The sequence below is a fragment of the Nilaparvata lugens genome, chromosome 2 (genome assembly GCF_014356525.2).
Source record: "Nilaparvata lugens isolate BPH chromosome 2, ASM1435652v1, whole genome shotgun sequence".
Lineage (NCBI taxonomy): Eukaryota > Metazoa > Arthropoda > Insecta > Hemiptera > Delphacidae > Nilaparvata > Nilaparvata lugens.
Window position 1 is genome coordinate 66050169 of NC_052505.1, and position 71169 is coordinate 66121337.

At 34.2% G+C, this 71169-nt stretch overlaps 2 protein-coding genes across 2 annotated transcripts in view; one reads left to right on the forward strand and one right to left on the reverse strand.

The window, feature by feature from the left end:
- Window positions 1-10003: 10003 nt before the first annotated feature.
- On the reverse strand, window positions 10004-60731 carry LOC111056067. Its single transcript, XM_022343391.2, has 7 exons — window positions 60254-60731; window positions 29198-29401; window positions 24866-25034; window positions 23153-23284; window positions 17853-17966; window positions 11393-11639; window positions 10004-10551 (listed from the first exon to the last, which is right to left on the reverse strand). The coding sequence occupies exons 1-7, from the start codon at window positions 60268-60270 to the stop codon at window positions 10349-10351; spliced, it is 1086 nt and encodes a 361-aa protein (XP_022199083.2). The 5' UTR covers window positions 60271-60731; the 3' UTR covers window positions 10004-10348.
- Window positions 60732-64953: 4222 nt separating this feature from the next.
- Window positions 64954-71169, forward strand: part of LOC120350120 — a 19180-nt gene continuing 12964 nt past the window's right edge. The window contains exon 1 of the mRNA XM_039422504.1: window positions 64954-65156. The gene's annotated coding sequence lies outside the window, so the exon portion shown is untranslated. The remainder of the gene's footprint in view (window positions 65157-71169) is intronic.

Sequence of the window (71169 nt, forward strand, 5' to 3'; positions counted from 1 at the left end):
ATGTTGTGATCAAGATTTCCTCAAGAACATGTACTTGTAGATTAGTTGTATACTGGTACTTATTGATATTTGTTGATGTGTAGTGGTTTCGAGATCTATTGTTAGACATCAATGCTGATCAAGAATATATTCTATTGATGAATAATTTACAATGAGTTCTACAAAAATGTTCTTCAATGATCCATTCTCAAATGTCAAGTGGTTGATTCACAATATTGAATAATGAATAGTTATCCATCAAACTTTAGTATCATGTTAATTACATCGTAGGATCACATATCAAAGTAAAAATGTCTCAAACTGGTCCACATAGATGGAAGTAAATTAATAGTGTTCTCATGCGATAGCTTAGCAATTACTACCTATCAATCTATTTTACATTTGCCTATGTAGGTTATGATTAATGGAATAAGATGAGTATTTACAATTACTTCTTTTCATTCCATGTTTTCATTTTAAAATAAAACTTTTTTTGTCAAAATGCACAAATCCTATAACCAATATGTTGTTGAAGTAGCTTGCCAAATTTTGACAATTTTCTTTTTGTAATGTTCTTGTGTGAATTAAATTGATATATGGTATAATTGGAATATATGGAAAGAATTCTAGTCTTCATTGTATGACATTATTATTATGTCATTGTATGACATTATAATTATGTCATTGTATGACATTATATTATAAATATTCCTGACAATGTTGATTAAGAATTGAGGAATATATTCTTGTGATTTTTAATTTAAAACATTTTTATCAAGAATAAATTGCTGAATATTTCAATATATGTGTTCTACCAAAACATTCTTCATAGATCTATTATCAAATGTCAATTGGTTGATCCACAATATCAAATAGTCTTTTTTCATCTTTTAAACTGTAGTATCATGTGAATTACATCATAGGATAACATATGAAGGTGAAAATAACTCAAACTGGTACACAAAGATAAAAGTGAGTCAAAACTGTTCTTGCCTGACATCTATCCATGCAATTATCTTCAAAATACAAAACACAATCAAACCAAATTCTGTGGCAGCTGTATGCAGCTGGAATATAACTGGAAGAGTTCTTGCCATTTTCTATCATTCACAATTGGGAGTCCTGCTCTTGACATTCAATCATCGACAATGTCAAGATTTGGGTGTCCCAGATGGTGAGTGATAATGTAATCAAACCTTCATCAGGGCTACAATCCATTCTATGTTTGCAACAGACATTTTCTGGAATGGAATCTCTCATTTACAATTGTTTTTACCATGCAGCACATTAAAGTTGTGTCATTGAATCCAAAATGTGATGATTTTGTGGATGATTTTTGAAAGAGACAAAAAGTGCTGGAAATTCACTTCTACACCCTAATCAGTCATCAAAAATACATTGTTTCAGGAAAATTGAAAATCTTCAAAATTATTAAGTTTTTAACTGTATTTGAAATTACCGCAAAAGTTCTATATATCGTTAACAGTGCATTGAAGTCAATTTTTGAAAGAGACAAAAAAACGTGCTGGGAATTCACTTGTGCACCCGAATTAATTAACAGAATGCCTAAAGTGAGACTTTTTTGGAAAACTCAAAAAGTTTCCCATCAAAAATTCAATTGGCTTGAGACATTTTTCATCTCAATAAGGGTGCATTGTAGACGATTTTGCAAGATATAGAAAGAGGTTGAAATTTGATGTTACATCCAAACTGTTGGTCAGAAAGCCTAAATTGAGAGTTTGATTTTCACATTGTGTGTTGACATTGGTAATATCATCCTGAGAGCTCAGAAACTGGTCCTTATTGATATCAATGAAGATTTAATATAATCAATAGATCCTCATTAACTGTATTTACCATGATGTCTATTTGTTTGTATTTACTTCTAATGATACCCATTTACATTTTATTTATATTACTAAAAGTTCAGAGATAATAGATTTTCATTGACTGTATTTGCCATTACTTCTATTGATATCCATGAGCACCTATTGATATCACTAAACGTACAGTGATATCAATAGATGAAACGTACAGTGACATCAATAGACGTTCATTGACTGTATTTACCATGACATGTATTGATATCCATGAACTTCTATTGATATCCATGAACATGAATTGATATCCATGAGCATAATATATATTGATATCAATATAGTTTTTCTATTGATTTCTATGGATCTCTTCCACTAGGGTAGTGTTGGGTAGCTGCCTCCACGCTTCGTGCTCTGACTGGGAGGCGGGCTTTGCCTGCCCAATTGCCTTTTATGATTGCATAGGGTTGGATATCAGCCTCCGCGCTTTGCTCTCCAGCTGGGAGGCGGGCTTTGCCCACACAATTGTTATCTATGACTGTACGAGGGAGGGCAGGTTTATTCGGTTAGGGGTGTTGGGGGTAGTTTAGGTAGGGTATGTCAGGTAAGGTAGGTTTGGTATGGTAGGTTAGGTAGTGAAGATTAGGTAGAGTAGTCAGCCACAATGGACCGGAATGGTTCACTAAAAACTGTAGAATAGGAGAAATCACTTTGGGTTTTCACATTGTTGATTCTTGGAGAGAGCAACTTTTAGATTTTTTACAAAAAATATCATTATTTTTGGTCATAGAAACAAAACTCAAACTTCTATGGACACAGTGAGTTGATAAGATTATTATACTATTTAAAAAAAATATCTCGAAATTGATAATTGAAGTTGTTTGATATAGGGAAGCAATAAGCAGGCAAACAATAAAGGCTAGTGACCCTCCTAAAGTTGTGAAGAATCGGCTCCAGTGACTAAACTGTACCAGTGTGAACGATTGTATGTAGAAGCATATGCCATTACTATCACTCTCCTATGAAAATAGGACAGGTTCTATTTTCTGGCAAGAACTTTTTATCGCCATTGACAGTCTGAAGACCCACATTTAAAAAGCACATGTTCCAACTATTGGCCGACATAAAAATCAACAATGTGAAACTAGCATTTGGAACACTGCCTAAAATCTCTCACCAATACAGACACAAACACACACGCACACAAAGTTTTCGATGAAAACTCCCATTCCCAGGTTGCCATATCATTTTGGTTGAAATTTAGCTATGGTTATACACTTATCTTGAAGAGCTGAACAAATTTAAATGTGACCCAAATATTTGGGGGAGAACAGGGGTGCCAGGGGGCATATTTTTGAAGGTCTGAAGGTTTTCCTGTAGCCTCCAGTGTAGTATGCAACAGATTTGCTGTTCTGTTTTCACAGTGAACTCATAGTTTTGGCTGAGAGTTTTTTTGTATTTGGGAAAACTTCAAATTTTTGATGAAAATTCAATTCTCTGAGTTGCCATTTGAATTTGGTTGAAATTTAGCCAAGGCTATACACTTAACTTGGCGAGCTGAACAAAAAAGCTTGTAATACATTTTTTGTGGGAAACAGATTTAAATGTGTCCCAAATATTTGAGCGAGCACAGGGATGCCGGGGGGCATAATTTGGAAGGTCTGGAGGTTTTCTCATAGCCTCCAGTGTAGTATGCAACAGATTTGGTGTTCAGTTTTCACATCGAACTCATAGTTTTGGCTGAGAATTTTTCGTATTTGGGAAAACTTCAAATTTTTTATGAAAACTTAATTTCCCAGGTCGCCATTTGAATTTGTTCGGAATCAAACTATGAATATAGGCCTATCTCCGGGAGCTGAACAAAAAAGGTTTCATTAAATTTTCTGTGTGAGGCTGATTTGAATGTGTCAAGAAAATTTGAGGTGCTCTGGGGTTGCCAGGGGGTGAAATTTTTGTGATTTGGAGGTTTTCCCATAGCCTCCAGTGTGTTGTCTATCTGATTCTGAGGTGAGTTTTCTGTGACAATCAGCTGTATTGGCTGTGAATGTTTTGTCTTTGCAGCTTTAATATAATGAGAATGTACATAAACAACAAATCCAAATGAATAGGAAGTATGTTTTGAAAATCTAGGTATAAAGTGGCATTTAGAACAATACATCAATAGTCACGTACAGTGACATCAATAGACGTTCATTGACTGTATTTACCATGACATGTATTGATATCCATGAACTTCTATTGATATCCATGAACATGAATTGATATCCATGAGCATAATATATATTGATATCAATATAGTTTTTCTATTGATTTCTATGGATCTCTTCCACTAGGGTAGTGTTGGGTAGCTGCCTCCACGCTTCGTGCTCTGACTGGGAGGCGGGCTTTGCCTGCCCAATTGCCTTTTATGATTGTATAGGGTTGGATATCAGCCTCCGCGCTTTGCTCTCCAGCTGGGAGGCGGGCTTTGCCCACACAATTGTTATCTATGACTGTACGAGGGAGGGCAGGTTTATTCGGTTAGGGGTGTTGGGGGTAGTTTAGGTAGGGTATGTCAGGTAAGGTAGGTTTGGTATGGTAGGTTAGGTAGTGAAGATTAGGTAAAATTTTTGTGATTTGGAGGTTTTCCCATAGCCTCCAGTGTGTTGTCTATCTGATTCTGAGGTGAGTTTTCTGTGACAATCAGCTGTATTGGCTGTGAATGTTTTGTCTTTGCAGCTTTAATATAATGAGAATGTACATAAACAACAAATCCAAATGAATAGGAAGTATGTTTTGAAAATCTAGGTATAAAGTGGCATTTAGAACAATAAAAAAAAAATGCACACACATCAATAAGAGAGAAAAGATTCAGGACAACTGAAAACTCAAACTACCAATACTATTATTATATTATTACTGCTGTTAATAATAATTATAATAATATGAGATTTTTTACAAAGATAAACCTACATTTTCATTATTATCTATGAGATTCTGCACCCTTGTTGATTGCCAATATTCTTTTATTTAGAGTATAAGTGACTATTCTAATTGAATACAATAAAGATTATGAATGGAAGATTATTGAAATACTTTATTTGGTCCATTAAAAAACAATAAATAAATAATAATTTCATTCATACATCAGAAAAATACATTGTAAACTATGAAAATTCCAACAATTACATAATATGTGATAACATTTGATTTATGAAACTGCAAACATTGAGAGCGAGTATATTATTTTTAATTAATAAATAAATAGGTTTAGTACAAAACTACCACAGGCCAAGAACAGTCAAGTTCTACAAAAAGGTCAAAAGTTAGGAAGTTTTCTAAATAATATAATATTCATAAAAATAGTATGGTATGAAATATTGGTCAGAAGAAATATATTGGCTATCAAATATGTGGAGTTCATACTATCAACATTTCATTCTAAGAGTCTATAATGTATACTAAACTTCACCATTTACTAAAAAATAAATAACAAACGATTAATACTTTCAAAACCAAAGAAAACTACTATTACTTGAATAGTATACTAGCAGTCTTTGAATCTGTAACACCATGTTTTTTATTACATAATGATTCTTCACTATCATGATGGTATAAAGGTATTCATGGAAATATATATCATGCAGGCATTTGTATATTTGAGAAAAAAACTAATATTAAAAGAAAGATGACAAATTCAAATGTAGAGAAATTTCTGAAATTTTACAGTGGGAACATAATATACAGTGAGATATAATAGATTGTGATTCTTAATATTACCAATATAACCAATATACCTTATAAACCTTAACCAATATACATGTAAGGTTTAGATTTCAACTTTTCAGGATACTCGATAGATTAATGTACATAATTCAAAATAATATTTTTTAGTGAATTGAAAAGGAGCAGTACAGTAATATCAAATAGGTAGGCAAAAAGGAGAACATTCAGTAAACTGACTACTATTTCAGTAATAGGCGATTTATACTTCAATACTGTAAGTAACAGAATTCAAATATTATAATTTTTGGGAGAAACATAGAAAACTGCTTAGAAAAATCCATAAAACTATCATTTAGTTACTAATTAATCTGAGAAATTGTCAACAGCCTTCAATTTTTTGTACTGAATATTTTCAACATGTTCCTATAGTTGAATCAATCCTTCAAGAATAATGTTGTTCGCTTCTAATGGGAAACCAGTACTGTACTTTCAAAATCAGAAATTGATGGAATACGGGCACAGCAGATACCATGCCTTATTTCAAATTTTTGGTTTGTCAATTGTCAAATAGATGATTTGGTTTCTATCTTATAGTAAGGATAATTAATTGCTCCTTGGTTCATCATAAATCATATTACTGGTTTATACTTCCTTAATTTGAATGGTCTCTTCTTTCTTAGTTTTTTTCTCCTGTTTTAATGATATTTTGACTATTGAGTCTGAATTCCTTCCAGCAGAATTATATTCGCTCAGTTGTATATAATTTGTGAAATCATTCACCAATCCATCTACCGATTTAGTTGAGATTTACAAAAATATTATGACCCATAACTAATATTCCAATTCTATCTCTGTCTATCAAAATTATTCTGTCAAAGTATCCTCAATTTTCAAATACTATAGTTTTAAATAACTTGATTCAATTTGGGTTATTGTTCTATTAACAATTATTGAGAAAATAATAAGTTAAAATATTAATTATTCAATTTACTAATTGCCTTATTATAAAAAGAAAAAAATACTTAAGCTGGCCAGGATAGCCAATACAATTAATGTGTTGCACCCTTCAGTCTGCTAGGCCTGCTAGGTTACAAGTCTTGTTGCCAACCATGGTTTTGGAAATTCAAGATTACAAGCATATTAAAAGTGTTTCACAAAAGCAGAATTGTAAAATTATTGAAGTTGCAATGAATTTCTACTTGTTTTCAAGTGAATTTTTACTTGTTTTCAAGTGAATTTCTACTTGTTTACAAGTGATTTCCTTGTTACAAACGAGTGATTTCACCTGTTTCGCAAAGATTTTCATTGTAGTCAACAATTTTTGTAGAAATCATTTGTTCATAACTAAGAAATCTACCAAAGTGAAAAGCTATGTAGATGTTTTACAAGTGATCAATAAAATAATTTACAATATTCAATTATTGTTTCTAATATTCCAAAATGTCATATAAACCTCTACAATTTTTGAAATATGAATTATAAATGTGTTAGGAAATATCTCCTAAATAGTCATTAATGTGTTACCTTATAACTAGCCCAGTCAAGGAAGTGTTATAGAGGGAAAAGTTTGGAAGACAATTTTTGACCCCGCAGTTCTGTTTAGGGTAGTGAGGAGATAAACATATCAAAAGTCCCACCCCTACCACCTGTGCTAATGGGGTGGGGGTGGTTCAAAGGTACCATTTTTTGGTTTCTCGCATATAACTAAAAAATTATGCATTTCACAGACATGACTTCCCAATAAGAAATTAAAGGTTACATAATTTCCTACAATATTGAACTAATAACTTTTTCTATATCTCTTTCACTTTTCGAGATAATCCGCTCTAAATGATGTGACATTTTGAAAAAAAAAACAAATTTTCCTTCAATTTTTTGTTATTTTTGCTCTCATAACTTTTTGAATATCGATGGGAAAAATCCATCCTGATCATGATCTTATAGAGCATCAAATTCTCTTCAATTTGATGTATAATTTTACAAGTTTACGCAGATCCCCATGACTGTTGCAGCAGCTTCATTGTTGAGTGTGAGATCTTCAGTTATGCAAAAATAGACCAATCGACAAAGGAATTTGGAGAGAATGTTTTGAACACAATTTTTGACTTCGCAGCTTTATTGGAACCAAATAGGGGGTGAACATATCAAAAGTCCCCATCCCTACCCTTTTACAGCTTTTTATCCTATTTTTTGATGTTTCAGGGCCTACAACTCTCCAACAAGGCATCGTAAAAATGAATGCTCACCGTAGATTTGTAGAGCTTTGTTTTCTCTTCAATTTGATGTATTATTCCACTACTTAATGTTTTCCTTCAACTGTTATAGCAGATTGAATTTGGGGGGGTGCAATTTTAATGTTGTAACAATTGATCACTTGACAATTAAATTAGAGTCTGGAACAACTGGTACACAATTTTTGACTTTGTAGCTTAATAAAGACTAGTTGAGAGGTAAACATAGCAAAAATACGCATCTCTAGCCCATCTATTGAAGGTATGGTACTGCTAAGTTGACACTTGTTGCAGAGTTGAAAATTTCACCCCCCATATTGAATCTGCTATAACAATAGGAGGAAAACATTAAGTAGTGGAATAATACATCAAATTGAAGAGAAAACAAAGCTCTACAAATCTACGGTGAGCATTCATTTTTACGATGCCTTGTTGGAGAGTTGTAGGCCCTGAAACATCAAAAAATAGGATAAAAAGCTGTTATTTAAACAATTTTACACTTTTAAGAGCGTATATCTCGGAAACTGTTGGAGATATCACAAATCACCAAATAACAAATATTGTAGAGAATTCATCAATCTTCATTTTAGAATTGTTAGTCATGTCGGTTAAACGCATTTTTCTCAAGATATGAGCGTGTAAGCAAAACATTGAAAAATGCAGCTTTTAAACCACCCTCATCCCTTTAGCACAAAGGGTAGGGATGGGGACTTTTGATATGTTCACCCCCTAACTGGTCCCAATAAAGCTGCGAAGTCAAGAATTGTGTTCAAAACATTCTCTCCAAATTCCTTTGTCAATTGGTCTATTTTTGCATAACTTAAGATCTCACACTCAACAATGAAGCTGCTGCAACAGTCGTGGGGATGTGAGTAAACTTGTAAAATTATACATCAAATTGAAGAGAATTTGATGCTCTATAAGCTCATGATCAGAATGGATATTTCCCATCGATATTCAAAAAGTTATGAGAGCAAAAATAACGAAAAATTGAAGGAAAATGTTTTTTTTAAAGTCACATCTTTTACAGCGGATTATCTCGAGAAGTGAAAGAGATATAGAAATAGTTGTTAGATCAATATTGTAGGGAATTATGTAACCTTTCATTTCTTATTGGGTAGTCATGTCTGTAAAATGCATAATTTCTGAGTTATATGCGAGAAACCAAAAAATGGTACCTTTGAACTACCCCCACCCCCTTAGCACAGGGGTGGGGACTTTTGATATATTTACCTCCTAACTACCCTAAACAGAACTGCGTGGTCGAAAATTGTCTTCCAAACTTTTCCATCTATACCCTTTTTTGAGCATTCATTGCCTGGACTAAATGTGTATTATAGTATACACAGTATATATAGTACAATAGTATATATATACTATTATACAATACATACTATAATTATATACTATATAGTATCATATATACAATATATTATATTATACACTGTGTGAGTGCAAAATTCAGCAAACAATAAAATCTGTACAAAACATGATATTGTTTTCAAATATTTTTGAAGTTCTTATCATTATAGAGTTATATTGCTTGTGGAAATTTTTGTAATTTATTCAAATTAAAAATTGAACTATATGCTATTGCTAATGCAATGGAACTAACTTTTATTTACTCCAGCCTATAATTTGTATGTACAGTGTGAAAAATTTTCACACTGTACATACCAAAAAAAGCACTTGTAAAACTGTAAACTTGTCAGTAACCATGGTCGGTAAGAATGTTTTTAGCTTTGTGAAACAGGCCCCTGGTCGTGGGTTTGAAACCCGCCGGTAGGATGTTTGAACATCTTATTGAATAACCCACACACTTTCCACTAACCACACACAAGCAAACAGCTCATGTTGGAATCATGGACGATAAAAAATTCTCAATTATCCTGAAGTATAAATAAAAATATAAATCTGAGTATTTTTTTCAAATTATTCCGTCACAACATGTTTCTGCTACTAGAAGAAGAAATGCTACTTAGTAGCAGAAACATGTAACAAAATAATTTAAAAAGAGTACTCAAATTTTTATTTTCATTTTATTCTCAAGTGAACTTGAAAATGTCATTAGTAGCTGAAACATATTGTGGAGAAATAATTTAAAAAGGGTACTCAGATTTATATTATTTATATTCAAAAGTAGCGCTAAAGAAAAATGGTAATTAGATGCAAATTTACCCTGAAGTATTATGAGGCCTTAGCTACTGAGTATTCAAATTGATGTGTAGTTGATATCATGTGATATGGGATCTACATATAATAATTATGAAGTATTCATTAGCATTTGATCAAAAGCAATATCATATCAATTTCCATCTATACTCACTTTTCCTTTATAGGGCTACAACCATGATGAAAATCTTTCAGTACCCTTCTATATTTTATTGATGCACAAAATACTTCGACTCATATCAGCCATTTGAATTGATATGAATTAAAGATATACAATTATAACAAATTAATATCATGAGTTGGAACATGTAATGCATTGAAATATTGAAGGGTAGCCTACTTTATGATTTTTATTGTTCTTTTCTTTTCATCTTAACACTACGCTATTTATGGTGATGATGATTGAGAATTACAGCATTGAAGTTAACACTTTACGTGTAAAGTTTACACTTTGAGCTGGCTTCTAGAAGTCATAAGTCTAGAATTTTCGTAGCTGAGACGTGAACAGCATAAGCAACACACAGAGAAACAGAAATTAAAGAAAATCACAATGGATATGATGCTTATGGCTAATATGTAGAGGAATATCAGATGAAACCTCGAAGGCAGAACCAAGACACTGTAGCATAGAGTATCTCCTTTTTTATCTAAAAAACAAAACAGAACGATGTGCAAGTTAATTTCAATTTTATAGCAACTGTGCTCATATTTGTGAATTCAAAATACATATTACCAATTTGGTCTTGGAAACTATTTGGGGCCGCCGAAAACAATAGATTGTTAGGTAGAAATCTAAGTGACCCTTCAGAAGTTGACTATTGTTATTAAATTTTGATATTTTCGTAGCCTATTGTTAATGAAACACAAGTTTCCCACTCGGTGGAATTAGATATTGGTGGACCATTATGGTTACCAAAAGTTGAGTGGTTTTCAGCAGCAGCAACCTTCAGTGATTGTATAAACATACACATTACTATCGATGTTACATACAAATTTATTCTATTTAAATTTGTTGCAGAACTGAAGATACCACACTCGACACCAAAGCTGCTGCAAGCCTACAAAAACCATGGGGAAATGCGTAAACTTGTGAAATTATACATCAAATTGGAGAAAATTTGATGCTCTACAAACTCATAATTGGCATCAATTTTTCACAACGAATTCTAAAAAGTTACAAAAGCAAAAATAGCGAAAATTGGAGGCAAACGTGTTGTTTTCCAAAAAATTATAACTTTTTGAGTGGATATCTAGAAAACTATAGAAAATATGAAAAAGTTGTTATCTCCCTACTACCTAAACGGTACTGCGGGGTCAAAATTTTTTTCTAAACTTTTCCCTCTATTACCCATTGTCGACTGGACTATAAATCAGTGTTGAAATTTGAAGAACAATGTTGTGGTCAAACAAGAACATTCAGCAAACATTTGGCTTGAGAGTTGAGACAGCTGGCCTCTGGATTGAGGGGTGAGCAAGTCGTAAGCCTACCTATGACAGCCGCTCCATAGCCCATGCTGAGCGTGCCCATGCGATAGGAGCAGGTAGGCACAACCACTTCGTTGACTAGGTGAGTGGTGAGCTGGTAGCGCCAAGTGGTGGGCCATGAGTCACTCCAGTAGTTGAAGCTGAGGGGCTCCACCAGGGTGCGTTCCCCCGTGCTCATGTCCCCCGCAAAGTGCACTGACTTGTGATCGTGCGCCGAGAAGATCATATGCGGACGCAGTTTCACCACTGCCTACACAATTATCAATCAAATCGTTTGAACCAAAATTTAATTAGCAATGTAGACACAATGTTTTTTATGAAGCTAGACTTTTATTTTTTATATTGAAGGTAGTGAACACAGAACACACCATTGAAAGCCTACTATAAGCACCAGCAACATTTAACGCTGATCAAAGATTACATCAATGTAAGGTAATATTTATTATAATGTCATTCATTCTGGGTTCAAACCAACAGCTGATCTATCTCTGTTTGAACAGTTATGGTGCATACACGTCTAAAAGCAACTGCTTCAGGTACTGCTCAACGAGATGACCACTGGCTTTCATTGTTGTGAATTGCTGCCATGGACCTACCTGGTGCGACACCTATATCATTGTGGTCCACGCAGGAAAAAATGTAACTATTATTAGTCAACTCTAGTATGAGTTGAAAAGTAATGAGTTAACTCTAGCATTCAAGAGGAGATAGTAAAAATAAGTACTGTGATGACTATAATACATACAGTAATAGATTCACTGCATTTAGCCAGTGAACCACACAAGAATAAATACAGTTTATACCATTGGAAAAGCGAAACCTGAATACTCAAGCATGAGGTAAGATTTCGAATCATTCCACTTTTGTTTTTCCAGTCAAAAATGGCAATAAAAATGTTTTCAATTTAATAAATTCTTCCCTTTGTCCCAAAAAATCGAATATTAATATTGACACAAGAATTTATCATGCATAAAGAAAAATTTACAATGGTTAATGAGATGGTGTACCTTATAGCATTGATCCAACTTAAAAATATCATTGACAGCTAACAATGAATTCCTTGACAATGAACAGGATGCAAGATAGATTAGCTGACTCTAAGGCGATTTGTTTATCATGGCGACATGTTTATCCAATGGTTAAACATGCATGTTTATCATGCACACACACAGTATCGATCGAGCAGACGTAGTTTTTTTAGTGAGAGTAGTTTAAATAGTGTATGCAGTAGTTAAAGTAGTTCAGTGTTTTAATTGTTGTGCGCGAGTTCGGTGCCCTGCGCTGAAAAAACAGTTCATTGCTGAATTATCATCTAATCCGGCTGAGGAATGTGAGGAATGTCGACTCCCAAAAGACTGCCGACCTTCCAGACCTGCCAGAGTTCGAAGAGGAGGAGGAAACAGATGACGTCACAAAGATGAGTCAACTTACACCGACTAAGAGCGTTGAACCAGCGTCAATGACTATCAACGTCAACAGTTCCCCGGAATCGTTTCTAAAAACGAACCAACTGAAAACTGTAACGGAGCAGTTTTTATACAACGCATGGAAAGAAGTCACTTGCCAACAGAGTGAAGAGAGAGAAAGAATGCATAAGCTGGAAAAGGAGTTGGAGAGTGCACGGTTGGAGATCAATCAGCTGAAAGAGATTTTCTCATCAGCATCTTCTACGACACAGAAGCTTCAATCATCATTTTCAAATACAATACAACCAGCATCTTCTAGATGTAACAATAAAAGTTATTCACCACCGAATTGGGAGGAAGAAGAGAAAATGGTAGCATCAGAGACGGCATAGATTCCCCCTAAACAAAAGAAGAGAAAAATCCGTGACTCACCAGAAAAAATAAGACCGTTAACTGAGTCTACAAGTAAGAAACCGACAGAAAAGAAAAACAAGCCACCACCAGTCATATTAAGCAATGTTCAAGAGTATCCTAAAATTAAAGAGGCATTGAAATCGAAAAATCTCAATTTCAATGCCAACATGATGAACAACAACCAGCTAAAATTGAATGTTGGAACTGAACAACAATACAGAGATTTAACTAAGATGTTGAATAAAGCTAAATATGAATGGCAGACGTACGAAAACAAACAAACTCGTCCAATTCGTGTCATGGCTGAAGAGCTTTATCCATCATGCGATCAAGAGGATATAAAGAACGATCTTCTAAGCAGAGGCTTTCAAATAATCAGTGCTGTCAACAAAATGAAAAAAGTGAAGAAGGATGGAGAAGAACACATTATCAGACTTCCAATGTTCATGTCTGAATATCAAACTCTTATATAAATATTCATGCTTATTGAAATTTTTGAATGCAACTGATAAATTAATGTCAGTAGCATTTCTACAAAATCTTTTATTTAACGTTCCTGGCTCGTGATAAGTTACTTGTTGCTAAAACAGGTGTTGTTAAACAATAGTGAAGATCTTGGCATTTGCAAGAAGGAAACCATCCAAAGCTCCCAACCAAAAATACAGAGGATACAAAAAATATATAAATATGAAATTAAACATATATGCTACATGAAAGTAAAAAGTGAATCAATTAGAAGCAATAAAATGATTCCGCAGTGTAAACGTTGTCAGCGGTTTGGTCATACTCAGACATACTGTCAACATGAACCTGTGTGTGTGAAGTTTGCTGGGAAACACTGGACTATTCCATGTACCAAGGCTGAAGAAACCCCAGCCAAATGTTTCAATTGTGCTGAGGCTCACCCAGCTAACTACAGAGGCTGTCTCATCGCTAAAGAACTTCAGAGAAGAAGAACTGAAAAAGAAAACATAGTTAAAAGAAGTAGCGGAGTATCACATACAATCCAACAGAGAAACTTCACTTCAAAAAAGTATACTGGAGAAATATCCTATTCCCGAGTAACGAAACCCACTCCAAGCCTACAACAGGAGAGTCAACCAAAGCAGCAGTAGCAACAACAACAACAACCAGTTGATGTCAATAAGGTTTTGCAGGAAATTTTCAACAGTTTAAATATTCTTTCTGGACGACTTGACAGCTTGGAAGGGAAGAGTAAGTGAGTATCGAGAAGAAAACTGGAAAATGAATAATGCGAGCCAACAAGATATTAGGATTCCTACCTGGAATGCCAATGAAATAAATAATATCAATAATAATAAAAAACAAGAAATAGAAATATTTCTAAAGACACGAAATATAGATGTTCGTCTCATCTCTGAAACCCATTCAACTGAGCAGACTCACTTCAAAATCAATAGATATAATGTTTACGAAACTATTTGAATGGTTCCAAATTTTCTTAAATAACTCAATATTATTCGTTACAAGTGGCAATTGAGTGGAATATTTCGAATTAATTTATTAATTCAAGCCATCTAAATTCAAAATTTATAGTTTTAATGTTTATTTTGGACTAAAATTTTATAAAAATTGTACACGTGAAATTCTAACCTTATCTTGGACTTTGTCACTTATAAATTTGGAAGAAAAATAGCACAAGGACTACCTCATTATTTCATCTCTCAATGTTATTACATTAGTGTAATTTGCATTGTAGATAAATAAAAATAAATTCATCCTCAAAATCAAGCAAGAGGTGGAAGTGCTGTAATAGTGAAGGAGAGTATTAAACAGTAAGACTATGAAGACTTCAGTATTCGAAGTGATGGAATACAGCTAACTGTAGTTGGAATAGAGTCAATTAACCAGAAAATACTTGTAGGAGCTGCATATTTTCCACCACGTTACAATTTAAAGAAAAATGATTATACAAATATTCTTCTTCAACTACCAAATACTCACAACTACCAAAGGAAAAGAACTCAGAGAGGCTATCCAAGAACTGGGCTGCGAATTCCATTCAACAGGGACACCTATTTATTGGCCAACAGATTTGAATAAAAATCCACATCTTCTTGATTTCTTCATAACAAAGAGAATATCCAGTAATTTTATCGAACATTGAACAGAAATTTGACCTGGATTCTGACCATTCAGCTGTAGTTCTCACACTTAGTGAACGAATAATAAAGAAAGAAGAAAGACCAATGTTAATCAACAGAACAACAGACTGGGAAGCTTTTAAAGTGGATTTGGAGAATGAAATCAACTTGAATATTCCACTCAGAACAGCTGAGCAGTTAGATGAAGCCGCAGAAAATGGCATGTGGCAAATCCAGAAATCAGCCTGGAAAAACACTAGACAATACACCAGGAAAAGAAAAGGATGCAATTACCCCCTGGAGATTCGACAGCTTGTTTTAGAAAAACGAAGGACAAGTAGAAGATGGCAACAAACTCGTGATCCTGCTGACAAAAATATCTTAAATAACAAAACACAACAATTGAGAAGAGAGATAAGGAAACTAACTGAGGAATCCATTAATAACTACCTTCAAAATTTGACAGCTGATGCCAGTACAGATTATTCATTATGGAAAGCAACAAAAAGAATTGAGCGACCAATATTTCAATCTGAAATTGATCCTGAAGAAGATATAATAGATGATGTAGATACAGAGATTGATCTATTTTCTATAAATGAGGTTCAAGAAGGAATAAAATATAATCTGAATACCAAAAAAGCACCTAGGTTTGATCTGATTACAGGTGAAATCTTGAAGAAACTTCCAAGGAAAGGTATTGTCATGCTAACATATTTATTCAATGCATCACTCAGATTACAGCATTTTCCAACAATTTGGAAGGTGGCAGAAGTCATTATGTTGCAAAAGCCTGGGAAATGTCCTCAAGAAGCAGAATCGTACCGCCCAATATCTCTTCTACCTGTAATTTCAGAGCTTTTCGAGAAATTGTTAATGAAAAGATTGACTCCCATCATAAGTAGCAGGAATCTGATACCAGCCCATCAATTTGGTTTCAGGCAGAAGCACTCAACCCTGGACCAAGTACATAGAATCACCAATGTAATAGAGAATTCGTTAGAGAAAAAATCGATATGCTCAGCAATCTTCCTTGATGTGGCACAGGCATTTGACAAAGTGTGACATGAGGGACTGATCATTAAACTTCATGAAATTCTTCTCACTCAACTAGTAAAACTTTTAAAATCATACATCACCAACAGATTATTCAGAGTAGAACAAGGTGACGACGTCTCCGAATTGAAGGAAATAAGGGCTAGAGCTCCACAAGGAACGGGCTCTTGGACCAGTTCTTTATGTGCTGTACAATTGAATGCAGTGACAATAGCTACTTATGCTGATGATACTGCAATACTGGCAGAAGTGGAAACAGTACAAGAAGCAGCCACAAAACTACAGAATGCTACCAACAGATTCAGTGACTGGACCAAAAAATGAAGAATTCGATTGAATGAGATGAAGTCCCTTCATATCAACTTCAAAAACAAAAATATCAATGATCCGATTTGAATAAATCTGAATGGGAATGTAGTACCACACAGCAACATAGCAAAATACCTCGGAATGACTCTTGACGCCAAGTTGAAATGGAAAGAGCATATTAAGATGAAAAGGAGCGAGCTAGGACTCAAATATACAGTAAAATCTATTGGCTGTTGGGCTGGCAATCACATCTCTCATTGGACAACAAATTATTGATTTACAAACAAATTCTAAAACCTGTCTGGACGTATGGAATTCAGCTTTGGGGCTACTCTAGAACTTCTAACATCAAGCAGATTCAAACATTCCGAAACAAAGTACTGCGGAACATGGTGAATGCGCCCTGGTACATAAGGAACAGCGATTTGCACCGAGATCTGCACATCCCCTATGTAACCAGTGAGATAAGACGATTGGCAGCCCATCATGAGTCACGTCTTATCCATGAACACGACAACACCGAAGTCATCCAACTATTAGACAACACTGAACTCACAAGGAGGTTGAAGAGAACAAAGCCCTTCGAGTTAGTGTAGTGCTAGTGAAAAAAGTATATTGAATGAAAGTGTAGTGGAAGAATTTAAAGTATTTAAATTATAGATTGGAACTGTAGGCTTCACTGGGAGACTTAAGTAATAAAAATTAATTTAGGATAAGAAATAATAGAACAAAATTATGGTTAGTCATAGTGACTAGTTTTAATAGAAATAATAAAAAAATGCACACACACCCATGTTCATCATGCATGTTTTGTCATCAGCGAGAGACTTCTAACATAAAATCAACAACCAATAAGAATAAATAAACCACTGAAATATAGCAAATCATAATGGTAAAAAATAATTCAAACTCAAATAGAGCAATGAAGAAAAAATAAACAACAGAAAATTGGAGACACAAAAACCCAACATCGAAAACTTTTGCTCGAAGCCTTCCACTGTGATGGGGCAACAATGTATGATGTCATGAGTATCATGTATGTTTATCATGCATGTTCTACCGTTACTGGCCAAACTTGAACTTCAAATGTGATTCTTTATGTAGAATGTTTTACAATCCTACAATCTAGGTTGAATACTATTTTATTACTGAAATCATAGCGAATAGACTTACTTCTGCTGAAAATCCACTCGGCAGGCCTAGGAGAGGAATATGTGACAGAAGTATCCTTATCTTATCATCAGACAATCTGTGATATCTGGGAAACTCGTGTTGCAATTTGTTAACCTGCAAAATGTGAACGATAAATTGTGTTAAATTTTAAATGACATATTGATCATATTGATGATGTTTGATCTAAGCTACAGCCTACTATAGATAGAAGGCCGGAACATGTTCAATATGGCAACGTGTGGTTCAGGCCGACTTTGCTTTATTTGATACTAGCAGGTAACCCGTGCTTCGCAAGGGTCTATTTTAAAACTTGACGTAATGAAATCTAGAAGAATTGAAAATAGGCCTATAATAATCCTCGGTTGATTAAGCATCTATAAGCAGCATTTTCAAGTAAATCAGTCCGGTAATTCAGACGTGATGATGCGTCAAACATAATTTTCCTATCCTCTACACGTTTTTAAGACAGTTCTTTCCTTTATTATAGTATAGAAGATGATAGATAGATGGATATATCATTTTCTTTACTTTAATAAAGGAAATGAATTTAAAATTGGTTTATAACCATCCTCGGTTAAGCAAGAATCTATATGCAAAATTTCAAGTTAATCAGTCCAATACAGTAGTTCAGACGTGATGATGCGTCAAACATAATTTTCCTATACTTTACACCTGTATACGTGTATAATCCAGTTCTTTCCTTTATTATATAGATCATTGTTATTTTACTAAAAGATAGAATAATTTGAATAGTTTCCCTCTCAGAGGGAGTTTTGACAACCCACAAAACTCATTTTTCATTTGAAGATATAATGAAAATGTGCATATGACCTTATTTTTTGCTCAGCTTGCCAAACTACCCCTCATTCCAATATTAAAATTTTCGACTGACTGTACAGTGTGTCAGTCATTCTAATTTCGATTCTTAATTTCGACCATATGATTTGGAGATTTTTTATGAAATCGAATGTACCATTAATGGAATTTGAACATTAATTATGAAAAATCTAGAAGAAAATTTGAAATTTGGGCTTCCAGGTGCACGAGATTGATATTTTTAGAATATATGTGCAAAATTTGGAGATCTAAATCATTCCCGTTTTTCCGGTATGCAATCCACAAGTTGACATGTTCTGATGCGAACAAACGAATACACGAACAAACACAACCCTACTCTCTCTTATTATATAGATGCATAGATTCATCACACCATTAGAAAAATTGTATTTTGTAGAATCATTTGTATTATTGTATAATGTGAAATCATTTGCATTTGTTAGTAGGGATAGTAAGTATTTGATTTATGTCAATAATGTGATTATAAACCCACAGAGATATGTGAAGATAGATTGAACTATTGCTATTGCGAAAAATTATTTGTTTACTGGTCATTAAAAAAAGTTACTGGGCATCAAACGTAAAAGTCTTTGTTTTTCTACTTGGGTTTTTTGCATATGTCAACTTTTTTCTCAGAAACTACTCACACTACAGCTTCCAGACTAGTTTTATTCAATTTTTCAGATATTTTTCCATATGAATCTAGCATAAGTTTTTCAAAAACTAGTCCCCAAACAATTCAGCATCGGTGTATTTCACCAGAGGAACTGAATGCCGGGCGAAAACTTCCACCCTGTATACCTCGCTAATGAAGTGTTTATGGATATATGTTTATAAGAACTTTTTTCTTATTTTTACCTCTACTATCACGTATTAAATTTTACCATACTTAAGAATCACCCTGTATAAATAAAAATCGAGCCTCAAATTTTTACATTCAATAACTTTTTCGCCACACTGCACAGAAAGCAGCTGTTTTCCAGTCCCTACGTAGATCTGAAAGACCTTGTTTGCAGACGACTCTCGTCTGACGTAAGAAACAGGTTTCTTTTCCTGTCTAGGCCAGAAAGTGTTGTCTTTCCAGCCGCTTGGAAGTCCGTAGTTGATAAGTCATCCGCTAGATCGGGCGAGTGTCCACTTTCTTCATCAGCTGAAGTCGCCATGATTTCAGTTCGAATTTCGAATCAAACTAATTCAGCATTCGCTTCGCAACCATTTTTATTCAATTATTTATTGTTGATTAGTGCATTCCGAATTTTCAAAAATGCTTGAAGATGACGACGCCCGTGATATTCCAAGTGAAATTTTAAAAGAATCTGAAATCCTGACTGCAAATCTTATACCACTAAAATCAAGAAATAGATACGATAACGAGTATTCTTTATTTATTTTGTCAGCAATACCTGTAGTGTGGCAAAAAATATCTCTCGCACCACAGGCAAAAATGTTTTTCCAGCTCTCTCATCCTCGGCCTACGGCCTCGGACTTAAAAACCGATTTCGAGCCGGAAAAATCTCATTTTCTGCTCTAGGTGCGAAATATACTATTTTATGTGTGCACCGAATTTGATGATTTTTGTTTAGTTGTGTTTTTTATGTTCAGGAGCAGGTTTATGGCCTATCAAATTTATGATCAGACTTCAGGACTCTTTCCTACTGTCCTTCAAAGTACATGTAATCCTTGTGAAAGAAGATTTGTGAGCTGGCCACACACAGAAATAAAAATCAGCTGTTATAATCATTGCGTCATCCAACAGCCGTCGGTAGATATATTTTCTATTCTTTTTCTTTCTATTGATTCACAAAATTTTAATTCTAATAATAATGCCGCGGTGCGAACGACGTCCAAACTTGGGTCGTAGAACTCAAAATGCTGTAAATTTGGGATATGCACGGGAAAATCAGCAGCAAGGAGATATGCCATTCAATTTCCCAGCAAGTTGCATTCAACTATATCTAAAAATACTAACTGCTGTACAACTAACTAAGCACATAGGAAGTCCATATTGAGATATAAAATACTGATTGTTGGATAATTTTCATAGACATATAGTGCATCAGATTAAGCTAAGACTAAGCACACCTGAGGAGGCGCGGCTTGGTGATACAAAGTGTTGATCTTATGGAGATTGTCTTATCACACCGTTCCACGCCATGTCCGATTTAGTGTGTGTGAGTTCTTCCATTCAAACCAATATACAGTAAGCAAGAAGCATCTGGATTCAAAATGCCGCATCGCGCCTCCTAAGGTGTGCATCCAGCTAAAGTTTGTCATGAGATGCATTAGCTATTTGGCGGTACGAGGTTCGCCGGGCCAGCTAGTCAGAAATAAAAACTATTCTGCATGGGTTTACCCCCATACTGGACCTCCTACTTCTCATTATCATGATATTCCATGTCTATCAGTGTTGATTGACAGGTTGATTCCATATTATGCAGATGACACCACCCTGTATGATGTTTTCAAATCTTTGGACAATCTGACAGTGGATATGAATCAGTCTCTATGTACTGTCTCAGCTTGGTTTGAATCCAATTACTTCAAACTAAATGAGGAAGAGTCTCAAATGATAATATTTGACTTCAGAAATGTCACAGATCAAGTGAGGAGTGAAAGTCTTGTAGGCTACCATCTTGATCTAAAATTGACATGAACCCCACACATCGACCACATCTGTACAAAGCTGTCCAGAATAATCTACCTGCTCAAGCAGCTGATGCTGTGCTTACCAGCACATCACAAGAAGCAAAAGCTATGTGAGGACTGCCTACATCTCTCTTTGCCATTCACCCTCCCTGACATTTCTTTTTACCTTTGAGCATAACCTGAAAGGTTCTGTTGATAATTGAACAAAACTTTTAGATTATGTTCATACACTAGACAAATTAAAACTATCAGTTCTAAGGCACTCCCGTGAATAATAGGAGGCATTATGATGATGATAATGAAATAAAATATACAGAGTGAGCATAAAGTCTTGCCCTGATTTTTAAATTTATTACAGAATAACCGTTTGACATAATTTAAATCTGGCGCTGTTACATAGGTTAGTGTTAGTAGTTTTCTTGACCAATAGATGGCGCTAGTGGTCCTGAACAATGACGTTGTCTGTTAGTTCACGATAGTTACGGTCAAAATGACGTCGAAGCAGGAAAAAGCACAATGTGTGCTTTGGTTTACGAAACGAAATCGCCCATCAGTGTTCAGCGTAATTTTCGGGCTTCTTATGGACGCAGCTCTCCTGATGTTAAATCAATAAAGCGATGGTATAACAGGTTCAAAGAAACAGGCAGCGTTGAAGATCTTCCTAGAAGTGGCATGCCTAGTGTGAGTGAAGCAACTGTTTATCGTGTTCGGCAATCGTTTCAACGGAGTCTGTCTAAATCAACTCGTCAAGCATCACGTGAACTTCAAATATCGCAAGCAAGTGTTGTGAAAATTCTTCATAAAAGGCTTAGGTTGCATGCTTATAAAGTGCAAATCGTGCAGGCCTTGCAAACGAATGATTTGCTGAGACGTGCAGAATTCGCAACTGAGATTCTCAACAGGATTGAGGGCGCTAACGATTACTTAAATCGCATATGTTTTACAGATGAATCCACCTTTCATGTCAGTGGAATGGTAAATAGGCATAATGTCCGTATATGGGGATCAGATAATCCACACGCTACTGTACAGTTACAGCGAGATAGTGAAAACGTTATTGTTTGGTGCGGCCTAATGCACAACAAGGTTTTTGGGTCGTTTTTCTTCACGGAAAAAACCATTAGTGCTAACATTTACTTAGACGTGTTGCAACAGTTCATTGCACCACAGTTAGAAGATTATCAACCATGGATAATTTTCCAGCAAGATGGAGCACCCCCCCACTGGGCTTTGATAGTGCGTAATTTCCTAGATGAAACATTTCCGGATCGGTGGATTGGAAGGGATGGTCCAACACCCTGGCCACCTTGCTCTCCAGACATTACTCGCCTTGACTTTTTTTATGGGGATATATCAAGGACAGAGTCTTCGCCACACCAGTTGCTGACATCGACGAATTGAAGGCTAGGATACAAGCTGCTGTGGGTACTGAGACAGAACACATGTTACAAAACACCTGGCGAGAACTGGAATACCGCTTCGACATTCTCCGGGCTACCAAGGGGGCACACGTTGAAGTTAACTAACGTAAGTGATATTAAAAAAAACTACTAACACTAACCTATGTAACAGCGCCAGATATAAATTGATATGTCAAACGGTTATTCTGTAATAAATTTTTAAAATCAGTGCAAGACTTTATGCTCACTCTGTATTATGTAGGCTCCGATCTACCATGCAGAGTAATTCCTGTTTATCACAACTGTGCCAATAATACTGCAATAATTAATAGTTGTTGCGCTAGGATTATGATAATAGCTGAGTGATAGAGTGGACCATGATTGCTAAAAATACGAATTTTATTGCTAGTTATTTACCTTGATAAATTCGATATTATCCAGAGTGAAAATGCTAGGTTGATTGAAGTGACTGTTAAAGCGGTCTACTTTAAATCTAGTCACTTGCTCATCTTCACCCCCTATATCATTGTCTCCTGGGAGGAATATTGTCTGAAACAATGAATAAAAACGTTATTACATAGTAACGTTGAAGTAGTAAAGTATCGTTACTTCAATCAAATGAAACGCATTCACTCAATCATGAGGAATAGGCCTTCGGTTCATTTTCCACTCACTACAATAATATGCGTGGATATTTTTCCGGATTCTATTTATTCTGATTTCCGTTTCCCTAAATATTTGACAATTTCATTATTGCAAATGTTTGAATTCAACTGAAACTGGATGTTTAACTTTGATTCAAATTGACAAGCTTCAATGCAGAGAAGAAAACAAAGAGATTTGAACATCAAAATAACTTTCAACAAATATAAAGCTAAATTAATTTCTCTCTGTAACATCTGAATAGAAAACCCTGAATTTATTTGAGGTTGTTGGGAAAGTTGGGAAGACAATTTTTGACCCCGCAGTTCTGTTGAGGGTAGTAAGCAGGTAAATATATCATAGTTCCCCACCCTTACCCCCTGTGCTAAGGAGGTGAGGGTGATTCAAAGGTACCATATTTTGGTTTCTCGCAAATACGATCTCGAAAACTATGCGTCTTACGGACATTACTATTCTATACAAAATTCAAGCTCACATAATTTCCTAAAACTTTCATTTCACAACATACTTTATGTTGTGTTATATGCGAGAAACCAAAAAATGGTACCTTTGAACCAATTCACCCCCTTAACACAGGGGGTAGGGGTGGGAGCTTTTGATATGCTCACCTCTTTACTACCCTACCCTGAACATAACTGCAGGATCAGAAATTGCCTTCCTTACCTTTCCCTCTTTTAACCTTTCGTTGACTGAACTAATAGGCCTATTTGCAAGACTTTTGAAATATTGAATAGTATTGATGGGTTAGTCTCAACTGTTTGAAACAACTAATGAACTTTATCTTATTCGATTAATTTTACAACAACTTGTCATGAAGTTTCCAAGATACTGTAGTCAATTGATATCAAGAAGAGTCTGCAAAAATGTATAACGGATTCGAAAATTTGGACTATAAAAACTATTAAGATAAAAATACTGTATTCCATGAATGAACTTATTCTGTGAGAGAAAATATACAGTATATATATTACATATTATTTGCAAACAATACCTTGATTTTGAATTAAATAAGTTGATAAAAAGAAGAAATGAAATAACTGATTAAAGTGAAATTCATTGCATACTGTCGGAATTAGCTGAATCGGGAGCATTGGAGTTATTTATATGGAAAACTGACAGTTGAAAGTGAATCTCACTTTAGAGCATAGATGCTTTAAAATGTCAAGTATTAATTATTATCACCTACTTTAATTAATACCATGTACACCTACACCAATTCAACATTAATGAACATGTTTTCTAAAATCACGAGATAATACACATTAATCACTTATTAATCACTTCACTCAGTAAATAATAACGTTTTCCACAATCTCAATTTTGTCTGAAATCATAAAATTATAGGATAACAAATTTATTCAACTTTCATAAAATAATAAAATACTTGGAAGTCAGGAAACCTATGACCAAAACTAAGTGTTGAAAACAATTATTATTATAACCATAGTAATCCACAATTTTTCATACCATGTTAGACGGAATCGATTTCAACGAAAATATATGAGCAAAACGTTCCATATATCTATCATACTGGTCAGGACTCGCAGTGCTTCCTTCATCCATCAAGTCCCCGAGAAAAATGATTATGTTTGGTTTTACATGATGGAACGCTGAGGAAAATGTCTTGAACAGGTACCTGTACATACATCATTGTTAGTGAAAGAGGAAACATGAAGACAGTTAGAGGTATGAATGGAGAAGAAAGATGAAGAGGAAAAGATTACTTGGATATTGGAAATGACACAACATACAATAAACACAAACTCAAACTAATGTAAATACTTATAGTTCAGATCAATCTATAACAGAAGACTTGATACAAGGTATCAAATAGAAGTGATTCCATTATAATAAAATCATTTACATTAATTGCAATATTAACATTTAATTGTATGGATGCCAGAATTTCATTTCTGCAATTAAATAAGATGGAGAAAATGATAATCAAAAATACACTAGTTACTATATATCACGCTACAGATTTTCTACAACTAAATCATTACAATTTAACAATATTCCAACTTCTATTTCAAGGTACCAAGTGAAAGAACGTGATCTGATTGAATGTGAAAATTATTTATTATAACTCAATCATTATCTAACTCATTAGCAATCTCATAAGCAATAAGAATGAAAGAAATTCAAGTTCAATGTTTTCCATTTCATTACTTTTAAATTGCAAACCATATGATCAATGAGCTGTTACATAAAAATGTTGATGTGAATATTACAGGAATCCTTTACTAAAATTGAACGAGCAATATTTCTGTTTATATTTTTAGATGTTTAAATGTATAGATGTTTAGATGTTTGTATTTCACCGGATCTCTTAAACGGCTCTAACGATTGTCACGAAATTTGAAACAAAGTAGGTTTATGATATGAAGATTCGATTCCACTAGGTCTCAACCCTGAGATAACTAGCTGAGGTACATTAAAAGGATAAATACGTCCTTGGGAAAACAGCTGGAAATTTTGTCGTCTGTCGATACCGTAATGGAAAAGAGTGAACAAGTGCATGTGTGCAATCATCCAGCTGATCTCACGAGAAGAAAAATTCAGCAAGAGAAACTTATTTTCGTTTATTTCTCTTTTTTTAGAAAACATGTTTACTTCAGCAAGTCCAAAATAGTAACTAGATGCTGTTAGTGTAGAATAGTACATAGTATATTAACAAATATTGTAGCAAACATAGTACATCACTCTAAATCGAATTCATAGTACCTATATCTATTTGTAATTGATGATGTGTTTGTTTTTTGAAGTGTGAATAAATTGTTATTTTGATGAGTGATAGTAGCTTAACCTAGTTTTAATTTGGACTGTAGTATAAATTTGAAAAGGGACAGTTTTGGGCATAAGCCTGTTGTGCCTCCTCATATAACTGTAAAAATAAATGTACGACTGAGAAAATGAATAAATGAATATAAAACTATAAATTCAATCTTTCGTTACAAATTTTCTATGCTTTTACACTCCAGAGCAAAGCTCGGTCCCCCGATATTAAGTGACTTGAAGCTAGAAGTCATATAACACTAGGACACCTGACTGGAAGACTGGGACAATAGTAAGAAACTACAGAACGTTCATTATTTGGCGCACTTCCAAATAAACATTTCTGTAAAATTTACAGACATGCTTATTTGGATGTGCGCCAAATACGCATAATAGTGGGGTTTGTATATTCGTTGTGTGACCGCCGCACGAAAGCATCACTATTCATTTATAAATAAAACACATGTAGAGTCATATGTGTACTGATTACAACAGAAATGTTCTGCAGTATTGTTTTTGTGTATCTCCAAGGTATCAGAAAATAGGCATTATACTCTGAATAAACTGTAAATTACAACGACGATCATCAATATTAGTTCAAGGATGTTTGTGTGTTAACAAGTGTTAGCAAGTGTGGTAAAACAAATGTTTGTGTGTATTAATGAAGAAGGTCAGAACAAAACAAGTTTCACATGAAATGAGAAGACGAATGCTCAAGGGAAACAAGACATACTATGCAAACAAAGTTATTCAAATCAAGGTCAATCTCTCGGGCAACAAAAATGAGGCATTGTGCGATTTGTTAAATCAAGACGAATCTCATAGTTGGGGCATGTGCTAAGAATGCCTCCCACACAATTGTTGAGGTGGCTGTTGAAAGGAAGGAAGGGAATCTACCGATTACGCCCAGCGGTCAGAATGTGTTTGGCCACTCACATATTGAACGTAACAAAGTGAACGTCCGTGACGTCATTCCGCTCTCACTAGCAGCCGACGTACCCCGACTGAAGGAGCGAAATTCAAATTCACTCCCGTATCCTAAGGAAGCGTCAAGCAAAACACTACTGTATCATGACAACATATAAGCCAACTTAATGAGATACAGATAAATATCCTATAATTCCATTCTAATTTATACTAGTAGTTCTGTAAACATTAGACCTCACACAGTATTCTCATCCACAAGTACCTGATTGAAACTATAGACCTTATGGAAATACATCAATAAACTGGCTTCTCCACACATCTGTGTAATCACTTGTCAGCTGATTTATGATAAATAATTCTATAGTCTGATTTTAACTCTAATATTGGCGTATGAAGGAAGCTCCTTTTTCCTTCTATATTATCCTTGAAATGCAAAATTTCCAAAAACCTTGTATACACGTCGACGCGCAATTGAAAAAGGAACATACCTGTCAAATTTCATGAAAATCAATTACCGCGTTTCGCCGTAAATGCGCAACATATGAATAAACATTTAAACATTAAGAGAAATGCCAAACAGTCGACTTGAATCTTAGACCTCACTTCGCTCGGTCAATTAAAAGATTGGGCTAGAACCATGTTTGTACGATCAATCATTCATTACGATTTCATCTTGAATGATCTTTGTCAAATTGGTTCTAGCAAACACATCGTCTCAATCATCATCCATTTTGGTGTTTTGACTTTTTATTTCTGAATTTGTTTCAATGACGAAGACAATGTGGGTGTTGGATGGAGATATATATATATATATATATATATATATATATATTATATATATATATATTGAATAATTAAAACCTTCAAACACTAATAAATTCGAACCTCCGTCTCTCAGCATAGCAAACAATCACCACTGTTCTTATATTATCACTCACGGTGACAGATTGAAAGAAATAATAATAATTATTATTATTATAATTATTATTATACTCACGGTGACAGATTGAAAGAGTAAATATGTGCTAATTATCGAAAAGTTGATTGGGTGGTGTGGTTTTGAAACCGGGGATTCCCGTTCGTTAACCGGTTCAACATACTGTCAGAGCCGGAAATTCCATGTATACATGATTCCAAAATTCGTCACAAGTTGAGATAAATTAATGGAACACTTTTAGAGTCGGATAGGAAGGAATAGTCGTTAAAAAGCAAATGGTTATCGGAAAGTATATATACCGTTATCACTTCGACAGAGGGCCATCGATAGCTTATAAGCACGACCACGAAACCTAATCCCTTCCCCGAAAATATAAATAGTGATGCTATCTTGCGGTAGTCACACAACAAATATAAAACCCCCTTTTTACAGACATTTATTATTTTGATGTGCGTGACACAATGAACGCAAGATTTGAGTGTCCCTAATAATAATATTATAATAGCTAATGCCCCTTACTTGGACACCGGTGTCTTGGTTGTGGTTTGCGAGTGGGGGAATATCAGCCTCACTGGTGTCCCAGAGTTATAAGTCCCTGAGTTTCACTCAAGCCTCATTTTCATTGCTAAAAATTTAATGCAGCAACATGACTAGAGTTTGAATTACGGGAACTTGTAGTAATTATGAAAACGGTCCACAACATTTCAACACGGCAGTTTCTCCGCAACAAATACGCCAGACCAATGGTTTCGTATTTGGCAATTGATTACCGATTTTTTTTCTTTCAAATTCTAGTTTTCTCAACAATGGGCAGCACAGCTCGTCGTGTTGCTATGTTATTTTATGTTATTACGAATTGTCAGAATGGGAAACTAGGCTTCAATGGACATTCACTATCTATAATATACAGTAGCTTCGTATTATAAGAGCCAATATTAGGTATATTATATCTGAGTTGTGCAATTTTGTTACAGGGTTTTCAACTATTCAGAAAAGAAAATGGGTTCAAAAATTGAGAAAAATAGTCATAAAGAAACAAATTACATACACAAACTAACACATTTTCATTTTTATTGAAGTGAAAAAATCTTGGTATTGGGAATGAAGTTTCATTAGTGACAAAAATTGTTGTAGTTTATAAACTTTAGAATGATTTTAACCTGTCATTGTCCCAACGTGCTATCCATGGTTCAGAGTTTTCCCCTAGAATCTGCGGATCTGCCACAAGTAGAACCTTGTAGAACTCTTTCATATCTCCACAGTCCATTTTTGGCCATGTCCACGCGCTCAGCATGTACACAAACCATTCGTTATAAACGACCACTCCACACAGGAAGAGCAGTGCAAATTTCACAAATGGTCTCCTGCAAATTAATAACATATTCAGATGAATCAGTGAAAGAACTTAGATTCTTGGTATGCAAGAGCCATTAATCCACTGCTTTAGAAAAGGTGATTGTGAACCGTAGAGTGTGAGCAGCTAAATGCAAGTCACAACGTGTTTCAATGGCACTTTTCAAATAATTTTGTTCTTCGGCTCATGCATGATCATCTAACGTACACTTGTGATCACACCCTCAGGTTGCATACAAAAAATATAGGTTATACACATTACAAGTAGTTAGTGATGTAAAATTCCCGGGAATTTAAGATCAAGGAAATATTCCCAGGGAACCTAAGGGAAATATTCCCAAACATCATAAATTCCCGGAAATTTATGGAAACTTGAGGAAATTTACGATTTCTTTCATCTAAAATTACCGGAAAAGACGTTTTTTGTTACACAAGGTCTCAATCACCTGTTATACAATAGATTAATGTAAGAAATATAAGAATGAATAATTTAAAAATAATTGTTAAGTTCAAAGAAAACAGTAATTTGAAGTTCATAGACTGATCACTTTCATGAAAGTTGAAAGGAGAAATGAGCACTCAATAAAATTTTCTAAAACATTCGATTGTACCACTAATATCATTCTACTTTCATGTCTTACAAGTTGTATAAGATTTTTTTTATTTATTAATAAATGCCTATAAATCAGGTTAACAAAGTCACCAAACTATTAAGTGTAATTTAACTTTCATTGCTTGATTTTAGTAAATCTCTCCGCACAAAAAAATTGAACCCCTAAAATTATAAAGATTAGAGTAAAATATAAATCCAAAAATTAGAAAAGATAAAATACAGCAAAATATGATAAACTAAAACAAGAACATACTTGAGTTTAATTCAATATTTAAGAGAGAATAATTCCACAGCTCGCAACCTTTCAAGAGTCATTAAGGCTCACTTAACTTGTAATAAGATACTAGTCCAGGAAACGAATGCTCAAATAAAGGTATAGAGGGAAAAGTTTGGAACCCAATTTTTGACCTCGCAGTACTTGAAAGATCTATTGTTTTAAAACTAATCATTTCACACTCAACACTAAAGCTGCTATAAAAATTGATGGAAAGCGTAAAATGATGAAAAAATAAAAGAAATTGAAGAGAATTGAATGTTCTGCAACTCAACGTTCAGTACCTACTTATTTTTCCGAAGCATTGTTGTTTAGTAATAGCCTAATGCCTGAAAGTGCAAAAAGTTGGAAGAAAAACTGTCTTTTCAAAGATTTTACACTTTTAACAATGAATATATCGAGAACTATAGAAGATATCACAAAACTAGTTGTTGAAATTGTGCTAGGCCTTGAGGTCTGCCGATTTGAATCTTATCAATAATGTGATCCTAATTCTAGTGGTTTGAGGGTCTTGGAAATGAGAACATAGATATGCGGTTGACTGACTGCTCTTATAATAATGAAAATAATATAGAAAATATTATGAGATACATCTTTACATGAATAATCAAAATAATAATCAATCTGTCTTTAAGAGACCAAATACTCATGTCTTCAAGAGACCAAATTTACGGGGGGCACATCTGATATTGTAGTGGGGGGTATCAAGTACTTATCTTAGATCTTTCATCCTCGAGTCCGGTGTCCAAAGGGTGATGGATGAGGATGAAGGATGATGGCCTCCAGGCATCGGGCTAGTGGCGTCAGATCGAAGATCGTCTTTCAGCCCTGCACGGCAAGGTCAGATGTGCCCCCCGTAAATTTAGTCTCTTAAAGACATGAGTATTTGGTCTCTTAAAGACATGTTGTGTTGGTCTCTTAAAGACAGATTGATTATTTGATTATTTGAGGGCCTAGCACAATTTCAACAACTAAGCCTTCTCCGACAAAATCATTTGTCACCAGGAGATCGGCTTAAGAGCACCACTGGTTTCCTTCTTCCGTGACTCAACACTATAACCGCTGCAACAATCGTAGGGAGATGGGTAAAATGATGAAATGATAAATGAAATTGAAAAGAATGATATGATGCTCTATAAACTCATAATTAGCACGGATTTCTTCATTCATTTGTTTAAAAGTTATAAGTCCAAAAAATTTAAAAAATCGGAGCTGGAAGGGTTTTTTCCATATGCGACACCTTCGAGAGCTCATATCTAGAAAACTATGAGAGATATGAACAAATGTTAACAGATGAAACTAGTAGGATGATTTGTAATCTTCAATTTTGTATCACACAAAAGTTTTCGAAAGACGCATATTGTTCGAGATATATGCAAAAAACAGAATATGGTACTTTCATACCACCCTCAGCCCCTTAACACAGTGGGTAGGAGTGAAGACTTTTTAAATGCTTACCCCCTTACTATCCTTAAAAGAGCTGCGGGGTCAAAAATTGTGTTCCAAACTTTTCCCTCTATAATCTTTCATTGACTGGACTATATGAGTATTTAAAAGGCAGTGAGTGATTGAATGAGCAATAACAGGAATGATGATTTATTGATTATGTTAATGTAAAATATGAGTGAGATTGGTCAATTTCAATTATTTCAGAACAATTTAATAAATTCCCTTAAGTTCCCATAAAATCCCAAAATTTTCTGGCCTCGGAAATATTCCATAATCATAAGTTCCTTCCCACTGGGAATATTCCCGATCCACATCACTATAAGGAGACCAGGCATTGAATGCTCTAAAAAGGGTATAGAAGGAAAAGTTCTGAAGACAATTATTGACCCCGCAGCTCTGTTAGGGTAATAAGGAGATAAACATATAGAAAGTCCTCACTTCTACTCCCTGTGCTAAGAGGGTGAGGGTGGTTCAGAGGTGCTATTTTTTCACATTACTCGAAAACTATTATTCTACGTACATGACTATTCTATACAAAATTAAAGCTAACATTGTAACCTAGTTCATAAACCAAATTCATAAACTAGTTCAACATAACCCACGGCGGAAAATAATACAAATTGACAAATTTAAACAATGAACACGTTAGTTATTGGGCCCTCGAGACCCGAGGCTACCTGTAGATTTAAAGGTTAGGTTAGGTTAGGTTAGAAAATGAATTTTCTGTTTCGATTCGCGGCTTGATTGAGACTGATCTTTTCCACACAAACTATGTTCCCCTTCCACCAACGAGACGACGGTCCACGTGAAGACACAGCACAATATTCCGTGGGAAAGGAAATATATTCCCAAATACCTGTGAATTTTCCATCATTAACGGAAATACAGTTCCGTGAGAATACATCAACCCTGCATAAAATTTAAGTCTTCCTGGATGCAAGTTAGCGAAATCTTAATGTGGGAAATTTATTTTTCAAAAGAAAAATAAATTTCTCAAGATAAAAATTCACACAGCTACAAGATCACTAGAGTCTCATTCTTGAAAACCTAATTCTACACTTTTCAAATGAACCCATACTAAATTTATCTCTATTCAAACACAAACCCATAATTTATTTAAATATAATCACCCACTTACTTTACTTAATCTGGCTCTACAGTCCTGGATGAACCTTGGCCTCCTCTACATGACGCCTCCATACATCCCGCTCTTGTGCTCCCTGCCACACCTAGCACACGGAGATCTTCTACCACATCGCTGATCCATCTTCTTCTTGGCCTTCCTCTTTTTCGGGTGCCCATCATCCTTTCATCAAGCAGCTTTTGTGGTACTCTTTCATCACTCATTCTTACCACGTGAACCAGCCATTCTATTATTTTTGCGTTGATACACCTTATAATATTTCTTTCGCCAATTGCTTCATCAATCTCATTGTTAAATCTGGCTCTCCAGTTTCCTTCAATGCTGACCGGTCCCCATATCCTCCTGTACATCTTTCTCTCAAAAGACCTCAACGCTCTTTCATCTTTATTCATAATGGTCCACGTTCCAGCTCCGTAAGTCACAACCGGCCTTATCAATGCTTTGTACATCTTCACCTTGGTTTGCCTAGAAATCAGTCTGCTTTAAAAAATTTTCTGATTAGCATAATATGCCCGATTGCACATCATAATTTGGGTAGAGATTACATGACCAGTTTTATTACTCTCGGCTTATCTTATTTCTGATCTTCAATTGAGCTGTTGACCCGGCCATTTTTACCTTTATGAGATTGACAAGCTTTCTCTGCACTCCATACTCAAGTAGTAGTCGTATTATTTTGCTCCTCTTGATGCTGTCAAAAGCCTGTCGAAAATCCACGAACAGCATATGGTGATCCGTGTTGTATTTGAAGCATTTTTCCATGCACTGCTTCATTGCAAAGACCTGATCTGTTGTACTCCTTCCCTGTCTGAAACCGCACTGATGCTCACCAATTATCTCCTCAGCATACACCACTGGACACCTCAGTATCAGAGCAGAGAGAACTTTGTATGCCGTAGATAGTAATGTTATCCCTCTGTAAGTATTACAAACCATTTTGTCTCCTTTCTTGAATATGGGACATATTGTACCTTTGGACCACGCTTTAGGTATCTTCTCCTGCTTCCATATCCATATTATTAGGGTATGCAAAGCTCTCAAAAACTTATCTCCTCCGTACTTAAGTAGTTCTGCTGCTATTGCATCACCGCCTGGTGCTTTATTATTTTTCAACTTTTTGATGATGTCCTTTACTTCCTCAAACGTTGGCGCATGAATCATGGGTTCAGCACTAGCATATAATACTTGTTCCTCATCATCTTCATCCTCCCATCCCCTCGGATTAAAACACTGCTGAAATAGTCTGTCCATTATCTCTTTTTCTTCCCCTATTACTCTTCCTTCATGGTCTTTACATGCTATTAAATTGGGTTGAAAACCTTTCTTCATTCTTTTTATTGCTTGAAAAAACTTCCTACTCTCATTTTGTTCATTCCATACCTCTATGTTTTGAATAAGTATCTTCATGTTTTCTCTATTTTTCCTTCTACATTATTTGTTGGCTGCCATCCAACTCTGTTTATACTTAGCATGGTTTCTCCTAGTGTCGCTCTGAACCATAGCCCGTCTATCTTCATTTTTACATTTTATGGCCTCTTTACACTCATCATTGTACCATTCCTCATTTCTACTTCTAACTCTCACCGGCACTATCACTTATGGTGTTCTTCAAATTCTCCCACAATTCTTGTACATCTTGCTCATCCATGCCCAAATCATTCAGACCCTCTGGAATTAATCTTTCAAGCTCCTGCTCATATTGCTCAGTCTCTTCTCCATTTCTTAGCTTTTCAATGTCCAGCATGCATCTTCTCTCACCTCTTCCAAATTCCACTCCAGTCTTTCTATTCATTTGACTGATACCAGAAAGTGGTCAGAGTCGCAATTCGGTCCTCTCTGAGATCTGACATTTATAGTGGAAGAAGCATGTCTTTTGGCTATCAACACATGATCAATTTGTGTAACTGATTCTAAGGATGGTGAAGTCCAAGTTCCCATATATATAAGTTATATAGCTAATTACTTATAGAGTCAGCACTCCTCATTCCATTATTGTTGATGTAGCATAGTTGTAGTGGAAGGTAACATTGTATTTAGTAGTCAGTTCCAAGCTAACAGACATAGTGAACAGAGCTCTTTCACGAGATATAAAATTATTGTAATATGTGGTTAACAAATAATTCATTTTTTAAAAAGACTATTTGATTAATCACAATCCTAACTGGCGCAGTTGGTAGGACACTTCAAAAACGAGAATTTGGTTTTTCGGTTTTAATCATTAATGAAGTGTTCATGAACTTACAAAAAAGTTGTAACAGTCACCTAACATCATGACTTAAATAAGTGAACAATCATCAAAATAACTTTGTATCAAATTTGGGAGCAGTTGATTTACTTTTAACTATTTTTAATGGAAAAGCTGCATCTACTATTTTTTTCAATGTATCTACAAAGAAAGAGGTCTTCAATTTTAAATTATTCTCGATGAATAAACTACTCTAATTTATTTCAAATAGCATATTTCGGAGAACAAATATATTATTATCATTTATATGTCGTATAGTCTTGGTTTCATTATTGTTTCCTTTTGCTTGTTTAGTGAAGAGAGTGTTCTCCATAATCAGAGCTCAATGGTCAGAAAACCATGTTCTCACAACCTCACCCTTGAATGAATTCTCAGGAATCGTAGTTACAATGTTATCATTACATGTCCCTCCATGTAATGCACTGGGTCTAGTTATACTGTTGAAACCCACCTTGAGACCAAATGAAACAAGAAGCTCTTTCAACTCTTTGATATTAATGTCATCATTCATAAAATCATAATTCAAGTCTGCACATAATATGATTCAGTATATTTAAAGACATTTTCCAATACTCCACTTAGTCTTTCCAAGAATATTTCTAAATTATTGTTGTCAGTGCTTGATCTGTTAGGGATATGACTATTGTTGAGAATCGAACTGACTGTGATAAAGGAGATAATATTTTGATAGTGCACCCCCTCACCCTTCCCCTTAGCAAGCCACCATCCAGCAGTCACCACCTCAGTCTGCCTACAACTTCTGTGGGAAACGCATTCAAAACACCATCTGAATCACCAGGTATTTATTGGCCGCTTGCCACTATTAATTACCATACCTATTTGTATTTGTCGAGACCTCAATGTAAAATCGCGGTCCTCTGTATCCCTCAAAATCCTACAGCTTGGTCCACAAGAGCCAGGATATGAATCAGTATGTAGAAAAATCATAGTTTTAATCTTGTTTCGTTAGTTTTCAAAACTCATGTTTCAAGTTGTTACTCCATTAAAAAAGTATGTTCGAGTTGTGTGTGTTTTTCAATTGTTTGAATCAGTTATTCAATTAAAAATTCCATTTACCTCCCTTACATTGAGGAAAGGAGTGTAAAGTTATAATTTCAAAGTTTTTGAAGTGTTCAATTCAATTGCTTGGTGTTCACCATATTTTGTACAAGGCATTTCATGTTGTAAATTATATCTATCAATTATCATGACATCATAGCTCGGTTGATTTGATTCAACTTCCCCTTCCCGCGTCTACCGCGACGGTCTGCAACCTGCTGTCCTGCCTCGCCTGACCTTCAACTTGATGCCTGTTCACCGGAGAGTCTTCATCGAGATAAGTTAAGGTGGCTGGTGGCTGGTGGATATATCGTTGCTGGTGGCTTGCATTACGGTAAAACAATATCAGTTATTTCTCAGTATTCCTTTTACCAATAAATTCCTTTCTGTGTGATAAGAATGACAAAAGAAATATTCAAACACTGACTCATTCAGTACTGAGTCACCATTCCTGAATTCTTGCAAGTGCATCAGGGTGGGCAGTCGCCTTCAGCATTCATCACTATCATATGATAGCAAGCATCCACTTCTATTGCCAAAAGAATGTCACTTGAGTAATTTGATATGGGATCAAACCCATATGAATACTTTACATGTTGGACCTCATACTACTCAGTCAATAATTCTGCGAAGATTTTGGATTATCTCTGCTCGCAGCTTAATCAGAAACAGAATTCATTTATGTGTACGTTGTACAAGACTCCACTCTCAACCTAAGCAGCCTATAATGTCTGACCTCCCTTCATTCAGAACAAATTCGGCGCCTGTCTTCTAACAGTCGGAGTCGATTTTGCTGGACCTTTTGTAACTAAGGCCAGCCCTATCAAAAGTACAAAAACCTACAAGTGTTATTTGGCATTGTTTGTATGCCTAGTTGTCCGGGCAGTTCATTTAGAGTATGTATCTGAGCTCACTACCAATGCTTTTCTAGCAGCTCTTGATAGATTTGTCTCAAGAAGAGGTCTACCTGAACATATTCACTGTGATAATGGATTAAATTTTGTAGGAGCCTCACGAAAACTCTCAGAAAGAAATACATGAATCTATTCCAAAAAATCAAGATGAAATTCAAACGGCATCATCAAATCGTCAAATTGAATGGCACTTCAATCCACCTCATACTCTAAATTTCGGAGGAATTTGGGAAGCTGGCATAAAGTCTGTCAAAAAATTGTTGAAGAATGTCATAGGAGAAGCAAGTATGACATTGGAAGAATACTCTATAATTTTTTCGCGTATAGAAGCAACTTTGAATAGTCGTCCATTGCAGGAAAGTTCAACAGATCCAAATGAAGAAATGCTAATGCTCACACCAGGCCACTTTCTAATTGGTAGACCTTTATTACAAGTTGTTGAAACCCCAATAGATGAAAAATCTTCTACTCATCAGCGATGGGCCAGACTTCACCAGCTAACTCAACATTTTTGGAAAATGTAGTCTTCGGAGTATCTACAAACATTGATTCAGCTTACTAAGTGGCAAACGTCATCTTTGACTCCTCTACAGGTTGGACAGATAGTTGTAATAAAACATTTCAATACTTCGCCTTTCACATGGCCAATAGCATAGCCACCTCTAATACAAGGCCGCGGCCTATGATAATGCAATGTCGCAGTGTAGGCCTAGAATGAAATACATGATTGGTGAAAAAGATCAGCTGGTATTTTTTTAAATCTTTTTCAGCAATCATGTATTGGATTCTAGGCCTACATTGTGACGTTTATATAGATGCAATATTGTAGGCCGTGGCCTTGTATTAGAGGTGGCTATGCCAATAGGCAAGATAGTAGAGTTGCATCCTGGGCGCGATCATGTTAATTGAGTGGCTACTGATCGCAACGCATCAGGACACACTCTTTGACCCACCAACAAATTAGTTGTGCCAGTTGCTTAAGCGTAGTAACTGGATTTTCATGTATATATGTAATTTTTCATGTAAATATGCATCTTAATATGTGTTAAAAAACTGTAGTCTTTGGTGGGCGGTATGTTGGGAATCGAACTGACTGTGATAAAGGAGATAATATTTTGATAGCGCATCCCCTCACCCTTCCCCTTAGCAAGCCACCAGCCAGCAGTCACCACCTCAGTCTGCCTACAACTTCTGTGGGAAATGCATTCAAAACGCTGTCTGAATCGCCAGGTATTTATTGGCCGCTTGCCACTATTAATTACCGTACCTATTTGTATTTGTCTAGACCTTAATGTAAAATCGCGGTCCTCCATATCCCTCAAAATCCTACAACTATATTTGACTCCAATAACAACAGCTGTCACTTCCAATACCATTTCTACTGATAACTTGTTTATACTTTCTATTTTTTGTATTTTGGACCATTCCTTACATATATGAGACACCCACCATGTTTCCTGTTATTCCCACAGTAGTCATTACCAACAATATACCCGTCAATGCCAAAGAATTCCACCTTTCCAGGTTCCAGCCAAGTCTCAACAATACAGGCGACATCGACATTAAGTTCTCCAATAGGCTACTGAGTCTAGCTTGTTCCTGATGCATTGGAGACATTCCAGTGAAAGACTGTTATTTCTTCCTTTTAATAAGTATTGGTTTTGTCCAAGGAGAATTTAGAATCAGAAAATTATCCTCTATATCTACATAATTCAAACATGGATCTCTTTGTTTTCTGTAACCTCTAAAAAAGATCTAGGTCTTGTAATAACTGTTATTTCCATGCTTGGAGATGGAGTCCCACCAACAACCAGACCAGAGTCACTATTGGAAGTTTCATCAGTGAGAAGAATATCAGGAGAATTACTATTGCCAGCTAAGACAGGAGAAACGGGCTGCTCTCTCCCACCATCTCCCACCACGCACCTGAGCACCAACCAATAATTCCAACAATTCACCTGCAATTCGTTTCTTCCATGTCTATTCAGGTGTAACCCATGTACAGTATGAAATCGTGCCTGATAGTTCCATACGTTAATCATACTAAGAGAGAATTCATGTGAAATCGACTGAATGACACCATTAAAAAACTCTATACATTTGTTGGTGTGTGCTCCCCCTTCAGATAATACCTTTATGGGATTGTTGATAGAATCAACTCCACCTCTCCCTTCAAATCACCAATCACTTTGCAGAGTATTGTCACACAATTGAAAATAACACCCTCAGAAGAGGATTCATCAAAGCTATTTGTCCCCCCTATAATAACAATTGTATCATTCTTTTTTATCTCACCTTGCTTGAAAGACGATGCAATGCCATCCAAAAAAACATTAATTGGTGAAAGGCAATAAACGATTTGAACTTAAACCTGATAATGAATTCCTATCCATCAGCTCCCTCAAGCCTCTCACATGGCTGTCTCCCCACAGCCAAACATTGCGACAATTGTCAACAGGAACTTTGAAAGACATATTCAAAACATATTCCTCATATGATCAAAATTTTTTCTTTTTATACATTAAAAAAACAGAACTCATCATGAAACATGAATGAAGAAAACCCAGCCTAGCTCTCTCGACATTGATTTCCATATCCAACAGTAAGTGTCCATTTTTCCTCAACTCAGACTGCAATTTAGAAATTCTATTGAGAAATTGTTTTTTCTCGCTGTATATCCCCTCATTCTGAACAACACTAACAGCATGGTAATCGGTATTTTGATTGATATCGTTTAATTCAACCAGACTTTCATCTACATTCTCCGTTTGAACTCCAAATTCCTTAACCTCTGCTCTATCATTGAGTTCCATGATCAACTTGTCATTCATGATAGAATGGTCTAAAGCCGCATTCCGCTGCACCAATAAACGAGAATTCTCTCCTCTAACAAAATCTGATTCTCAAACGTTAGCTTCTCAAGAAGATGAGATCATCTTACACAGATTTATTGAAAGACAGATCCATCCATTCTATCGTCTCTGATACATTCTAGAGTCTCTTGACCGCTCAATCCCGCCACATCATAGAGCTCAGCCTCTTTGACCTGAGAAATAGGGTAGAAGACTTTGACACAGAATCACGAACTGAAATAATAACAGTATTATTTGCTGAAAGCAGTGACTTATCATCACAGACCGAATCCTCATAAGTAGAATCATTGTTCGTCTGGGATACATCATCACAAGGGGTAGAATGAATGTGAGAACTGGACTAACTCTTATCTACATTTTTTCAAATTTTACTATCAGTTTTAATAGTAGCTTTGCATTTTTTTCCCTCTCTTGTCATGAATTATGTTGAAAAAATTATACTGGTGATTCTTCCTCCCATTTTTTCGCAGTTTGAACTACATTTCATAATATAAGTATATTTAAAGAGAGGAAATGCTACAATCAATCAATAAAATTACTTGATAATGGTGATTGAATGTGTGTGTAGGCTTTTTTTTCCTCCTATATCCGATTAAACCTCAACTCCTGCTCACGGACAAGTGCTTCATGAAGCACTTTGTGAGCAGTTATTGTTCACATTAATATTATATTATATACTATTACTCAGGGCCGCCCCGAGGTTAATAGGCGCCCGGGGCGAGATTTTGATATGCGCCCCCCCCCCAAGTATAGCGCGGTGAGGTAGTATTTAAAAGTAAAGCTACATTGCTCTTCCAGGAGGAGAACTTCCATTATGGGCTGCATCCTTTCCTTGATAATCATGCTATAGATTTTGTAAGCAGTGTTTAGCATGCTGATTTCTCTATAATTGTCACAGGAACTTCTTGGTCCAGTTAGTATAGACATAAAAAAGGAGGTGTGCTTGCAATTTATATTGAAGTTATGATTTTTGAATATATTTTTTGGATACATGAGAGATGACCGGAACAAATAGTCCAGAAGCTCGTATTTTCAGCTCATTTTCCAGTTTTCAGCTTTTTCTGCCAAATCCAGTAATCTGACAGAAAAATTTGCACCAGCCATTGTTTTAGATTATAAAATGAGATCATTCGCAACTATCTATCTCCAATAAGTACTGAGCTATGATTTTTTAAAAAATGAGTGAAATTCAAAGAAAAAATCAACCTGTATCCTGATCTTAGATTTTAGAGCACAAAAATACGCCCAGAGGGACTTTGAATTATACATTCAACTAATTGGTAAAAATCGGAAGATATTGTTGATGAAAAATTAAAATCATCAGAATTAATTTGTTTTTAAATTTTACTCATTTTTGAAAAATCATAACTCAGTACTTATTGGAGATGGATATAGATAGTTGCGAATGATCTCATTTTATTCAGAATTTTATAATCTAAAACAAAGGCTGGAGCAAATTTTTACATCCGATTACTGGATTTGGCAGAAATAGCTGGAAACTGGAAAATGAACTGAAAATACAAGGTTTTTGGGCCACTCTGTATCTAACACAAGAAAATTTTGAATGAAGAAATTGGTTCTGGACTTTTCTCATGTATCCAAATAATATATTATTAAAAATCTGGTGAAGCGCACTCACACAAATTTCCTTGCCGTTATGAAAATTGATCACCTTACGCTAGTGTTCTCGCGCATCCCAAGTCTACTATTCAAATACATGAGACAGCTGGTGATAGGCCAATAACGCTGGAGACACACGAGGTCTGCTACTTCGTAGTGAATGATTTAATAGAACCAACCGTTGCCAACAGTTTGCAATTTAATAATCACATTTTCTCGAATTTCAAGCTTATTTTCAATTTTAGGTGAACATGTTACTGGACATTAATTGTAGAGATTTTCATGCTCAATCTTCTCAACTTTTTTGTTCAAATTGTATATGAAGGCTGATAATTGAGAATCTAAAATCAAACTTCGCCAAAATCAATACCCAAAAACCACTTTTTCGGACCCAGGGGACTTTGAAACGTATAGTAATTTTGAAATTGGGGTACCTTAATTTTTTCGTGAAGCAATACTTTCCTTACCTACGGTAATAGGGCAAGGAAAGTAAAAAATCAGAACTACAATATAAATTGCAAGCACCAATGTATATAGTGACTGGACTATATCTCTCTTCTTGAAAAGAGATTTGACTGTAGCCACTTTCCAATTTTCCGGGATCCTCAATAATTATTGTCTCCAGCACATATCAAATGGAGGAAGCGAAGTTTGATGAAGAGTTCCCTATGCTTGAATAGCTCCATATTTAAACCATCCGGTCCAGCTTGTCTTATTTTCTACTCTTTTCTCACCTTTTATTCTGCAGGCTAAAACCTATTTAATTTTAAATTTCCGTTGATATTCCTAAATTGAAAAATGTTGAATTTATTTTAAATTTAAAAATTTTCAATTCAGAAATACCAATGGAAATTTAAAAATAAATAGGTTTTAGCCTGCAGAATACAAGGTTAGAAAAGAGTATAAAATGAGAAGTTTTATCACCCAGCATTGGACAATGAAGCGACCAATGACGACTTGCAGGTTGCAGGGGCTGTGGGCGCGCACAGGCTCACTCAATGACTGGAAAAATATACACCTATGCTATGCGTAGAGTGTCTGTATTTACCTAAGTTTTTATTGTTTATGCCACAATTAACACCACACATATAAGTAATGCGTTATACATAGAAATGGATTGATAAGAAAATGGTTCAAGACCTTTAACGTGAAGGTGAAATAAAGGTACTTGAACCGAAAATGTCAGGGCGCTAATCATCTAATCTTATACAACCGCGGCACCCCCCTAGCCGCGGCGCCCGGGGCGACTGCCCCGGTCGCCCCACCCTTTGGGCGGCCCTGACGCTAGGGCTGTGTCATCGGCAAAAGGTGTAATTGATCCAAAAAATGTGTGGGAAAACAAATCATTTATGTAGACTAAAACCAATATAGGGCCCAAAACGGATCCTTGTGGAACGCCGTATTTAACTGTTGTCAGCTCACTATCACAACCCGAAATAGACACATACTGCTTTCTATCCATCAAGTATGATTTTAACCACATGTTGGGAACACCACGGACACCAGCAGCATGAAGCTTATTCAACTAGGTGCTGTGTTCAACTGTGTCGAAAGCCTTTCAGATGTCCAAGAATAGACCAGATGTTCTATTTTTATGTGGTGTGTTGATGCTGTGATAAATATCTGACATAAACTTATATAATGCCTGTTCTGTGTTCAAGCCCTCCTGAAATCCAAATTGGTTTCTATTAAAATAGTTCACTTTATTGAAAAAGCTCATTAATCTTTTCTTAAAAAGTTTCTCTAGAATTTTTGAGAACACTGAAAGCAGTGAGATGGGTCTATAATTTGAATTTTCTCTATTTGATCCACTCTTAAAAATAGGTATTACCTTAGCTGTTTTTAGATTTGATGGGAAATGGCCATTCAAAAAGCTGGCATTAAAAATGTGAAAAAGAACAGGAACAATAGCATAAGCTATAGATTTTATTAAACTGGAGGAAATATTATTAATATTATTATAAAAGTCGTCAAAACAGCTGTTCTACAAATTGAATATCTCAACTATGTGTTCTGTTTATAAACTGCTCTACCTACCTACCTCATGCACGAGAAGGAGTTTACAAAGTCCATTTCTGGGGGTGGACCCCTTCAGTTCCCAAGGGAAAAGACTCATGCCAGTTGATAGAGCTGATAAATAACTAAACAGAGTATGAATTTGAAATAAATCAGTCAAGTCATTTTTGAGAAAATCATGAAAAAAAAGGTTTTTTAGTAATTATCCGCCATTTTTCTCAAGAATACTACACAGCTCCTGCAATTTTCTCAGAAATGAGACTAACGTCAGTTGATAGGGCTCATAAATAGCTAACCATTGTATAAATTTGAAGAAAATCGTTAGAGCCGTTTTTGAGAAAATCGTTAAAAACATGGTTTTTTAGTAATTACCGCCATTTTTCTCAAGAATACTATGCAGCTCCTGCAATTTTCCTAGAAATGAGACTAACGTCAGTTGATAGGGCTCATGAATAGCTATCCATGGTATGAATTTGAAGAAAATCGTTAGTGCCATTTTTGAGAAAACCATGAAAAACATGGTTTTTTAGTAATTATCCGCCATTTTTCTCAAGAATATTATGGAGCTCCTGCAATTTTCCCAGAAATGAGACTCATGTCAGTTGATAGGGCTTATGGTATAGATTTGAAGAAAATCGTTAGAGCCGTTTTCGAGAAAACCGTGAAAAACATGTTTTTTTAGTAATTATCCGCCATTTTTTCCGCCATCTTGAATTGAATTTTATTGAATTTCTTACTGTCAGGTCTTCATGGTATAAGAACCTCAAGTTTAAAATTTCAAGTCAATTGGTTGATTAGGAATGGAGTTATCGTGTTCACAGACATACACACACACAGACCAACACCCAAAAATCATTTTTTTGGACTCAGGGAACCTTGAAACGTATAGAAAACTTGAAATTGGGGTACTTTAATTTGTTTTGGAGAGCAAAACTTTCCTTACCTATGGTAGTAGGTAAAAATAATTATATAATGTGAGAGCTATTTTGAATCAAACTCTTGTTTGATGCTAAAAATGAGAAGAGCTTGATAGATTACTTGACTGGAAACACAAACACAATCTTATCACTATGAATAGTTCAGTAAGATGTATTTCTCAGTAAAAGTTCTGTTTTGATAAGCAGTCGCAGCCTTCAAAGTTCAAAAATATTTTCACACGAAGAATCGAGCAGCAGGGTATGAGCTATGGGGTAGACTCTCTTCGTTCTGCAGAAAGGATTACTCATTGAACAAGAAATTAGTTCCTTATGTAACAATATTTTTTGGGTGTTTACCAAAAACTAATATTGAAAAATTAGTTCCTTATGTAACAATATTTTTTGGGTGTTTACCAAAAACTAATATTGAAAGAAATTGTTAGGTCTCAGCACAAGAAGCTGGAAAATGTTATCACCAGTTACAGTATCAATTGTCTAGAGATAAGATAATAACGGCTCTCGAGGCTATGATTATTAACAGCCAAATAAAAATAAAAGTCTTGTTGCAATTATTTAATAATATAATAATAATAATGTTTGAGGTTAGGTTCTTTGACATTAGCTAGTTGGCGTCCTTAGTAATCGGTCGAGTCATATATTTGAAAATTAGCCAGACACCTTGTGGCAAATTAGTTGCATCTAGGAGGCATTCACTAAGACTACGATAAGAGGGTTTAGTAAAATATGCATGCCAAATAAGTGTCGCAAAAACGATTAAGAAAACACAAAAATATTTATTATATCATTGAGCATGAACATAAATAATAAAAAACAAAACAAAAATATAAAGGAAATGGGATTTATTTTTATTGAGTGCAGTAATACATGTTACAGTCTACGGATGTACCAATCATAATGCAGTATTTGACCGGTGCTAAAAATGATTTAATTCAAATTCTTCACGTGGTCTTTATAAAAATTATAAGAATTTGTAATTGTTATAGAATGTACGAAATTATGTACAGTAATCAAGATAAAATAAGAGTTTAAGACTAAAATATTCGATCAATGGATAGTAATATGCTGTTATGTTATGGACTATTTGACAGTACTAAATTACGTCATCACAGAGTATTTAAAATCCGCCAATGGGAGAGGATATTAAAATTTTATGCAAATTAAAAAGTCAGAAGTATCGTTGAGAAAGAATAGGGGGAGACCCATAGCCCACTTGCTTGCCAGAGTTCACCAGGGACACCCACCAATTATGAGAGCATTAGACTGAATCCCCTGTTGTACATTAAATAATTTTTAAAGGTTCAAGTTTTGATTTATATATTTGAAAATAGAATTCATATAACTCAGTGATGTTGCAGTATGACATGAGTTGTTAAATTTAAATATTCCCACTAAAGAGGACGACAGCTGCCCACCAGAAAAGGTTCAGGATACACGAGACAGATCCAGGCTGCCATCAATAATTGTGAAAGATCTACATGTGAGTTCAATAGTTATTAAAGAGGGCCCTCAGTGCTATGAATCAATTGCAATTTAATAAAGCTAGCTTGTCGAAGGTTTATTTAAAAATCAAACTTGAAATTGAAATTTTCGCAAATATTCAAACCTTAAGGGAAAGTCTTGATAAGAGAAATTTATGAGAATTTAATATTTGAGTATGCACAGAGTAAATATTTATTAATATTTGATTTATATATATATACTCACTTATTAATCTTTTTTATCAGTTATTTATAAGAATTTTTATGAAGCTCATGTTCACAAGATAAATTATTTTATCTGAATTCCACCAGAGGCCAAACCCAAGCCCTGAGATATTTTAATATTTTTATTTTTAATATTGTTGGAAGTAAGATTAATAAATTTTATTCGACAAGCAACAGCAAGTAGACAACTGAGCTACAGAAATAGACAGAATATATGCTGATTAAAGAAGCATGAGATATATTATTTGATGCTAATAAGCAAAGTAAAATCTTTTTGTGAGCTATCTGTGATATTTTTTGTGATATATATTTTCTCATCTTATTTTTATATTTATCATTCTATTTTTATTATTGCTCATTGATATTTTCATTTACATTATATATCTTATTTGTTGAATGGTGTACCCTTCATTTATGATCCTGTCTTCATGCATTACCAATCTTGTTCTAGTCTGTTTTATTTCTATTATTGACAAAATATTTAAATGATCAACCAACTATATTCTTCACCGAATAAGTTGGATAAATTGGTGATATACAGCATTGATTATTGAATCTTCAGAAATATTATGTTCTCAAGATTTATTTAAATTATTCAGAACTATCACATCCGATTTGGAAGAACCCAAGGGTCATAGTATTAAGTTGCAGCAGCACTATAAATAAATAGAATTTATAAGGTATTCTGATAGAGTGTCGCCTTTGATTCCGCTCAGTATCATCTCACACTGCTGACCCCTTTGTCAGATGGTGGCGAGTGGCATTGGTGTCGATACCATATTGTCCAGTACAAAAATCAGAACCCTTATATCTATCTACCTCTTCTGCATCTATAATTGTGGAGTCAACCAGATCAGTCATGAGAACTGTAAATTCATAAAGCAGCCACCGTTTGCAGCCGTTGAAAGCAGAGAATTATTTGAGCTCCTTGAAGAGCTGGTAAGAAATTTGTGGTATTTCTCTTTCAGGAGGCATAAAAATATTAATAGTATTCAAAAATCTTTAGCTCTACTGACTACTGCCAGCAGGGCATATGCGACACCAAAAATAGTGTCACACATATCATCAGATTTAGATATGTATCAAAATTGATGTATCACCCATCCACACCGAGACCTGAGATTAACTGAGATATTATAGATACAATATAATGAAATATTGATGATGACAGTATTCATAGTCGAATGTCATGCAGATTGTTTTGTATAATAGTCCAGGCGCAAAATGTCATTCTGTGGTCATTTTTGAGTAACAGCCGTGGAAGATGTCTCAATTTCTTCATTAGGTCTAGCATAATGAGGATCGTGATGATGATAAGTCGAAATCACAGGCAAACACCTCGGAATCAAGATGGCCACCAAAATTCACAGGGTTTTGCTATATCGCTTGTATTTCAATAACCGTTCAAGATATTCAACCGTTTTTTTGACGAAAATATTTTTAAAATCTTCCTCTACGATTTTTGTTCTATAAAAGTTTCCTCTAAAACGCATATTTTTCAAGTTATAACCTTCAAAATCCCAAAAAAAACGTTTTTTCTAAATTTGTTCAAATTTCATTCCATTATAACTTTTTTGTGCAAGAGATACAGAGAAATTTTAAATCTATGAAATTTAGAGCGTTTTTTTAACTTTGGAACGATTTATCTTCATGCACTGTACGTCAGAAAATGAGTTCTCCAGCACCCTCCAAAGAAAACCATGCATGATTTATGGTGCGTTTTTCCATATGCATGAGGTAACAAGCTGGAACTATAAAATCTATTTTTTCATGACTACTTCAAGATAGAGACTAGCAAACGGTCTCAATCTCTTTGTTACAACAAGACGAATAAGAATATTGATTATGGAAACAACGAAAATATTCGTCATCATTGAAAAATACAAGATGGCAGTCATTATTGACAGAAATTTTTATATCGCTAGTTATTCAGTTATTGTGAGAGATATCGGATTGTTTCTTCCACCAAAGTGTTTATAATAAACCAGAAAATGATGTTCGAGAGAATCATCTCATTTCGACCACTCTTTCCATTATTTATTCAACTTCAAAAAATTTAAACATACATTTTTCGGGGACAATATTTCACTTTCCACCCTGTATATGTATTGGCAGTACACAAACACTAGTATTATTGTCACAATGTTATAGAATATTTCCAGAGCTTCAAAATGACATCTGGTTGGAGGCTGTAAGTCCATATTTTATGGCTGGAGCATCATCGGAAAAAGAGTAAAAAGTACTGTTTGCAGCGGAAAACAAGCTTTTTCCACCAAATGCCAATCCCAACAATTAGAAAACCGTGTAACTCATGACTCCTTGAAGGTACAGACTTGGGAATGGTATCAATCTCTTTATAATAATGTGTAGAAAGAGAGTTTTCCGCTGCAAACAGTACTTTTTACTTTTTTCCGATGATGCTCCAGCTGAAAAATATGGACTTACAGCCTCCAACCAGATGTCATTTTGAAGCTCTGGAAATATTGTTTTCCTACAGTTACCTTGAAAAGTGACCATTCCTGCTGAGATTACAGAACGCAAAGAATCACTTTTCCGCACTAGTGCACAAAGTGATTACTTTGCGTACTCCAGATTTGCAACATGGCAACACAAAATAGTTGGTGGGTTATATGGAGGATTAGTGCACAAAAACAAAAATTAAGTTGGTAACAATGACTGTGGTTAGATTTAGATAAGAATCATTTCAATGGCTACCCTACATTTATGATAAAATCCCAATCTAGAAATACAAAACAAGAATAATGTTCATCTAAATCATAATTGAATAATCATCATTAACGAACTCTCATCATTTAATAATAAATAATAGTTCTTCTCTATTGATAATTATTATTTCAACTGCAAGCAATGAGAAAAGTAGCAAATATACTATAAGATACCATATTCCACCCCCTAGGTTATCTAATAATTGTGAAGTATTGCTACAACGCCGACTAGCTACAGTCGGATATGGGTCGGGGTCAGTAGCTGTACTGACAGGTGGAGATACCGGACCTACACTTCTCCCCCTATCCTGATTCTTTACCCTCTGCTTCTTTTGCGAGATTTTAAATTTCAGGGGAAGAGTATTTGCCCGTGCCGTTACTGGCCGATTTGGCCCTCGGCCTTTGGAATACAGAGTGGGTGTTAGGGGAGATTAAGATAACCCTATACAAGGAGACAGATCTGACTATCAGATAATAATTATATTTGTTAATTAGAAAATAATTATATTTGTAAAGGTAGTACACAGTCTGAACCAACTGCCCGGAAAGAGGTTTTTCTATGGGGTTTAAGGTAAGAGCTATAGAGTAAAGGTATGGCGGAACTATGGAGTTGTTAGTGGTATTTAAAATATAGTTAAATAGGGTATGGTATAGGGTGTAAGCTATAAAGAATAGGGTACAGGGTCTGAGGTATAGGGTATAGGGTATATGGTACAGAGAATCAATAATGAGATTATTATTCTCAACAGCAAATAAATATCTGTTCAATAATCCACAATCTGAGAATTGCGCTCTAGCTCTCAGCAAGCTGGACCTGCTAGCTAAATACAGGGTATAAATTTCCAATACGGGATATTTAAGGACCAGTATATAGGGTTTTAGGTGTAGGATTTCTGAATCGCGAGCCTGCAGCTGCAAAAGGATCTTCAGCAATTCTGAAACTGCTAAACAGGATTTCCGCGCTAGTCTAGCAACTGCACACCAGTTATTAAGGGCTAATCTGTGACAGCCCTTAAGGGAATGGGAATCACTCTCAATAGTCCGAAACGCTTTTAAATTAATAGTCAGTATGTCGACTATTATGAGAGGATAGGAAAGGTTTTCACAGAAACAGTCTGTAGAATAATATCGGGAAGACAACAGTCTGTCGTTGTCAGGATAGGAAAGGATTTTTCCAGGATTTTCCACAAGGAGAATATCGAGTCAGAGACTCCTGATTCAGGAAAAGATGTGCAATGGTCAGGTAATAGGTTAGTTTGTAAGAAACGAAACCTTATTAAAATTCAATTAGCTTCACACTAAAACTATCTGCTAACTTGAAACAAGAACACTTGACAACTGATCTCCAACACAAATATAAGAGGAATATACTTTTCTTAATAAAACAAAACTTGATTCGAAATTAGCTATAATGGGATGAAACTAACCAAGCAGATCCAATTCTGCCAACCTTCTGCTAGAAATTTCTCATTAGAAAAAAGATTCCAATAATGGAAAATGTATAATACAGGGTGATTCTTAATTATGGTAAAATAATTTAATACGTGATAGTAGAGGTGAAAATAATAAAAAAAAGTTCTTATAAACATATATCCATAAACGCTTCATTAGCGAGCTATACAGGATGAAAGATTTCGCCCGGAATTCAGTTCCTCTGGAGAAATACACTGATGCTGAATTGTTTGGGGACTAGTTTTTGAAAAACTTATGGTAGATTCATATGGAAAAATATCTGAAAATTGAATAAAACTAGTCTGGAAGCTGTAGTGTGAGTAGTTTTTAAGAAAAAAGTTGAAATATGCAAAAAATCTAAGTAGAGAAACACAGACTTCTACGTTTGATGCCCAATAACTTTCTTTAATGATCAGTAAACAAATAATTTTTCACAAAAAAAAAATTGAAGAAAATTTAATTCTGAAAAGAATAATGTAAGCTGTGTAAACTAAATTTGAATAAAAGTTAAATAAAATGTATTCTTATGTAGTACATTACACCACAAAAATTTGCTGTTTTATGAGGAGAGAACTAATAACTCATAAGTTGTAGCTGATTGCAAATAAAACATGGATTTAAATAACAGCTGATTGATTTTGTTTCAAATGAGAAAATATTTAAAAGAAATTATCAACTGAAAATTATTTTCAGGATTATTTTAGCTCACTGTTGAACAAAATAACAAACTGTAAGTTAGGCCTACTGTAACTGCACTGTGTATTTTGTTTAATCTATTAACAAGTTATTTGTAACCATTTCACTTTGCTTTTGTGCTGTGTTAATTTTTTTTTAAAAATGGCAGGTAATTTTAGACATTATTCATACTCCGAATTAGCTGACATGCATTTAATGGATGGGACACTGTAATACTGTAGTACTGAAGCAAGACGTTTGTATCAAGAGAACTTTCCTAACCGAGTATGTCCAAGTTCAAGATTTTTGGCCACTATTCATCATCTGTCTGAAACAGGTTCTTTGATGTCCAAAGAGCACATTTATGCAGGCAGACCCCGATCTACTAGGACTGTTGAGTTAGAAGAACAAGTTCTTAATGAAATTTATGAACATCCAGAGAAGAGCACGAGAGAATTGTCAGTGCAGTTTAATGTCAATCAATCTATTATTTGGAGGATACTAAAAGAGCAACAATTACATCTATACCACCTCCAGAAAATTCATACTCTATTGCCACGAGACTGTATTCCCCATGCTGGTATTTGCTGATGGTTTTTAGAAAAACTTGTTAACCCAAACTTTTTAACAACCATTTTATTAACTGATGAGGCACACTTGACAAGAACAGCTATCATTAACGTCCACAACCAACATATTTGGGCAGATGAGAATCCTCATGCCATCAATCCAGTGTACGATTAACACAACATCAGTTTCCAGTAAACATTTGGGCAGGAATCATAGGAGATCATCTACTTCTGTTCGAGCTTCCTTCCAGGCTTAATGGCGTAATCAATCTACTTAAACTTTTTGAGAGAGGAGCTACTTATCTTACTTGAAGATGTACCTCTTCAGTTGCGCTAAAACATTTGGTTTATGCATGATGGAGCTTCAGCACACTCCAGTGTTGCTGTTCGTGAACACCTGAATCACAGCTTTCCAAATCAATGGATAGGCCGAGGTGGGCCAGTACCATGGCCAGCTAGGTCACCACACTTGAATCCTTTGAATTTTTATCTTTGGGGACACTTGAAAACCATAGTATACAATACTCTGATTGATACCATTGAAGAACTCCGATTAAGGATTTTGAATGGAATAGAAATGATAAAGCAGACTCCTAAAATATTTTAATGGGTCTGACAATTGATGAGAAGACGTCTGAACATATGCATTAAGAACAATGGAGGTCACTTTGAACATCGTCTTTAGTCTTTTGGTATAAGTTCCATGTCATTTAGATATGATACTTTCATATAAAAATGAAACTTTACATGAAAAACCGAATATTTTATTTGCAAACAGCTACAACCTAGGAGTTATTAGTTCTCTACTCATAAAACAGCAAATTTTTGTGGTGTAATGTACTACATAAGAATACATTTTATTTAACTTTTAATCAAATTTAGTTTACACAGCTTACATAATTCTTTTCAGAATTAAATTTTCTTCAATTTTTTTGTGAAAAATTATTTGTTTACTGGTCATTAAAGAAAGTTATTGGGCATCAAATGTAGAAGTCTGTGTTTTTCTACTTAGATTTTTTGCATATTTCAACTTTTTTCTCAAAAACTACTCACACTAAAGCTTCCAGACTAGTTTCATTCAATTTTTCAGATATTTTCCCATATGAAACCATCATAAGTTTTCCAAAAACTAGTCCCCAAACACATCAGCATCAGTATATTTCTCCAGAGGAACTGAATTCTTAGCTTGCTAATGAAGTGTTTATGGATATATGTTTATAAGAACTTTTTTTATTATTTTTACCTCTACTATCACATATTAAATTATTTTACCATAACTAAGAATCACCCTGTATATAACTGATAATTGTAGTGAAGCAAGAGATACAGTAAACTATTTGAGATTTATTAATCATACTAAAAATGTAATAGAAGATAAGTTAGATATTATAAGTGTAATTAATGATAAGATATCTAAAAGAGGACTTGTGAATGGAATAGGAGCCGTAATAAAATTTATTACTGGAAATTTAGACTCGTATGATGGTGAAAGATATGTGTTAAATCTCACTTCGCATTTTTCCTCATTTCATTTTTGTATTTAGCGCGCATGTCTCAGCTGACGTTCAATGCTTGACGTCAGCTGCCTACTAGATTATGTCTGCTCTGGTGGAAAAAATTAGCTTTCTCTCTGGTTTTAATTTAGCGGTTTATATTTTATATTTATTTTGAATATGTCCATTTCTTATTTCTTTTTTTTTGCATAATTACTGCAAGAAGATTATCTTTGAATTCTTCATCTCTTTGGCATATTTGTTGTTAGCGGTTCATGTTGGCATTGGTTTTTGCCGTGATCCCGTTTTACGTTTTTCTCTGACTCACTTCCTTCTTCCGTTTTGTTAAAAATGGTTTCAATTTCTAAACCTTGCTTGGGTATTGTAAAGAATGTTTATTTTTCATCCCCTTTTTAAATATGTAGCCTTTCAACATTATAAAAATTGTTCTCTTATGTTTTTTGATCGTTCAAAACATCATTCCCAGTTTTAAAGTGCTTCCTGCTCAGTTTAGTTTGCATTTGCTTTGAGTTGCAACATGCTCATGGCGACAAGGAAATTCTCAACTTCTTCAAAGTTTTCATCATCTAGGGGATTGTGCTAAATCCATTTCCTGCTTTATTCACGATGAATAGAGGGGATCTCTACTCATCACTTCATCATCTTGGGGATTGTACTAAATCCATTTCCTGCTTTATTCACGTTGGATAAAGGGGATTTCTACTCATCAAATTCATCATCTTGTGGAGTCTACTTCCAATCCTGTCCTTACGCGGTGTAAGGAAGGGTCCTTCTGTTTACCTTATTCATGGGAATATTCTACTCTTCGAGGTCTTCTGTCCAAGTCGCACGCCAAACGTCTGCCATAGCCAACTTCACTTCTGAGAAGCATTGAGCTGTATCCACTGTTCCATATACTGATACTACCATACACTGGTACTGAAATACCATTCAGGTCAAGTTTTTAATTCTTTTTATTCACATATTTAGGTCTTTATTAAGGATTCATTCATTCTCTTTTTTAATCACTTGTTCAACCTTTACTATTTATGTTAGGTTATGTCCTCCAGTTTGCGATCTTATTCATAACTTGTCAAGTACAGTCTACATACAAGTATTTTTGACTATTGAATGATTTTTCTATTCCCGGCTTTGTCAACTCAATATCATTGATTATCTTGCCTAGTCCATGATAAATGACTAAACATGAACAAATGTATTCTTTAACTCTTGATTGACCTATGTCAAGTTGTTGGGTTGCTTAATATTTTTGTAACCTCACTTTCATTTTATTGTTTTTATTATCTTCAAGTATTCAACTTGAGTTACTTCTTAGTAATCAATTCTTAGTTATTTTTCTATATTTTTGGATCTGCATTTGAAGTTTAAGTGTAATTTCATATCTTATCCCATTTGTTAATATTTATTAACCTAGCTTTTTCTCTTTTTCACCTTCCTTCAGAATCACAATTCTGTAATTACCATTTGAAATATCTGTGTTTCAATAATGAAACTTCAAATTTGTACATTTCATAATTATTATTAATTCACTCCAGATTGTTTTAGGTTCACAGACAAACATTTGTTTAATCCTGGTAATTGTTACGGTATACTATTTTCAATAATTTTTCTTTTAAATTGATCTATTTTTCTTAGCTTCAACCTTTAAATTTTCAGTAATTTAAAAATTCCTTTGAAATTCCTGTAATAATTTTTTATTGAGCTCTTCTGAGTGTCATTTTCAAATAATTTGCTATTTTTCTATTATTTCAATTTTTTAAACTTTTTGTTTTCTTGGTCTGTAATCAGATATAATAATTGTCAACTTTTTAGAAATTGTGGATTTATGTTTCAATTTAATAGCACTCTTAAACATTTTGCACTTTACCTTTGTTCTCTAGGAATTTCCTATGAAATTTCTATTATTTGTTGTTGGTTATTGTTTTAATTTCAATATCATTCATATATATTTTTCTGATTATCTATTGTAATTAATTCCACCTGACTTATATTTTTTACCTTTTTCAATATAGTCTTTTGAGCATTAAAATTGCTTATTCAACTACTTTGGTGTTGACAACCTTTTTTCCTTTTATCTACAATCCCTTGAGCTACCAAAGGTGCCATCTACCCTTTTGCATGGACAAGCTATTGGCCAAGGCAAGTGCATGCACAAGGGTGCACCGGTATTTATTATATTGATTTTTCTGTCCATCTATTCTAATAATATTAGCCTTTCAATCATTTCTCTATCTTCATTCATTTATACAGTCCACTAGTTTTGGGCAGAAAATTCAATAATATGATAATTTATTTCTAAAAAAACATTTGAAAGATAATCAAAACAATTTGATAAATCAAATATCAGCCCAATATTCATTGAGTTCAGAACTTATGGCTGAATTTAATCAGACTTAAAACATTGGTAATTATAATTTTAATGAGTTAGAGAGTAGATTGAAATTTGTAAATGATAAACTTAGCGACTATGTAGAACTAGAGAGATTTAGATATTTGCTGAACCAGTTGAATATTTTATATAACATTGTATTAAGTTGATCCAAGATATTGAAAATTTTTTAACATTCTGTAAATTGAAAGTTCTACATCCTAGTATTATTCCAACTAAAGAATATTGTACTATCAGATAACCAAGATTGCTTGTCTACTACCCAGCCGATGCCTAGGAGGAACCGAGCCGGCCGCCGAATCCAGAAGAGGAGGGCCCTACGTCGGCTTCGCCAGGTGGAGGAGAGGCTGAGGCTGTACACCGCCGCGCCAGCTGCACCCCAAGACTTAGCGCCCCAGCCTAACAACTGGCGCGCGGTTCTGGATGCGCGGGTTGGGTGCCGAACCGACATCAGAGTGTGTGCAGCGGAAGCCTACGACCCTGCCTGCCCGGGGTTTGACCGAAGGCCCCTTCTAAACGAGGAAGTGGTCGAGGAGGTCCTCCCGGCGGAGATTCGGCACGACCTCTGGCTAGTAGATCACCCGGTCAGCCCTCTCCGTAGCCCGGGTAAACCAGAGTGGAGACTGCGAACCATTGACTTGAGCCCCTGCCGGCCTGCTCTCGCACCAGACGGACCTGCCCGGGACCCTCGCGCGGCGTGGTATTGCGCCAGTTGACGACTACTAAACATCTAGCCTGCCTTGGTCCCTTTTAGGGCCACCAGCAACAATCTTGGTCCCTTTTCAGGGCCACCAAAAGCCATTTTTTTTTAAACAGTGGTAACAAACCCCTCGCTTGACCCGACTGACTAGCCCAATTGATGAATGAGCCACACCTTCCGCCATATCAACCTATAAAAGTTGTTTTCTGTACCTAATGTTTCAAAATGAATTTGTAACTGTCATACCTAAAATCAGATACTTACTAAAGTCAAACAATATTATTATAAAAAGAAAAAAAATATCAATTGGAGGTCTGACTAGTGAATGTACTAGAAAAACAAGTTCAAATTTTATATGTTCTATAGACAATCTGTATCATAAAAAATTAAACTGCGAAAAAGAAATATTATTGAATTAGGAACTACATCAAATTGTAAATATAGTAAGATAAAAATAGATAATAGTATTGTCAAATGGATTCCAGAATTGAATAGCTATTTGTGTATTTTTCCCAAATGGAGACACTATGAAAATCAGAAATTATAAAAAAGTCTGTAAAAGGAGTTTATTTAATCAATAGCAACAACAATACATTTTATTATAATGGTAAGAAACTTAATCATTTGTCTGAATTGAAGTATAGACATAAGTTATTGAACCAAGATAACATTATTAATACTATGAACGAAGACCAGGAACCAGAATTCACAATTAATTTAGAACATCTTAATTTTAATCCGATTAATGTCAACAAGTACACCCCCATAAGGGGAGCAATGTAATTTTACAACAAGCATTAGTCTATGGAATTTTCTACTGTATATCTTACTTCTAGAAACTATCATCATAATTAATTGTTTATGAAAAATTCTTTAAAAATGTGAAAGCCGTTCTTGCAGCTCATCCACCCCCTGATGTTCTCTTTAGGGATGGAGGAGTTATATGAGTGAAAACTGCATACAATCACTGTTAACTTGTTTAGTCAGCATAGTCGTAGTGGGAGACATTATTGTATTCAGTGCTCAGTTCCTCACTAGCGTATATAGCGAACGGACCTCATAAAATTCTTTAAGTAATATTTTGTAGTAAATGAAATGTTTTTTAAAAAGTAACTTATTTATTGACAAACCATAATTTATATAGATAAGCTGCCTTTATTTCAACCTGGAGGATGAAGTTAGGGCGCCGCTCCTAACACAGAAAAGTTGAAATAGCTAAAATAATGTGGTGTACAGGAAGAAAAGGGGGAAAATACCGTCAACTATGATTTCCCAAGTACTAGGCAGGTAAAGTATAACACAAATGGAAAAGGTGTGACAGTGAAAGAAGGTAGGTATGACAGGCAGGGCTGAGGGAAGGTGTATGATAGGATGTAAAATAGAATGTAATCCAGGTAGTAGAAAAGGCTAAAATAATTCAAAGATGGAGAAAATAGTTGCTTTTTATCTACTCAATGATTTCCTGTTACATTTTTATTTTTTTATTTTGGCATTGTTTAGATGATGATTCGGAATTTTATTGATTATTATAGTACTAGTAGTTCTGTGAACAGTAGACCTCACACAGTATTCTCATCCACGAGTACCCATTGTCAACTGTTTTAAATGTTAACAAAATCAGTTCACGTTTGAATTTGTAGGTATTCCATAATTTATTAATATTAATGTTAATTTATACAATGAATAGAATATATTTCTATTCCAGAATTTATATAATATTCATCCAGTTCCGTGATAATCTTTCCATCTAATAAAAATTAATTTTTTCAATCAAAGATATTATAATTTCTTCAGCATTATTTAGTTCATTTGATTATTTTTAATAACCTATTAAATTAGTTTTTTCGAATGTAAGAATATTGATACTGATGGACACGCATAATAAAACCATGACTGCAAAACAAAATATTGAAACCAAAGACCTTAAAGCTGCGATTAGACCAGATTTATTAACAAAATGTTAATAACTCAATCCTTATCGATTATATTAGATTGAACATAACTTATCATACACATGATGAACATGTATGTTTGTCAACTTGCGTTCAATCTAATAGAATCTATAAGGATTAAGTTATTAACATTTTGTTAATAACTTTGGTGTAAACCCAGCTTGAAGATGCATACCTCGTCAAGGTCTTTGATTGAAACTATAGACCTTATACAAATACAGTACCGGTAGTAGACTGGCTTCTCCACACATCTGTGTAATCACTTGTTAGCTGATTTATGATGAATAATTCTATAGTCTGATTTTTACTTTCCTTGCCCTATTACCATGGGTAAGGAAAGTATTGCTTTCCGAAAAAAATTAAGGTACCCAAATTTCTACACGTTTCAAGGTCCCCTGAGTCCAAAAAAGTGGTTTTTGGGTATTGGTCTGTATGTGTGTGTGTGTATGTGCGTCTGTGTACACGATATCTCATCTCCCAATTCACGGAATGACTTGAAATTCGGAACTTAAGGTCCTTACACTATAAGGATCCGACACGAACATTTTCGATCAAATGCAATTCAAGATGGCGGCTAAAATGGCGGATATGTTGTCAAAAACAGGGTTTTTCGCGATTTTCTCGAAAACGGCTCAAACGATTTTGATCAAATTCATACCTAGAAAAGTCATTGATAAGCTCTATCAACTGTCACAAGTCTCATATCTGTAAAAATTTCAGGAGCACTGCACCATCTATGCAAAGTTTGGTTTTAGATTCCCAATTATCAGGCTTCAGAAACAATTTAAACAAAAAAATTCAAGTGAAAAAGATTGAGCATAAAATCTCTACAATTAATGTTCAGTAATATTTTCACCTAAAATTGAAAATAAGCTCGGAATTCAAGAAAATAAGATTATCCAATTGCAAACGGTTGATTCTATTAAATCATTCACTATGAAGAGATAGCAGACTTCGTGTGTCTGCAGCGCTATTGTCCTGTCACCAGCTGACTCAGATCTTAGAAAAGTAGACTTGAGATGCGCGGGAACAATAGCGTCAGTTCATAAATTTTCATAACGGCAAGGAAAGTTGTGTGAGTGCGCCACACCAGATTTTTACTCTAATATTGGCGTATGAAGGAGGCTCCTTTTTCCTTTTATATTATCCTTGAAATGCAAAATTTCCAAAAACCTTGTATATACGTCGACGCGCAATTTGAAAAGGAACATACCTGTCAAATTTTATGAAAATCTATTACCGCGTTTCGCTGTAAATGCGCAACATAAAAACATTTAAACATCAAGAGAAATGCCAAACCGTCGACTTGAATCTTAGACCTCACTTCGTTCGGTCGACAAAGTGCGCCAGATAAACTTACTTATTTGGAAGGTCAATGAAGACAAAAGTACCTACTATAGTTATTGCTTCAATCTTTTTCATATGAAAATGAGAAAATAATAAGATCAATAGCGACCCCCATTGTACATTAAAGTACTATAGTTATTGCTTTAATCTTTTTTTTATATGAAAATACAATAATCGGATCAATGGCGACCCCCATTGCACATACACTGAAGTCGATTTTTAAAATTTGTTTCCACGCATTGCAGTATATTCCAGTATTAGCAATGGGGTCGCGAATGTTGTTCTTGAAGTGAGTTATGGTCCGTGTTTGACATAAACCAGGGATTTCAAATAACCCCATAAAAAAATTGAACCCATAGCAATCATAGAATAATATTTATTATTAATAATAATTATTATTATTATAAAAAAGAATATTTTTTATTAAAAATAAAAGACCTACATTGTAGCTAAAATGGATAGCCTAAACAATTTTCTGCCATCTTTGCTCAGCTAATCCTTTAAAATAGTCAACAATTGATAGACCTTCCCTATCGATGTCTATAATTAGGTATAAATGCTAGATTCCTCGGCCCATCACCATATAACTTACAAAAGTGCAGCCTTTAATTTTTTCGGCACACTCGTGACTTTTGGATTTAAATTACAAAGCGTAAATATGTTTCTAATTACTTAAGAGTATTATACTTACTTTTTTCGAGGTAACATTGAAGTCAAAGTTCATCAAAATAGATCACTTTAAAACTTAGGATTGCAAAGAAACACCATGAATTTAATGTAGGCCTAGGCTAGAATTATTCTTCATTACAAATTTTCAATAAACACTTTGTACTGAACCTGTATGGTAATAGCATGAAATAGACTCTACTATCAGTTATGATAAGCTAATTATATCTCTGTTTTCAAAAGAATGCTTTTTCAATTTGTAAATTTCAATTGAATGACACTTCAAATTGGGTTTTCTCTCCCCAAGCTCAAGTTGAAAGGATATAACAAAATCATCCTTAGTATAGGCATGATAAATTATTAAAATTTATCATTGATTTAAGGTTCTATGAATTTCTTGATTAAAAGTGAATATTGATTGATTGCGGAATCAAAACTAACTCAATAAAATAAACTGTTATAGGATGCACATAACCTCTCTTTTTCCATTTCTGAAAACAGCTGGAGCCACAAATACACAAACCACTCTCGGTCTCAGACAGCACCGTATCGCGCATGCGTTAGTAACGGTTTTTTCCCGTTCCATTCAGTCAGATCTTTGAATGTAACGTCCTTTGTGATGATGGTTACCGAGCACCGTAACTGGAGCCGTCATTCCATCTTGATGATATTATTATCCAATGATGATTTATCATTAAATTCGATATAATAATCAACATATTATCATCATTCCATTCAATAAAAGTGAGAGTACCTTTCAAAACTATAATCAATGAGATATAACGGTTGTTATTCAACTAATGACACATTCAATACTTTGAATTTCAAAGCAAAATCCTAACCTCCCAACCCATCCTTTCACCTTTGAAACAACAAAAAACATAACTCCACCTGGACCCTAGCCCCTTCTAGCATATTGCAATTTCAAAGCAAAAACCTAACCTATCCTTATGAATCATTATTAAATAGAACCTAACCCTTAACACTACTTTGTCAATAAGTTGAATTTCTACAATGTTGATAAACGATGTGGCTGCCTTGCAATGCGTGAAAGAGATAGCGCCATCTGCTTTGTTGAATGATACACAAGGATAGCAACACCATTGCAAATCACACACTGCCATTATAACATGGACCTCACTATAGATACTCAAAGAATACTTTTGAATAACTATGTGATAACTGTGACCGTTGCTGGCCGTTACTCTGTATCTGAGACAAAGAGAAGCTGCTACAAATACTTGATACTGAGAAGCGAAACAACGTTTTTATGGCGCTTGCGCTCTGTATTCGATCCTAAACCGCCGCCGAGTGGGCGACGTTGGCACTGTATACATAACATACAGTATGGAAACTTGGCTATAGCGAGGTCCACGTTATAATGGCAGTGGATAAAGATAGTAAGAATAGCGATGCCGATTCTCTTCATTAATTAATTATATTTCTACACTATCAAAAACATAATTGGCATCGTTTTGGACATAGAAAAGGATAGTACCACCAGCTTTGTCGAATGATAGACAAGGATAGCAAAACCAAAGTTGATTAAATACTGTCATTATAACGTGGACCTATAGTACCCTGACGCAAAAATCCGCCATCTTGTTAGGAAGCGCCGCATTGTAATATATTAATGGTAGCTTCGGATCACTTTAATGATCCAGATAAATTGATCTCGTTTACTGCCACGAGCCAATCAGAAGACCACGATTGGAAGTTCCCAAGGTCACGTGATGTGTCTATAGTGTGGTCCACGTTATAATGGCAGTAGATAAAGATAGAAGAATAGCGATGCCAATTTTCTGCATTAATTAATTCTATTCCTACACCATCAAAAACATAATTGTCATCGTTGTGGACCTAGAAAAGGATAGTACCACCGGCTTTGTCGAATGATAGACAAGGATAGCAAAACCAAAGTTGATCAAATACTGTTATTATAACGTGGACCGCACTATAGTCAAGTCAAATAGTCATCATAATGAGCCCCGACCAAACAAAAATTAAGGTAATTGATTTTATTGTTTTAATCGGTCCATTTGGGTACTAGTAAGAGTCATCTATGGTTTCCCACCAAAATTTCTGAAGGCATAACTTTTGGCAGGGTCTCAGTGGCTAAAATGTGATTATTTGAGACTAAATCTTGGTGAAACAAAATGTATGACCTTCAGTCCAACAACAAGAGGAGATCTAGATTCGAACTGGCTTTGTTTGAATAATGCTTGTAACAGGTATCCATGTGATTCTTGCAATGAGGTTGTTGAGAGTGTAAACAATTACAAGTACCTTGGTATTCTTGTCGATGAGCATCTATGCTGGTCACCTCACATTAGCTACCTTTGTAGAAAATTAAGGGTGGTCAATTTGAAAATGTACATGCTTAGAAGTATTTTGAGTCTAAAATTACTAAAAATAAAGTATCCAAGAGATTTCCCAAGTGTCACATTGTTTCAAAATTCCAATCTGTTCACTATAAGACAATATTGTTAATTTTAAAGACTATTAAGAAGCATGTGCTCAAATTAAAAAAAAATGCAAAATTTTCAAAGAGTAAGTAGACAAGTTGCTCAAAACTTAATCATAATTGGAAGAGATGACAGCACCCTATCCCATAGAAGAATTTCGTATTTGAAAAATAAGCTCTATAATAAAGTTCCAAGAGGATGGTTGATAAAGAAGCCTAAAATAAAAGAACTCCATACCTGGGTGAAAGAAAATTATTTTTATCCAATCTATGATTTGGTTTGATATTGATTAATGTTGCATGAATTTAAAATTCAGCTTTATGTATATCTTCAATTATTGTTATTCCTTAGAATGGAATATTGAGTTGGTTGAATGTTAATTATTGTAAGCCTATATTATAATATTTTATATATTAATATTAATGTACGAATGAATAAGATACATTAAGACTCCACGTCAGCATACAAATCCTCTTTTGTCAACGTGTAGCACAAAGTTGTATTCCTTTTTGTTGTATTCTGTATATATTTTTTGTGCAATAAACGATTTGATTTGATAAAATGAAATGTTTAATCATTCATCTTTCAAAAGGTTAGGTTTTTATTTGAATAGACCTACAAAGAAATCAAAACGTACTTCCACAAAATAATTTCACAAATAGTTTGGAGAGCATGCTCATTTGAATAGTCCCGCTGCAATCAGCTGTTTTCGTTTTGCTATCCTATAATGCCAACAATACAACAGCAGAATATTGTGAATTTGCACAAACCACTCTCGGTTCCAGCACAGAGAAGAAAGTTTGCTTTGAAATGACAATATGCTGACTTAGTTGAAGTGCTTTTTAACATCAGTTAAATAACAACTGTTATAATTTCATTAATTATATTATTCGGAAGTACTCTTTCTTTTATTGAACAAAATAATAATATATTGATTATTATATTAAATTTAATGATTAATCATCATAGGATAATAATATTATCATCAAAATGGGATGACGATTGGCTCCAGTTACAGTGCTCGGTAACCATCATCACAAAGAACGTTACATTCAAAGAACTGACTGAATGGAACGGGAAAAAACCGTTACTAACGCATGCGCGTTACGGTGCTGACTGAAACTGAGAGTGGTTTGTCAACAAACTAGCTTGTTTTACGATATCACAATAATAATAATATCAATATAATATCACAATAATAGGATAACTCTGACTGGCGGGAGCATTTAAACACTGTGTGGTAATCCAGTACATTGAAAATGAGTATAATTGTCTATGAAATAAGAAATATGTTGGAAATAATATGATTTATGATCATTCATTTTTTAAATTACTGATTAATAATAACACTGAATAATATTGATTAAAGAACTACTTATATTCTAATAACGTATAATTTTCACTTATAAGTTATTGAGTTATATTAGTTATAATTACTGTAGTTATTATATTATGAATAATCACTCATAACTTGAGGTAGCACTAATATTATGAGCTATAATCTTCCTTTCAGTATAAGGTATAACTTTCCCAGCATAGAATTTTTCTAACACACTACAGTTGAAAAAATGTAGACATTCAGAAGTTCACACTCTTCCCAATGCAATAAGAGATCTATGTCATACCTACTGGATATTCTCCAGTCAAGAGGTATTAAATCCATCTATTGCAATCAAATCTAATCTAATGTGAAACCAATCTAAAACTAATAAATTGAGTCTACCTAGTGCAAGGGTAGTGGGAGAATAAACAACTACTGGATATTCTCCAGCAAGAGAAGTTCACACTCTTCCCAATGCAATAAGAGATCTATGTCATACCTACTGGATATTCTCCAGTCAAGAGGTATTAAATCCATCTATTGCAATCAAATCTAATCTAATGTGAAACCAATCTAAAACTAATAAATTGAGTCTACCTAGTGCAAGGGTAGTGGGAGAATAAACAACTACTGGATATTCTCCAGTCAAGAGATGTTATCTCAACCACCACCCCGCCCCGACTGAATTCTCTGTTGGAATGAGCCCGGTATTTATAGTAATTTTATCAGCATCAAAATCCAGTTCCCACGGTTTTTGTATACCGTCTTCCAAACATGTTTGAACAGGTCTAATAATTAAATAATAATAAAAAATAAAATAAATTAAATTAAATAAATTAAATTAAATAAATTAAATTAAATAAATTAAATTAAATAAATTAAATTAAATAAATTAAATTAAATAAATTAAATTATTATTTAATATTTAGACCTGTTCAAACATGTTTGGAAGACGGTATACAAAAAACCGTGGGAACTGGATTTTGATGCTGATAAAATTACTATAAATACCGGGCTCATTCCAACAGAAATTTCAGTCACGGTGGGGTAGTGGTGGAGATAACATCTCATATAACAAGATTTTTCTACACTAGACTGAATGCTACAACAATTCTTCATTGTGAGGTGTGACCTAGTTCAATGTAAGTATGAATGACCTTCAGATCAAGTTACAAAAAAGTTCTCTAATCACCGGGATTCGAACCTGAGACTCCAGATTGGTAAGCCGCAATGCTATCAACTAAGCCACTAAACAAGATTTGAAATTAATCGATCAAAACGAACTCATAAGTTTGTTATCACAAGAATAGATACTGTAATGATATTATTCACAACTTCACTAATCAGTAATAATTTATCATTATTATGTGGTAGATTACCAAGAGCTACTTTTAAGTAATGTAGATATTTTAAATGAATCTCCTAAAATGCATTGTGAATTTGATATTGTTTTCATAATTTTAAAAACTTTATTATTGGCTCAACTAATTGCTTGTTATTGCATAGCTTGTTATTAAATAATATTTCTATTGTAAGTTCAATCTAATTAATAAATAAAATGATTTAAATTGATGGATTTAGTGATAGCAAACTAATGAGATCAAGCATGTTTCCGCGGTCTGATACATATGGGGCCCCAGGTTCGAGTCCCCACAGTATGAATAGTTTTTTGACTCTTTGAAACAACTTTTGAATTTTGTTGAACAAAACTACTCATCAAAATCCAAACTGAACTTGATTTTCTTGGTAGGAAAGATCTTTATAACCTTAGATTTAAGCAGGAAAGATTATTGTTTTATAATTTTCTAAATTAAGCTCAGTACCTTTTTACAGGTTTTTTTATTAATTTGAAAATGAATTTCAACAAATAAATTGTATTCTTGATTGAATTACAAATCTGAGCATTTTTCAGTTCCAGTTTATAATTTATTTTAGAAGGAATGTTGGACATTACATAGGTGTTAAAAAATTCTCTTATCAGGTGGATTCAACATTATATTCATACCAAAATTTGAATTTATTTTTTGAAGTGGGAGGGAAATCATGAAGTAAGTTTGGATCAGTTAAATACATCCATTGTTTCATATTATTAAGATCAACATTCTTTGGTAGATAATAAGAACCGAATTTTTTTGCTAAACTAACGATATTCTGTAATATATTAATTAATTCTTCAGCCTCTTGATTTCTACTTGATTTCTCTTGTTTTCTACTCAAATGACATCCAAATTTATCAATACTCATGTTTTTTTTATTATACTTCATGTTTGTATATGAATTTTTCATCAAACCATGCTCTAAAGAACCAGGGTTGTGCTGTTTCAGCAGCATACTTTTCATACTTTGATAATAATTGTGGATCTGACATTGCTTTGAATTGTTCATTATCATTAAGATCAATTTCTGGGATATTATGAGCAACTAATGGGATGAATTGTATAATCCTTATAAAATTCTGAATCAAATTTCTAATTTCAACATTAATATTATTATTCTTCTTATTATTATGTAAATATCGACCAAATTTATCAATAGACATTATACTAGAGTATATTTTTCTATAATACTAAATTACCACCAATAATTATTCCAATTTCACGCAACTCTTCTATGATACTCATAATCTCTGCATCATGTCCAGTGTGCCCAGCTATTTTTGAATTTACCAATAGATTCAATCTTTCACATAACTCGTTTGGGTTATCCCAATAAACATATTGCTTTTTCATTTTTTTTCTTGGTACTACAATTTGCATATCTTCTTGTTCTAAACTACTATCACCAGCACCTCTACCTCGAGTAACTCCTTTTTTAGGTGGGAATAATTTCTTAATAATATTAACATATTTGTAACTGGTATTTCTCTTAACTCGACCCAAACTATCAAGATGAACTGATGTTATTTGAAGTATATTTTTATAGGTTTGCAAATCAGTTCTCTTGTAAATATGTTTATCAGGTACTGCTTTGAATAATAATTCCAATAACCCATGTGTAAGCATGAATGATTTGCTGTTATCAATGAGGATTTCTTTATCATAAAATTTTACAACTTTATTACCAATTTGCCACTCATTAATATCAGGATTATAGTGAACTCCATACAGATTTCCTCTTTTTGTTGCTCGCATGAAATTATCTATGTAACTAGAAATGCTAGCTCTACGGGCATTCGATGTTAATCTTTGAATTGTTGAATTGAATATTCCTCTAATTCCACTTTTATCATCATCAGCACCGGTAGTTATAGATCCTTCTTCTTCTTCTTCTTCTTCTTCTTCTTCTTCTTCTTCTTCTTCTTCTTCTTCTTCTTCTTCTTCTTCTTCTTCTTCTTCTTCTTCTTCTTCTTCTTCTTCTTCTTCTTCTTCTTCTTCTTCTTCTTCTTCTTCTTCTTCTTCTTCTTCTTCTTCTTCTTCTTCTTCTTCTTCTTCTTCTTCTTCTTCTTCTTCTTCTTCTTCTTCTTCTTCTTCTTCTTCTTCTTCTTCTTCTTCTTCTTCTTCTTCTTCTTCTTCTTCTTCTTCTTCTTCTTCTTCTTCTTCTTCTTCTTCTTCTTCTTCTTCTTCTTCTTCTTCTTCTTCTTCTTCTTCTTCTTCTTCTTCTTCTTCTTCTTCTTCTTCTTCTTCTTCTTCTTCTTCTTCTTCTTCTTCTTCTTCTTCTTCTTCTTCTTCTTCTTCTTCTTCTTCTTCTGTTGAACAAAACTACTCATCAAAATCCAAACTGAACTTGATTTTCTTGGTAGGAAAGATCTTTATAACCTTAGATTTAAGCAGGAAAGATTATTGTTTTATAATTTTCTAAATTAAGCTCAGTACCTTTTTACAGGTTTTTTTATTAATTTGAAAATGAATTTCAACAAATAAATTGTATTCTTGATTGAATTACAAATCTGAGCATTTTTCAGTTCCAGTTTATAATTTATTTTAGAAGGAATGTTGGACATTACATAGGTGTTAAAAAATTCTCTTATCAGGTGGATTCAACATTATATTCATACCAAAATTTGAATTTATTTTTTGAAGTGGGAGGGAAATCATGAAGTAAGTTTGGATCAGTTAAATACATCCATTGTTTCATATTATTAAGATCAACATTCTTTGGTAGATAATAAGAACCGAATTTTTTTGCTAAACTAACGATATTCTGTAATATATTAATTAATTCTTCAGCCTCTTGATTTCTACTTGATTTCTCTTGTTTTCTACTCAAATGACATCCAAATTTATCAATACTCATGTTTTTTTTATTATACTTCATGTTTGTATATGAATTTTTCATCAAACCATGCTCTAAAGAACCAGGGTTGTGCTGTTTCAGCAGCATACTTTTCATACTTTGATAATAATTGTGGATCTGACATTGCTTTGAATTGTTCATTATCATTAAGATCAATTTCTGGGATATTATGAGCAACTAATGGGATGAATTGTATAATCCTTATAAAATTCTGAATCAAATTTCTAATTTCAACATTAATATTATTATTCTTCTTATTATTATGTAAATATCGACCAAATTTATCAATAGACATTATACTAGAGTATATTTTTCTATAATACTAAATTACCACCAATAATTATTCCAATTTCACGCAACTCTTCTATGATACTCATAATCTCTGCATCATGTCCAGTGTGCCCAGCTATTTTTGAATTTACCAATAGATTCAATCTTTCACATAACTCGTTTGGGTTATCCCAATAAACATATTGCTTTTTCATTTTTTTTCTTGGTACTACAATTTGCATATCTTCTTGTTCTAAACTACTATCACCAGCACCTCTACCTCGAGTAACTCCTTTTTTAGGTGGGAATAATTTCTTAATAATATTAACATATTTGTAACTGGTATTTCTCTTAACTCGACCCAAACTATCAAGATGAACTGATGTTATTTGAAGTATATTTTTATAGGTTTGCAAATCAGTTCTCTTGTAAATATGTTTATCAGGTACTGCTTTGAATAATAATTCCAATAACCCATGTGTAAGCATGAATGATTTGCTGTTATCAATGAGGATTTCTTTATCATAAAATTTTACAACTTTATTACCAATTTGCCACTCATTAATATCAGGATTATAGTGAACTCCATACAGATTTCCTCTTTTTGTTGCTCGCATGAAATTATCTATGTAACTAGAAATGCTAGCTCTACGGGCATTCGATGTTAATCTTTGAATTGTTGAATTGAATATTCCTCTAATTCCACTTTTATCATCATCAGCACCGGTAGTTATAGATCCTTCTTCTTCTTCTTCTTCTTCTTCTTCTTCTTCTTCTTCTTCTTCTTCTTCTTCTTCTTCTTCTTCACCTTCTTCTTCTTCTTCTTCTTCTTCTTCTTCTTCTTCTTCTTCTCCTTCTTCTTCTTGTTGTTCTTGTTTTTCCCCTCCTTCTTGCTCTTGTTGTTCCTTCTTTTCTATTTTAATTTTTCTTTCAATGGGTTGATGTTGTAATTGCTTCAATGATTCTGTAATTGGTTTGAATTGTTTTTGAAAGTGTTCTTCTTCACTGACTACATTATGTGATAATTCACGATGTTTTCTACGAATTGAGTCACGTAGTTTTTTAATTTTTTTTTGTAGCACACTCCACTCTTCCAAATCTTTTTTATGCATTTTTATATTATAACAAATCTATCAAAACCAAGTCTGTACCGACCATTGTGTGTGTCACATTCTTTATTAATAACTAGAAATTCATTATTATTATTTCTCCATGCTTGAGCACATAATGCACTGAATTCACCTTTACTCATATCAGGGTATACATGATCATGATATATATGTTGTAGGTTACGATTATCCTGCTTGAAAGCAACAACTAGATTACAATTATCCCTAATCAATTGTTTGGGAATACTAGAGTAAGTTTGACAAATGTAAAAACAATCAATTTTATTGTGTCTTCCCATACTAAAATAGTTACGAATATTTTGTTGATTCTCCATACAAATATCATCAAATATCATAACTGAATTTTGAGGCATATCATTTGGTTGTTGAATTTCATCATTATCTTTGTACAAGTTAAATTTAATTTCAGGTATCTGTTGCATAATCTTTTTCAAGAGTTGGTACTTATCTTGCTGATGTGATTTAGTGAATATATTCAAGTGTAAGAATTTAATCCCATTCTCTGCAAATAATAAATTGAAAACTGTATTTGTTTTCCCAGAATTACTTGGGCCACACACAATACATCTTATAGAGTTTGGTAAGAGTTCACTGTGTCTTTTTGAAATCTTAAGTTTCCTGTTATCATTTAAATACTTGTCGAAGTTTATTAATGGTAGTTTTGATTTATGCTGTTTGAATTTGAACATATTTTTTATTATATTACATCATATCATCACCTTCAACCCATGAATTATATTTTGAATCAAAACCAAGCCATTTAACATACATCTTACCATCTTTCTTCTTCAGTACTTTCTCAATTAGATAGACATCAGGATATTTTGTTTTTTGCATTTCATATTCATAGAATGTACCTTTAATGATTTCATTACTAATGTCTCTCAGATGATACGTGAAAGGAATGGTAGGGAGTATATTGTGTACAGTGAATATTTCATTTGTCCAGTTTGCTAGATAGCCTTTATCAAATATTCTTTTGTAGCGACTAATTCGTACTTTATCGCCAATCTTATACTTTGGTTTCATCTGTTTGAATGTTTTACGCATGCTAGCTTTCTCTATATTCATCAGCACATATTTCTCATTTTTCCTATTCACCTCAACAGGTTTCATTCGAATTGTTCTGTGGACACTGTTATTGTAATTAGTTATTAGTTTAGGTAGTAGTTCCAGCCATTTATGATTACCTTGTATTGTGAATTCACGGAACATATTCTCTTTGAGAGTTCGATTGAAGCGCTCACAAATTGCTGCTTTTTTATCACTATATGTACTGTAATGATTGATTTTATGAGTTTTGAATAGATTCTGAACAGCTGCGTTGTAGAATTCTTTACCTGCATCAGTTTGGAAATTAACTATTTTGTGCTTCTCAAGTATTGGCTTCAATGCTGCTGCCACCTCATTTCCAGTTTTAGTTTTCATTGGTATTGCAAATGCAAATTTACTGAAACAGTTGATTACAGTTAGTATGTACCTAAAGTTTTTATTAAATGTGCTGTAGTTGGACATGTCAACA

Excerpts from the sequence above, each read along its gene's own strand:
- LOC111056067 (XM_022343391.2), bottom strand. Across the intron at positions 23,285-24,865 it reads AATCGATTCCGTCTAACATG|ACAATATTCCTCCCAGGAGA; the intron begins GTATGAAAAATT and ends TCATTGTTTCAG. Across the intron at positions 10,552-11,392 it reads CTATGGAGCGGCTGTCATAG|ATAAAAAAGGAGATACTCTA; the intron begins GTAGGCTTACGA and ends TTTGTTTTTTAG.